At 43.8% G+C, this 72,089-nt stretch overlaps 1 protein-coding gene across 4 annotated transcripts; it reads left to right on the top strand.

Annotated features, from left to right (window-relative positions):
- The first annotated feature begins 7,249 nt into the window (after positions 1-7,249).
- BCL7A (BAF chromatin remodeling complex subunit BCL7A) lies at positions 7,250-35,763 on the top strand. Of its 4 annotated transcripts, none has more exons than XM_040416139.1 (7): positions 7,257-7,779; positions 16,005-16,086; positions 20,249-20,311; positions 24,996-25,089; positions 26,881-27,045; positions 28,800-28,918; positions 33,376-35,763. In XM_040416139.1, exons 1-7 carry the CDS (start codon positions 7,688-7,690, stop codon positions 33,448-33,450), a joined length of 690 nt encoding a protein of 229 aa, XP_040272073.1. In that variant the 5' UTR covers positions 7,257-7,687; the 3' UTR covers positions 33,451-35,763. The 4 variants fall into 4 exon arrangements, with proteins under 4 accessions (XP_040272076.1, XP_040272074.1, XP_040272073.1 ...); XM_040416138.1 differs by having other exon boundaries at positions 7,258-7,779; positions 24,993-25,089; XM_040416142.1 differs by lacking the exon at positions 20,249-20,311 and having other exon boundaries at positions 7,250-7,779.
- The last annotated feature ends 36,326 nt before the right edge of the window (positions 35,764-72,089 follow it).

Genomic DNA, 72,089 nt, shown 5'->3' on the forward strand with positions numbered 1-72,089 from the left:
CTAAGTGGACAGTTTGATTTCACAGAAGTGTGATTGACTTGGAGTTACATTGTGTTGTTTAAGTGTTCCCTTTTTTTAAGCAGTGTATATTGTCATATGCTGTAATCTCATGCCCAAGTTAAGTTTTTGTTTCTGAATTGTACGCTGCTTTCTGTGTACAGTACCACAAATATGTATATTGCTGTTATTTAGTTCTTTTATCCTCGGTAATAGCTGGGCTTATGTTTTGTACCTCTTTAAAAAAAAAAATTCAATAAAATACTATTGAACAATAAAACAATGGTGAAATTATTTTTGTTTTCCCAATTCCACCCCATTTACCAGTAGAATGTTTTTTTCCCAACTTTCCAATACATTGTATACAATATAAAAATAATACCATTAGAAAGTACAATTTGTCCCTAAAAAAAAAAACTCCCCGATACAGCTATGTGAATGGAAAAATAAAAAAGTAATAACTGCTGGAAGGCAGAAAGAGAAAAAAAAAAAAGTTACATCAGAAGGGGGTTAAGGGAACGCAGCACTCCATCCCCATCACTGTTTCTCCCTGCACAGTCTGATAACACAATTTGTTGCTCTTTAGTGTCATTTTTGACTGTTTTTAGGCTCCAGAAAAACTGTGGGATGTATGAAATGCAGGGCGGACAAGTGTTTTTTGTTGCTCTGCTGTTTTTCTAAATTATGCAGCATGGTTCTTTACTCACTTCTAGCAGACATATTCCGCAGCGCTTTACAGACATCATCATTGCTTACTGTCTCCAGTGGAGATCACAATCTCACAGTACGTCTCCTGAGTTCCCTCTCAGTATGTCTTTGAAGTGGGGGAGGAAACCCCCACAAACACAGGGAGAACATACAAACTCCATTCAGATGTTGCACTTGGTCGGATTCGAACCCAGGACCCCAGCGCTAACCACTGAGCCATCATGCTGAAGCTCATGTGTGTACAGCCCCTTAAACCCGTTTCATACATCCCAGTAAACATCTGTAATACAGATCTGCAATATAGATGGCATCAGTATTACTCATTTATCATAGTAACAGGCCATCTTCCAGGCAGGAAAAACTGACAGCCTCTAGAAAACGGATGAAACACTGATGCAATAAGAAACACATACTCCTGCAGCTGTAGTTTAATCCCTCCCCATAGAATCCATAGGCTGGAATCACACATGCAGTTTTTTGATCCAAAGACAGGAGCGGATCCAGAAGGAAGGAGGATTAAAAGTCCTGCTTTTTTTTTATTTCCCATTCCTTTTGAATCCAAACCGGTCTTTGGTTAAATAAACTGCATCAAGAACTACTACAAAGCCCATATCTCCCAATCGTCTTGGATCCGGAAAGTCAGTCCTGTGGTCATGGTTGGGCTGTGACATGTCCTGACCAACTGTTTCTGTATCCTGAGGACAAAGACACAGTTAAATGCAATGGTGAAGGAGGGAGCCATCAACTCCCTGCTCCACCATTCCCCAGAGGGTGCTCTACCCAGCGGTGACATCACTGCAGCTAAACCCAGCAGGAAAGTGCACAGGCTGGAGGTCATCCCGCTGCGTCTGCGCTGTCCTAGTCAACTCCATCACCGAGAGCATGATGTGCGCCCTTCATCGCAGGAAATGGCACTAGATTTTATTTTCTTAACACTACAGGGCAGCACTACTGTAAAGGGGGGGGGGGGCAACATTATTGTAAGGGACAGAACTACCATGTGGAGGTACGAAGAGGACTGGGTGGGATTGGACATTTATATAATAACAGTGTAACAGAAAATTTCCGCGTGTGATCCACCAGCAAAAAAGCAGATCAGATGCGGACCGAAAATACAGTCGTGTGAATGTAGTTTTAGGCCTCTTGCAGACGAGCATGTGTCACGCTGCGAGTCAGCAGCGCAGCTCCCCCGGCCTGACCTTCCAGCACTGCCAGGGTCACATAGCGTTATATTGATTTATGATGCTGTGTAACCCTTACAGTTCTGGAATGTATTGGATAACACTGGCAGCATTATGTCAGTGTCATCTAATACATTCCAGAACTCTAAGGGTTACAATAGCATCATAAATCAATATAATGCTATGTGACCCGAGCAATGCCAGGAGGTCAGGCCGGGAACTGCGATGAGGACTCGCAGCGTGACACACGCTCGTCTGCAAGGGGCTTTATGGCGCCATTAGGTCAGCCAACGGTGTGCAGGAAGAGTCCCATGTATCCATGATATGCACACATATACAAGGAAGGCTGTCACTAACAATAGAACAGTTTTTGTTTTTCGGTATTGAGTTCCGTCACAGGAGCTCAATACTGAAAAAAACAAAAAACTGATCAGTTTTATCCTAAGGCCGCTTTCACATGGGCGAGATTTCCGCGCGGGTGCAATGCGTGAGGTGAACGCATTGCACCCGCACTGAATGCGGACCCATTCATTTCTATGGGGCTGTGCACATGAGCGGTGATTTTCACGCATCACTCGTGCGTTGCGTGAAAATCGCAGCATGCTCCTCTTTGTGCGTTTTTCACGTAACGCAGGCCCCATAGAAATGAATGGGGTTGCGTGAAAATCGCAAGCAAGTGCGGATCCAGTGCGATTTTCACGCACGGTTGCTAGGTGACGATCGGAATGGGGACGCGATTATTATTATTTCCCCTTATAACATGGTTATAAGGGAAAATAATAGCATTCTAAATACAGAATGCATAGTACAATAGGGCTGGAGGGGTTAAAAAAATATATAATAATTTAACTCACCTTAATCCACTTGATCGCACAGCCGGCATCTCTTCTGTGAGGAATAGGACCTTTGATGACGTCACTACGTTCATCACATGGTCCGTGACATGATCCATCGCCATAGTGATGGATCATGTGATGAGCGTAGTGACGTCAAAAGGTCCTATTCCTCACAGAAGAGATGCCGGCTGTGCGATCAAGTGGATTAAGGTGAGTTAAATTATTATATATTTTTTTTAACCCCTCCAGCCCTATAGTACTATGCATTCTGTATTCAGAATGCTATTATTTTCTTCTGTGAAGAAGTTCGGGTCTGGGTACCACAGTCAGTTTTTTATCACGCGCGTGCAAAACGCATTGCACCCACGCGATAAAAACTGAACATTGGAACGCAATCGCAGTCAAAACCGACTGCAATTGCGTTCCTACTCGCGCGGGTTTGCCGCAATGCACCGGGACGCATCCGGACACGCTCGTCTGAAAGGGGCCTAATGCATTCTTAATGGAGAGCATTCCGTTCAGGATGCATCAGTTCAGTCCCTCTTATGTTGTTTTTCGGACGAAGAAAATACCGCAGCATGCTGCAGTTTTTTCTCCGCCCAAAAATACTGAACAGGTGCCGGATCAATTTACATTGAAGTGTATTAGTGCCAGATCGGGCATTAAGTGTTCCGGCAAAACGGATCCGGCTTTCGGGGCTGTGCATGCGCAGACCTTTAAAAATGCAAAAAAATAAATACCGGATCCGTTTTTACAGATGACACCGGAGAGACGGATCCGGTATTTCAATGCATTTGTCAGACGGATCCGCCTGACAAATGCATCAGTTTGCGTCCGGATTGCTGGATCCGGCAGGCAGAATCCTCTGCTGAAAGTGTAAAAGTACCCTCAGAGTGAGCAGGGTTTAAATGAATCATACTACATGTTCAATGTGCCAGTCACTGCCAGCGCTTTACACAATTTATTTCATGGCCTCCTATGCGCCATTCTTGGATTGGTGGGGTTCCAGTTACTGGATCTGGCAATCCCTGTTTTAGGACATTTCCTCTTTACAATTATCATAGAATACATTGTTAGGAAAAATCATGTAGATCTAAGCCGTTTGTACCGGGGTGGGCTCCCGGGGATACAGTGAAGTCACGAACGAGGAAAGCAACCCCCCAACACCAGCTTTTGCCAAAACAGTTTTACTTAAACGTGGTAATGAACACAACCACAAATGCTGGGAACATACAAAAAATGTACATACACCCAGCCCGAACGCTGAGACCTTGTGCTGCACAGCGCGGCGCCCTCCGATTGATGCAGGAGGAAAGTGCGGTAATTTACCTACTGGCACGGACAACTAAACTGCCACACCTTACCTGTTACCCTAAAAAACAAAACAGAACAATTGTTTGGGAGCGTGGTGCGGGATAGCAGCACGACAGCTTACAATCTTAGTGCTCTACAGTATTCCCCCTCCTATAACTGCTCCTGTAGCACGTGCCTGAGTATTCCTTTGGAGCAAAACGCCAGCCTGGCTTAAGTTTGTGGGAAGGTTATCAGCTCTCCAATGTGAAATGTCACTTTAAAGGGAACCTGTCACCAGGATTTAGGGTATAGAGCTGAGGACATGGGTTGCTAGATGGCCGCTAGCATGTCCGCAATACCCAGTCCCCATAGCTCTGTGTGCTTTTATTGTGTGAAAAAAAAAAAAGATTTGATACATATGCAAATTAACCTGAGATAAGTCCTGTCCCCGAGATGAGTCCAGCGTTCTTTGAATCTGAGCCCAGCACCGCATCCTCCGAATCTCCTCCTTGCTTCCCAACGTCACAAAGCTAGAGTGCTGTAAACTCATGATGCGCGAGCTAGCGCATGCGCAGTTCATTCCCTGAGGCAGATGCCAGCACAGGGAAGGAACACTATGCCGACACTGCGCATGCGCTAGCTCACACATCGCGAGATTACAGCGCTCTAGCTCTGATGTCTGGGAGCAAGGAGGAGATTCGGAGGATGCGGGGCGGTGCTAGGCTCCCGAAACGTTAGTAACAGCTCCTTACTTGGACACAATAAAAGCACACAGAGCTATGGGGACTGGATATTGCGGATGTGCTAGTGGCAATCTAGCAACCCATGTCCTCAGCTCTATACCCAAAATCCAGGTGACAGGTTCCCTTTAAGTTATGGAGTCCTTGCAATGAATAGCAACTAGGGATGAGCGAATCGACTTCGGATGAAACATCCGAAGTCGATTTGCATAAAACTTTGTTTCAATACTGTACGGAGCGAGTGCTCCTTACAGTATTAGAATGTATTGGCTCCTATGAGCTGAAGTTATTGCTTCGCTAAGTCTCGCGAGACTTTGCATAATAACTTCAGAAATTGATTTATACTGTAAAAAAAACATTTCCCAAACTCAGGTTCGGTTCCAAGGTACCACTTGAAACAGAACCAGAGTTCGGGAAATGTTTTTTTTACAGTATAAATCAATTTCTGAAATTATGCGAAGTCTCGTGAGACTTCACGAAGCAATAACTTCAGCTTATCAGAGCCAATACATTATAATACTGTAAGGAGCGCTCGCTCCGTACAGTATTGAAACAAAGTTTTATGCTAATCGTTTCATCCGAAGTCAATTCGCTCAGCCCTAATAGCAACACTTGTGGCCTGACAGAGACCCTAACTGACTAACTACAGACCTGGTCTCAGTCTCTAGGCACCAACACTGTAATGAGGTGCGTGCACGATCTTACCAACCAGGGTCTGCTCTGCATCCGCTGGTGACTGAACAGAACAAATGTCTCTCCAACAAGCATGCGGTACTGCAGTGTATGTTACTTCGCTCCTCGGCTCTCAGAGTTCCTGGAAGCAATCCTCATTCCTCTGGTCAGGATCAGGGTCTTGGACACAATCAGCTTCACTTAGCAGCAGCTCTGGTCACTGAGGTATGCTCCCACACCTGGATGTCGTTGGATCCTCTACTCAGTCTCAGCTTCCTCTAAGATGGCTGCTCCCTTTTCTTCTCCAGGCTCTGAAAAACTTCACCTCTCATGTATATAGAAATATATGCAGCCTGTTAGCTGTGTTTAGGAAACAGCAGCATCTTGTGGTCAAACAGCAGAATGTCAGTTCAGATCATTTCATCTATACAGTGCTCAAACAATGAGAGCCGTTTCTCAATCTCATATTATAGCGGGTTTACGCCGCACAGTTTCAATCGAAGATGGCCACAGCACTCGTATATAAGGCTTTTGTAGGTGCACGCCCCCAGTCGGTTCCTTCCACCCAAGGAGTCTTGTCCGCCATAATCCGGGCCCGAAACGTTGCATTAGCCATAAATGTAATCGTGTGTACTACTGTACAAATATAGCCTTGAATAGCAACTTCACCTGGTGTGCTGTCTCCGCCATCTTTTGTGGAAAATTTTACACCGCACAGTGTTACAGCCGATTGTCAGGAAAGAAGCGTTCCTTCCCGACAGTCGGCTGCTCGCTCAATGAAGGAGACCGCTGCATAGTATAAGGACGAGGGATGGCTATAGCTATCGCTCGTCTCCATACAGAATCAATATTTCTGGGCAGCAGATCGCACAATCTGCTGCCCAAGAATGATGATTGATGTGCCTGCACGAACGACAGGATCATCCGATAAACTTTCCCTCGCTTATTGGCAGCACATTTAGATGGGAAGATTGTTGGGAACAAGCGTTCACAGGAACATTCGTTCCCCATAATCTGCTCGGAAATCAGGCAGTCTAAATCCACCTTTAGGGCTCATGCACACTTTACATCAGGACATGTTCTACATTTTTGCGGATGCCAGAGAACAAACGTACGGATGCGGGCAGCACACGGTGTGTTATTTCTCACGTAGGTGCAATACGTTTTGATGCGTTTTTCACGCGCATGGAAAAAAAAAAGCTGAAGAATTACAGACAAGATCTCCTAGCAGCCATTAGTAAAAACACATTGAATGCAGACTACATCCGGATGCAATGCGTTTTTTCACTGAAGCCCTATTCACATCTATGGGGGGAAAAAAAAAAACAACTGAACATGCTGTGTTTACGCAACGCAGAACAGATGCGTGGAAAAAACCGCTCATGTGCACAGACCCATTGAAATGAATGGGTCAGGATTTAGTGCGGGTGAAATGGGTTCACGACACGTCGCACCCACAAGGAAAACTCGCTCGTGTGAAAGGGGTTTTATGCTGCGTTTTTTTTTTTTTGCACAAAAATCTGTGCGGACAAAATGCACATAATCCGCATAGTGTTTGGACAGTGTCAGTCATGTGTGTGAGGATACTGAGTGATAGTCTGAGATTAGAGAATACCCCCCAGAACAGCGCCACACTTGTCTACTGGCTTTGTCTGGTATTGCAGCGCTTTAGATAACAATAGGAAAATGCCCACACCATATAGAAAAGGGCATGCTGCTTAGACCCGTCTTTATTCCAGTCACAGCACAACCCATCTGTATATGGTGCGGTAAGAAAAACGCTACTACTGTGTGAATGCAGCCCTAGCTCAGTGCTTACACTCTCTAGGCCCCTGATGCACATAAAGATACACAAGACAGCGATCACACGGATCCGGTAAAACTTTCCTCGATTATCGTCCGACACCTTCCGATCCTCATCTGTCATCACCTTACACCACATTATACAGCTGCCCTATAAAGACGTCAGGCAAGATGCCCCTTTTTCTAAACGCTCAGGACCAGCATTGCGCCCCAGCGGGCACCCAGCAGGAAGATGAAAAAGCAGGGTGCCGGAGTGTTGCATTGTAATTGTGGGTGTGCGGCGCTTCCCTTTCCCATCCCCCCGCTGCGAGTCCCGGCAGGCAGGACAGTGCGCATGCGCGTGGTGCCTGTGCTCGGCCGTATGTGTGTATGTGAGTGTGCGAGAGAGCAAAGAAAGCTACAAGTAACCGGCGGCGACTCTCCCTCCTCTCCCCCTCCCTGCTAACCCGCTGCAGCCATGTCGGGACGTTCGGTCAGAGCCGAGACACGGAGCCGAGCTAAAGATGACATCAAACGGGTTATGGCCGCCATCGAAAAAGTACGGAAATGGTAAGAAAAAGGACAACAAAGGAGAGAAATGGAGGGAGGCGGCGGCAGCGCGGCGTGCCCGGGAGGAGGCACTGCGGGGCCCCCGAGCCTACCGGATCCCCCTCGGCCGCCCAGTGTCTACGAGTGCTCCGAGCTCCCGCCAAAGCCGGCAGCCATGTCAGCTCAGTGCTCGCCGGCGAGGGGGGCAGAGCCAGCCCATTGTGGCCGCTCCTGGCCGCAGCCTCCTCCCCGCCGACTGCGGAGCGCCGCTCTTATTTATAGCCCTCATCAGGGGCGCAGAAATGGCTTTTAAATTTAGCGCTTTGGCCCCGAGGCTCGCGCTCCCTCCTCCTCCGAAGATGGGGGAAGTGCGGCTGCATGGCGGAGCCGGCTGTGGCCCCCACTTCTCCGGTCCGTGTTTACACTCGGACACCACACGTGCTCCGTGCTGGCAGATTGTCGCACCGGATGAGCGCCGATCGCACTGATCTCATTACACAAGCCTCCTTTGTCTTCCCGTCACTCGGCGATCTCCGGCTGACCTGGGCTCCGGGCAGCGCCGCTTCTCCAGCCTCCCCCAAAGTTTTATCAATGGTGTTTTCATCTGCTATTTATTGGGATAGGGACACCTCGGTGAGCCGTGCGGGAGCCAATGGGAAGCGGCCGTCTTATTGTGGGATGACCTTCCGGCTGCTTATTGGACAGTCGTTTAAATGGCCGTGAAGTTTCTATATGATGAGATCAGTGCGGTGCAGCTGGGTAGTCATCCAGAGGGGTCTGTCCTGAAATAATCCCCTCTATGTATCACACTTCCTGAGGGGTTCTCCGAGTGTTACCTCTGATCAATATTTAATAGGTGGGGGTCCGACTCCTGGCACCCCTTTCTATCAGCTCTTTCTACGCCAATGATGTCACGTTCATCGGTCACATGATCTAGGCGAAGCTCAGTCCCATTCAAGTGAATAGGGCTGAGCTGCAGTACAAAGCACAGCTGTCATCCAATGGTAAGCTGCAAGGAGACCATGGCACTGATAAGTGGTGTCGCCCCTCTCCACCATTACTTCAGTATTAGGCGACATGCACACGACCGTATTTCTGGTCCGCATCCGATCCACGTTTTTTTTTTTTATCCGTTGCATTCATATGTTCGTTCTGCAGTCCCACAAAAAAGCTAGAACACGTCCTATTCTTGTCCATTTTGTAGATAATAATAGGCGTTGTTCCAATGGGTCAGCAAAAAAAAAAAAACAGATGCAACATGGACGTCATCTGTATTTTTTTTTGCAGACTGCAAAATACATACAATCACGTGAATGCACCCTAAAAGGGATTCTCCGGGATTTTCATATTGATGACCTGTCCTCAGCTTACCAAACACCGTGTTCATTTAAGGGTGCTTTCACACTTGCGTTGTTGGATTCCGGCATACAGTTTTGTCGCCGGAACTGCCCGCCGGATTCGGCAATCTGTATACAAACGGATACCATTTGTAGATGGATCCGGATGCGGATCCGTCTCACAAATGCATTGCAATACCGGATCCATCTCTCCAGTTGTTGTCCGGAAAAACGGATCCGGTATTTATCTTTTTCACATTTTTAAAGGTCTGCGCAGACCGCAAAACCAGATCTGTTTTTCCGGAACACTTGGGGCCGGATCCGGCATTAAGGCATTTCAATGGCATTCTGGCAGGTGTTCCGGAATTTTGGACGGAGAAAACACTGCAGCATGCTGCGGTATATTCTTCGGCCAAAAACCGTACAGTGACTGAACTGAAGACATCCTGATGCTTACTGAACGGATTGCTCTCCATTCAGAATGCATGGGGATAAAACTGATCAGTTCTTTTCCGGTATTGAGCCCCTAGGACGGAACTCAGTGCCGGAAAAGAATAACGCTAGTGTGAAAGTACCCTAATAGTGGCCGTGCTTGGTATTGCAGCTCAGGCCATGTGACAGATTAACGTGCCTGGAGTCAGACCGCTGCAGATCTGATATTGATGAATTAGGGTACATGCACACGAACGATAATTGTTTCCGTGTCCGTTCCGGTTTTTTGTTTTTTTTTTGCGGATAGGATGCGGACCTATTCATTTCAATTGGTCCGCAAATAATGCGGACAGCACACCGTGTGCTGTCCCCATCAGTATGTCCGTTCAGTAGCCCCGCAAAAAAAAATAGAACATGTCCTATTCTTGTCCGTTTTAGAAATTGTTACAATGGATCCGCAAAAAAAAACTGATGGCTTACGGATGTCATCCGTTTTTGTTTTAGTTTTTTTTGCGGACTGCAAAAGACATATGGTTAAAAGCATCTAGCCTTAAGCATTGTTACAATGGATCCGCAAAAAAAAAACGGATGGCATACGGATGTCATCCTTTTTTTTTTTTTTTTTTGCAGACCGCAAAACGCATATGGTCGTGTGCATGTAGCCTTATCCTGAGCATAGGCAATATGAAAATCCCGGAAAACACCTTTAAAAACCGACAACCTTTTTTAAAAATTCAGATGGACTGTACAAGGTGGCCAAAATGCAGACTTTTTTGCAGTCACAGGCTACAAAGTGGCACTGGTAAAACTTCACACGTTTTTAGTGCATTTTTGTTCAAGGGGATTTCTACTCAGTAGATATCGGTGACTTATTCTCCAGATAGGTCATTAGTATCAGATCGGAGGGGGTCTAATGCCCAGCCACCCGCATTGGAAATAAAATGGTGGGCCGCGCCGGATGCAGAAAGCTGTCTGCTGTACAGTGGCCGTGCACGAGTACTGCAGCTCTGCTCCCATCCAAGTGAAACAGTTACTACACAATGGACCGCTATCTACTTCCGGCACCATCCGGTTTTCTTTATACTGCAGCTGAGGGGGTGCCTAACCTCCATCATTCTGATATTAATGACCTATCTGGAAGATAGGTCATCAATATCTAAAAAGTGGAAGACCCCTTTAAGCAGTAATTGTAAATGTAAAGTTAATGGCCAGTGTAAAAGCTTTTCAAGACGAGACAAATGATAATCTATAGCGGTGACAAATTCTGCAGCATTTTGCAATTGGGGACAAAATAAGTAAGGCTGAGTTTTTAGCGTGAATTTTAGTTCTAGTTTTCTGTTCTGAAAAGGACGTAGTTCCAGATCCATCTTATGACTGACACAAAAGATGTTCGCTGGACCCTACTGACCTATCACGGAGACCATCATTTTATCGGAAGTCGCAGATGCTCAGAGGCAGGTGTGAAGTCAGCCTAAAAAGGAGAAGTATTCCAAACAATAAACACCTAATGAGACAAAAGTAGTAAGATGCCCGTCTGTACGAGCTTACAGTCCGAATGAACGAACCTCTAAGGCGCTGTTCACATCTACATTGTAAATTCTGTTTATAATGGGAGCCGTGATGCAGTGCTAGATCTGCTTGATGACTGACACCGTTGACTTCTAGTGGGATCCATCACAGTGTCCTTCGGCCTTGACTGGCAGAAGCCATCTAATCTAATGGAATTTGCGAAGAAGGCTCCAACATTGTGATCTTGGCCGCGGCACCCGATTGTGCAGCCATTGGACTGAATTGGGTAGCAGAACGTCTTGCAAGTTGCTGTGACCCCAGAATTGCAAAAAAATAAATAATCTAAGATTGCTGGATTTTTTAATTCTGAGCTTTCGGAGGTGGCGACTTGCTATCCGCACTGCAACCCTGTTTAGTTCCCGCTCCGTTCAGTATTGCAACAAAGTCTTATGCGAATCAACTTCGGATGAAGCATCCAAAGTCGATTCGCTCATCCCTAGTAGCCATGTTTGCTACCACTTGCTTCCCATTGTTTTCAAATCCGCATCATAGGCCACTAAACAAAGTGGTGTCACTTGATGTGGAAACTGCGAAAGATAACCATATGTGGATTAGCCCCATGGGTGTAAATGGCTCTAATTTTTATACATATCTATGACCAATTGTTTGCTATGTAAACACTGAGTGTGTAGTTTCTTTCTTTTTTTTAACTCCTTGGAAACCCATCATTGTGTTTGTTAGCAGGATGATGACCTGCATGGTAGACTGGCCCTGGCTGCAGTGGTGATGTGTGCTACATACTGTTGTCGCCACTGCAGCCAGGAGTTGTGGTGGGGGACAGGTCAAGTACTATGTTTTGTTGTTTTTAGCCCTTTTAATAGCTGTCAGAAAACCCCTTTAAATCTGTTTTTATAGTTTCTGGTGTTGGTTGCTAGGAGACGATCGGGATGGGGACCCGATCTTTATTATTTTCCCTTATAACATGGTTATAAGGGAAAATAATAGCATTCTTAATACAGAATGCTTAGTAAAATATCCATTGAGGGGTTAAAAATAATAAACAAATTTAACTCACCCCACCGACTTGGTCGCGTAGCGGATCTCCTCTTTTTACTTTCTTCAGGACCTGGCTAAAGGACCTGTGATGACGTCACTGCGCTCATCACATGGTCCATCACATGAACCATCACCATGGTGATGGACCATGTGATGAGCGCAGTGACTTAATCAAAGGTCCTTTAGCCAGGTCCTGAAGAAAGTAAAAAGAGGAGATCCACTACGCGACCAAGTCGGTGGGGTGAGTTAAATTTGTTTATTATTTTTAACCCCTCAATGGGCATTTTACTAAGCATTCTGTCTTCAGAATGCCATTATTTTCCCTTATAACCATGTTATAAGGGAAAATAATAAAATCTACAGAACACCTAACCCAAACCTGAACTTCTGTGAAGAAGTCCAGGTCTGGGTACCAAACATGCTGATTTTTCTCATGCGCGTGCAAAACGCATTAAAACTCTTTGCAAAATCGTGCATTTTCCCGCAACGCACCCGCAAGGCCTGAGGGTTCAGCTTCTGAAATTCATAATGATCCACTGTCTTTGCCGGACAATTCTGCAGTTAGCCACACATTTCCCTTGCTGTAGCTGTAGTATTATGTGGTACTCAGAATAGTACCTCAGGCCTGGTGTCCCAAACAGTCAACCTTTTGGGAGAATTCTAGCCAAAACCAGGTGTAAATCGTAAACTGAACAGAATTATAATAAAAAGCTTTATACTACATTTTTTGGACCCACTTATGGTGGTTGTCACATTTAATGGAACACTGGCGTGGAGCTCTCCATTCTAATGATTGGAATTTTTAAAGTTTTGTAGTTACAAAATATAAAAAGTACTATTACCCCTTAGACAGGTGTACAAGTATAACTGCACAACCTCGGAGCTGGTATACGGTATTCTTACTGTCTCCACAGGTAATTGCTCCATACATAAGGCTGCTGTACAGCTTCTGTGCTACACGCATGAGGATGTTCAATTGATAGACTACCCGACCTTCAGAACACCCACCATCAGCAGAGTGAAGGGGCCAGCCCAAGGTTGTGGGACAGTCACGCCCATATATACTGGACTGTGTCTGAATAAATAAATGGCATTTGGGTTACCAGTGGATTCATGGTACATTCAATATGCCATCATATTCATGAGTGTAAATGTGTGCTATACACAATGGAGAACTTATCTATTATTTTTTTTTAATTAAAAACAGAAATATGCAATGAAAGGTGAAGGCTATCCATCACCTCAGTGGTGGCAGCGGTCAAGGGCCGTGCCTGCATACGTTACCACGGAGGCCATTGATTGGCCAGCAGTGATGTGTGTAGATGTCACTCCTCTGGCATTTCCAGTCTGGCGGAAGCGTAGAAGGGAGCTCTACACTGGAGCTGTAGTGTTGCTGACAGGTGATCTACAGGAATGAAATTACCGGTAAAATGGCTGCCAGTAACCTGTCCTAGAATGTGAGCAGGACTGGTGGCCTTTACTTGCAGAGCTGCCTAAGGGGGTGAAGCCACACTACACTGCTCTACAATAGATGGTAATGATGTGATCCTGCCTATGATAGGTCATCATGGCTGGGCAGCCTGACAGGAAAACTTACCAATGTGTAGTATACACAAGTGCCAGGGTGTTGTGAATAGTGAAACAGCGCCCCCTCACCCTCCTAAGGCAGCTCTGCAAGTGGAGGCAACCAATCCTCCTCACATACTAAGGGCTCATGCACACGAACAGTTTTTTGCGTTCCGTATACGGGCCGTATTTTGATTCCATATATGGTCCGTATACGGAACCATTCATTTCAATGGGTCCGCAAAAGATGCGGACAGCATTTCTATAATGGGCCTACTGTTCCATTCCGCAAATTGCGGAAGGCACACGGGCAGCATCCGTTTTTTTGCAGACCACAAAAAACGGCACTGTCGTGTGCATGAGCCCTAAGACAGGTTGTTGGCGGCCATTTTAAATAATTTCCAGAGAACGCCTTTAATTTCCTAACTAGAGCAGCTTCCTTTTCAATTAAAGGGGTTGTCTCACCTCAGACATTGGGGGCATATCGCTAAGATATTTTTGGCAGTCCCACTGAAATGAATGGGAAATGCACCGCTCCATTCATTTCTGTGGGGACGATGGAAATAGCCGAGCCATTGCTCGACAATTTTTAGCTCTTCCATAGGAATGAATGGAGTGGGCTGCGCATGCTCGGTGTGCCCCCTTCATGTAGTGGGCTCCGTTCTAAAGATAGGTGTGGGACCCGCACCTATCAGACATTTGGGGAATTTCCTAATGATAAGGCCCCAATGTCTGAGGTGAGACAACCCCTTTAATAAATCAGTGAGGGTGCCTAACCACACTGCAGATTTTTTTTTTTTGTAGAAATTTCTGTTTGAAAATCAGTTCCAGTCATCTGAATGGGGTTGCTGTGGCAGCAAGCGCGTGGATTTCTGCTAGATCCATTCAAATGAGGGAACCAATTTGCAGTCGCAGTCATTTTCTGCAATAAAGTCTGCTGCATGTGAACACCCCCAATAAGCACCTTTGAAGCATCCATTTCCAATAATGAAGTAGATTAGTTGTGAAGCATAGAAATATTTGGGTTATCCAAGACCTATAATGCCCCCCCCCCCCTCCACATTCCCCCATATGCCCAGGCCCCTCACACAGATCGCTGCTGTATCTCTCCGTTGCACGGATGAAAACATCCGGGGGTGGGGCAGCCAATAGCAGGTGACACTAGGGAGGCTCATTCCCATTGCAGCCTGCTATTGACTGAGGGGTTAACTGCCACGGATCACAGCACCCTGTCATAGAGGTCGGGTGCCAGCTATGTGATTCTGCCGCCGGCACCCTCCTCCTGTATTTGTATTAAAAGGTTAGTCATCTACATTGGTGGCGCCCCCCCCCCCCCCCCCCAACAGTATTAAAGTCATTGGTGTCGCAGTCCGCCCCCCCCCCCCCCCCCCCCCCCGGTGTTATAATCACTGGTGGCAGTGGCCACAGGGTTCCCTCCCCTCCTCCTCATTAGTGGCAGTTGTGATCAGAGCCCCAGCAGTGTAATCCAGGGACTCCGATCGGTTACCATGGCAACCTGGCTGCCATGTTAATCTTCCTGTTGCTGTGTGTACTATTAGGGTGAATAGTACAAGGGATCAAAAGATCCAAGGTTGTAGCCCCTAAGGGGGCTAATAGTTATTAAATAAAATAAATAAATATTAAGTTTAACTCGCCCCCTTTCCCAATTTTACATATAAAATATATAAACTATAAATAAATAAACATATTACGTATCGCCACGCCCAAAAAAGTGCGAACTGTTAAAATATAAAAAATATCTACTATGCTAACGCCGTAGCAGAAACAAATTAATAAATAAAAACCGCGCGATTCGCCATTTTTTAGTCACCTTGTCTCCCCCCCCCCCCCCCCAAAAAAAATAGGATCGGACTGTTCGATTATGGGCCGGACGTTCCATAAAATGCGGAAAGCATGCAGCTTTTTTGGTGGTTTATTTTTTTCGCGTGGTATCGAAATCGAATCAAAATTTTGGTATCGTGACAACCCTACTCCACACTCAGACAGGACCGTTTTCCCCACCTTATCAAAGAATCTAAGGATCCAAATATTTTCTCAGGGATCCATGCTTATTTTTAAGGGTCAGTGGCTTTTCATTTTTGGACAGCTTTATGGGAATACATGCAGTTCATATGTGCTGATTAGCTTGAGTCTTTGATAATCTGCTTGTGCTGGACAATTGTATGTGTAAATGAGTCATACAATCATCATGATGACGAATCCAGGCGATGGGCCTGATTGGAGTCAATGACAGCAGTGTAACAGATTATGAAATGAGCCCAGTCTGCAACTAAACCATATATGAGAGAAGCCACACGTTGTGTTGTTTTCTATTTTGTTTTCCAGGGAAAAGAAATGGGTAACTGTTGGAGATACGTCCCTTAGGATTTACAAGTGGGTGCCGGTTGCCGAACCGAAAGGGGATGATGTAAGTATTTATTCGTTTTTATTAGTTTTTTCACATGTCCAAATTCTTCATCAAGAACTTAAGGTCCTTTTGCACAGACCGAATATCAATCAATTATCAGGAACAAACTAAGCGCTCCTGATTGATTGCCAGCAGGCACTCAATCACCTCCACTGTATGGGGACAAGTGATCGATACAGCATTCACTTCTACCCATAATTCACTGGTGGAGTTTTATCAAACTGTTGTAAAGGAAAACTGGCTTAGTTGCCCATAACAACAAACCAGTTTTGAAAATCTCTCCTATTGTTCCTGGGCAGTAGCTCATCACTTGATGAACTAATCATCGGGTGATATCCAGCAACTTTTACACAGGGCAATTATCGGGAACGAGCATGCATACAAATGCTCATCCCTAATAATCGGCCTCATTTTCGGTTTGTGTAAAAGGACCTTTAGGCACGACAAGTGATAGAAGGTTCTCTTCTTTACTTTAACATGCCCTCTGCAGTACGCAGTTCAAATTGACACATTTGTAGGACAAATTGTGTCAAGAGGGTAAAGCATTACTGATTGTGTGCTTCTGGGAATGGGTTACGCACAGACTTCACACATGTAATGAGCATTTAAGTAGGTTATCTGAATTCTAAAAGATCCTCTCCAATGCCCGGGCCCCTAGTATACATTATACTTTCTGGCTCCCCGGCAACCGCGTTGCTGTGGATCCCTGCACGGCCGCCGTTGCATCTCCACGTTGCGCGGATCAAAATATCTGGCGATTGGGGGGGGGGGGGGCAGCAGATAGCATGCTGCGGCGGTGAGCAGCCCCCTTGAGGCTGGCACTAGGTCTAGTTGTTACTGCTCACTGTTCTTGGCGTCTGAATATTGCGACGAGTATTTTTAAGTCTATTACTCTGACATACACAATGTCAGAGTTATTGACTTAAAATGGAAATACCCACAATAGATAATCTAAATCCGACACATGGCCTATCTGCAGCTCAGTCCCATTCAAGTGAATAGGCCTGTGCTGCTATATTAAGCACAGCCGATATACAGTGTGTGATGCTGTACTTATTAGGTTGTATGGAGGATGGAGTGCCGCGGCCTCTTCAAACAGGCGGTGCCTGGTCATCAATATAACTCCCGGAAAACCTTTTTTAAAAGAGTTTTCCCATCAGAAATTTATGGCATGATAGATGTGAGTCCCACATCTGAGACACTCATCCATCTCCAGATGGCTTCCTTGGTGGTCCTACTACTTGGACCTTTACTAATCACAAGACATTTGCGTTGCTTTAAAGAGGACCTTTCACTAGTTTAAAAATTAAAAACGAACTATATCAGTGGGCAGAGAGGCGCCCAGGGGCCCCCCTGCACTTACTAGTATGTCTGGGCGCCGCTCTGTTCGCCCGGTGTCTGCAGCTCCCTCTGTTGTACTGGGCAGAGTTTTTGTATTAGGGTTGTCCCTTGCTGCAGCGCTGGCCAATCGTAGAGCACAGCTCATAGCCTGGGAGTCCAGGGCGAACGGAGCGGCGCCCAGACATACTAGTAAGTGCAGGGGGACCCCTGGGCGCCGCTCTGCCCACTGATATAGTTAGTTTTTAGTTTTTAAACTAGTGAAAGGTCCTCTTTAAAATACACTGCTCAAAAAAATAAAGGGAACACAAAAATAACACATCCTAGATCTGAATTAATTAAATTTTCTTCTGAAATACTTTGTTCTTTACATAGTTGAATATGCTGACAACAAAATCACACAAAAATTAAAAATGGAAATCAAATTTTTCAACCCATGGAGGTCTGGATTTGGAGTCACACTCAAAATGAAAGTGGAAAAACACACTACAGGCTGTAATGTCCTTAAAACAAGTCAAAATGAGGCTCGGTAGTGTGTGTGTGGCCTCCACGTGCCTGTATGACCTCCCTACAACGCCTGTGCATGCTCCTGATGAGGTGGCGGAAGGTCTCCTGAGGGATCTCCTCCCAGACCTGGACTAAAGCATCTGCCAACTCCTGGACAGTCTGTGGTGCAACGTGACGTTGGTCGATAGAGCGAGACATGATGTCCCAGATGTGCTCAATTGGATTCAGGTCTGGGGAACCGGCGGGCCAGTCCATAGCATCAATGCCTTCGTCTTGCAGGAACTGCTGACACACTCCAGCCACATGAGGTCTAGCATTGTCTTGCATTAGGAGGAACCCAGGGCCAACCGCACCAGCATATGGTCTCACAAGGGGTCTGAGGATCTCATCTCAGTACCTAATGGCAGTCAGGCTACCTTTGGCGAGCACATGGAGGGCTGTGCGGCCCTCCAAAGAAATGCCACCCCACACCATTACTGACCCAATGCCAAATCGGTCATGCTGGAGGATGTTGCAGGCAGCAGAACGGTCTCCGCGGCGTCTCAAGACTCTGTCACGTCTGTCACATGTGCTCAGTCTGAACCTGCTTTCATCTGTGAAGAGCACAGGGCGCCAGTGGCGAATTTGCCAATCTTGGTGTTCCCTGGCAAATGCCAAACATCCTGCACGGTGTTGGGCTGTAAGCACAACCCCCACCTGTGGACGTCGGGCCCTCATATCACCCTCATGGAGTCTGTTTCTCACCGTTTGAGCAGACACATGAACATTTGTGGCCTGCTGGAGGTCATTTTGCAGGGTTCTGGCAGTGCTCCTCCTGTTCCTCCTTGCACAAAGGCGGAGGTAGTGGTCCTGCTACTGGGTTGTTGCCCTCCAAAGCTCGCATTGATGTGCCATCCTGGATAAGCTGCACTACCTGAGCCACTTGTGTGGGTTGTAGACTCTGTCTCATGCTACCACTAGAGTGAAAGCACCGCCAGCATTCAAAAGTGACCAAAACATCAGCCAGGAAGCATAGGAACTGAGAAGTGGTCTGAGGTCACCACCTGCAGAACCACTCCTTTATTGGGGGTGTCTTGCTAATTGCCTATAATTTCCACCTGTTGTCTATTCCATTTGCACAACAGCATGTGAAATTGATTGTCACTCAGTGTTGCTTCCTAAGTGGACAGTTTGATTTCACAGAAGTGTGATTGACTTGGAGTTACATTGTGTTGTTTAAGTGTTCCCTTTATTTTTTTGAGCAGTGTATATCTGCATCTAAGCGGTGAGACCCTGCCACTGATCATGAGAGCGGGTACCCCTTAGAGCCTCCTCAAATGAACGGCGTGGCCGGTTGGGCATGCACTCTGCCACTCCTTTCACTTTTGTGGGAGTTCTGGCGATAACGGAGTATAGCGCCCTACTATCTCTGGAAATGCATGACTGGCCTCTCAGTTTATTTCAGGGGCGCTCCACAGTGTATGGGGTCCCAGTTCTCCTGATTGATGAACCACCACAGATCTAATAATTGGCCCACCTCCTGTGGATGGGGATAACCTCACACAACCAAATACCTCTTTAAATGGGGTTTCTGGGTATAGTGACAGGCAATCCTTAGTATAGGCCATTAGTATTAGATCAGTGGGACAATGTTGCAATAACATGCACAGCAGTAACTGAGTAGACGGTATGCGCGAAGCCCATAAAAGGGATGACTATGGGGGCGCATAGTTGGGCCCTCACAGTCTTGCCCTAGCAATAGGCTGTCAGTATTTTGAACCCAGAGAATCCCCTTTAAAAGGGGCTGCATGGTTTACAGAATGATTTATATTTAGCCTAGTAGGGGATTTGGAGAGGAAGAATTAGCCAGAGGGTAGAACGACTTCAGAGGACCTCTCATTTCAGTGCGTACTTTGTGTTGCTTTATTCTCCGTCTGGCGGCATTGCAGGAAAATGGAACACTTGCTGCTGGGTTCCTCTGTAGATTAGATGTTTGCTGGGGTCACAGCAGTGATCTGCCAGTCATCATCTTTTCGTCAGGGGACTCTTTCACCAAGAAGGAATTGCCAAAAGCGGGCAACCCTTGTTAACAATACAAACACTCGGGGGCATACACAAAACAAATGCCTATTGCCATGCTTGTCTTGGATGCACTATGAAGAAATGAAAGGGGTTCGTATGCAGTGACCCAAAAGCCTTTTACTGGAAGAGTGAATTGCATAATATGTGAAGATTATTTTGCAGGATGTGTATTAGTCTCTATAGGGTGCATTATATGTAAGTCAGTTGCACTGGAAATCGCCAGTCCTTTTATTTCTGTACATTTCTTTCCCTTCAGATTGATTTGAAAGTGACAGATGAGAATTCGGGACTTCTGAGGCGACCAAAACCTTGTGGAAAAGTCAGATACTGTCTTTTCTACTATTGTTTGATTTGAATGTCACAGGGAGTGGGTTCATCACTAACAAGCGAGCATGATGTTCTGTACTCTACTCTAACACTAACTCTGTCTAATTTGCTGCTTCTTAATGATGAAAGCTCAAGTGCTAGTGAATAGAAGAAACCAACAAGGGTTATACAACCAACAGTGGCCACGGTCTTTAGCGGACCTAGAAATGAAAGGGGGTGGTCTACCTCTGGATAGGTCATCATTATCTAATCGTCAGAGGTCTGACACCCCTCATCCCCGCCGATCAGCAGTTCTGCATTCGCTCCCAGTGCTGGAACCACACAGCTCCATCCACTGTGTAGTGGACAGATCTGGTTACTGCAGCACTGGTCCCATTCATTTCAGCAAGAAACTGTTGTGCCGGAGCTACTGCAGAATAGCAGATCGGCATGGGTGCAGGGTGTCAAACTCCCACTGTTCAGATTGTGGTGGCTTGTCCTGAGAATAGGTCATCATTTCTAAAGGGTTGGATAAGCACTATAAAGAGAAATATATAGGCTGCCAAATTGTATCTTTTTAATTTTCGGTGAGACATATACCGTAAATGGGTCATGTAGTGCCAAGTCAGTTGTGGTCCCATAGCGTCTGCTTTGTCACTAAGGCAGCTTTCACACCACGTTTTTTTAATTTTCTGTTAAACATATCAGTTTTTACGCAGAAACATTACAAAAAAAACGGATGGCAGAAGTGCATAGGTTTTGTATAGCCTGTGTTCCTGACCATGGATGAGACGGCGCTTCGTGGAAATAAATACGTGGTGGGAATGCACCTGAAGTGCAGATATATTTAAAAGCAATGTAAATATCTGGATAATGGACTTGGTGTGTTCAAATTACATGATTCATTTGTAATCACTGGTATTTCAGCTTTCATCACTAATCTACCTGGATTATTTCCTTACAGGGGTCTAGCTCTTGCAGAAAGTTGCCCCATATGCGTCAGTCAGGAAAGGTGCCACTTTCTAATTTGGTTAGCCCTGTTGCCTTTCAGCATAGGGTGCTGGGTTTGATTGCAACGAAGGGCAATACCGCCATGCGTGTTTTCCCCGCATTTCTTTCAGGTCTTCCTATTTCGCCCACATGCTGATTGCTTCCTATAAAATTTCCCGTGTGTGTCTGAGATCATGGACATTAGACGGTAGACCCATCGGGGAACAAGAACTTATGGGAATAAACCATCACTGAAAGGCTCTGCGCCCTCTCCTAGTTCCTCCTTTTTGGGGATTGTCTGTTGGGGCTGCAGTGCTGAGGTATCTGTTCTTTGCTTGCACTACAGTCGCCTACCCCTGGAAGTCCTGCAAAAGGTCCTGGGAGGCTGAATCTGACTGATTGCACATTGGGAGGTGGCTACTATTTGACTGACTGTGCTCATGGGGCATCTTTTTTATTAAAACTCTTGTTTTACATATTGTATTTCTTTATAAAACCACATTTCAGGGAACCTTTTACATTGTTGATTGCTTATTTTGCAATCTACAATCTAGTCTATAGCTTTTTTTTTTTCTTTTTTTTTTATATGTGCACTGGTTAGGCTACCTTCACACTCGCGTTGTTAATTCCGGAATTAAACTGATCTGTTCTGATTTTGCATATCAGGATGCATCCGTTCCGTTAGGATGTAGTTGTGTGAAATCAAAACGGGAAAAAAACGGATCTGTCACTAAATACATTGAAAGATCAGTCTTCTTTCAAGTGAATGGGGCTGAATTACGGTAACCAGCATTGCTGCTGTCCAGTGTTTGGTAAACTACAAGGAGGCTGCAGCTTCCTCAACAGCTGATCAGCATCGGCCCAAGGTGTCAGACCCCTACTAATCAGATATTGATGGCCTATCGAAAGGATAGGTCATCAATATCAGAATCTTGGCAAACCCTTAATTATCATATCTATAGGCCGTTGGGCTTCATGCATAAAACTGTCCCTTCAAAAGGTGTCTAATGGCAAACCATTACATCCCTGCAAATGAAACCTGGAAGCTGTTTGACTCTGTGAACATCACTGACATGTTTTCTTTGAAAAGCATTTATGCACAGTAATAGCCAGTTCGCCGTGTTCGCCCGCGAACACATGCGGGCTGCCATCTTAAATCACAAGTCCGGCGATGCATAGGTAAGTCCTTACCTGGGCCTGTGCCGCGAGCCGGTCTGAAACAAATGTGGTCACCGGGAGCAGGCAGTTCCAAGAACAGCCCGATGAAGGCCCCTGGCGACTGTTCTCGGAACTGCCTTCTCCCGGTGACCGCATTTGTTTCAGACCGGCTCGCGGCGCAGGCACAGATAAGGACTTACCTATGCATCGCCGGACTTGTGATTTAAGATGGCAGCCCGCATGTGTTCGCGGGCGAACTGGCCATCACTGTTTATGCATACCTATGAGGTCAAATTCACTGGTCCTATTTCGGGGACATGCTTCCACCCATGATAGTTGAATCCATTGTAGCAATGGACTACATGCCAGTTTATCAGTCTGCAGAGGGGAATTGAGTACCAGTAAGATCATCTGTTGTCAGCACTTGCTTTCTTTCCATGTAGAAATAAGCAGCATGCCCATCTTGGGGCAGAATCCACCCTAAATCTCCCATTGAAATGAACGAGAAGCTTTTTTTAAAAAAGACCGTGAGCTGAAAATTCAGTTTTGTATTGAAGTAAACACCCATTTGTTAAAAAAAAGTGTCAAACACGCTAATACAGTGCTGAGAAAAACATGTGTGGATTCCACGCTTATTTAAAAAAAAAAAAATTTTCAGCGCTTTTTTAGAATTAATTGTGTGAATGGGCCTTTAGGGCTCAAGCACACGACTGTACTTTTGGGTCACATCCTATCCACATTTATTGCAGATCCATTCATCCCAATGGGGCCGCAAAACATTCTGACAGGCTCATGCACATGACCGTATGTATTTTGCGGTCCGAAAAAAACATCCTCAAAAAATACGGATGACATCCGCGTGCATTCCGTATTTTGCGGAATGGAACAGCTGGCCCTTAATAGAACAGCGCTATCCTTGTCCGTAATGTGGACAATAATAGGACATGTTCTATTTTTTCGCGGAACGGACATATGGACACAGAGTAACTTCCGTTTTTTTTTTTTGGCGGACCTATTGAAGTGAACGCTTCCGCATATGGTCCGCAAAAATAAAAGGGAACAGCCACGGAAAGAAAATACGTTTGTGTGCATGAGCCCTAAGTCTGCTTCGTGGCCCAGCAAAAAACTAAATAGAACATTTTGCGGACAAGGATTGGACAGTTGTGCAAGGGGAAAATAAACATGGCGGCATGCACTCGGCCGGGATCCTTGTTTTTTGGATTGTGGACCGCAAAACACTTATGGCCGTGTGCATGAACCCTTAGGCCCCTTTCACACGGGCGAGTATTCCGCGCGGATGCGATGCGGGAGGTGAATGCATTGCACCCGCACTGAATACCGACCCATTCATTTCTATGGGGCTGTTCACATGAGCGGTGATTTTCACGCATCATTTGTGCGTTGCGTGAAAATCGCAGCATGCTCTATATTCTGCGTTTTTCACGCAACGCAGGCCCCATAGAAGTGAATGGGGTTGCGTGAAAATCGCAAGCATCCGCAAGCAAGTGCGGATGCGGTGCGATTTTCTTGCATGGTTGCTAGGTGACAGTCTATTCACTGTATTATTTTCCCTTATAACATGGTTATAAGGGAAAATAATAGCATTCTGAATACAGAATGCTTAGTAGGTGATCAATTGAGGGTTAAAAAAAAATAAAAAAATTAACTCTCATTCTCCTCTTGTTCGCGTAGTTCCCGGTCTCTTCTTTACTTCTTAAAAGATGAACTATCGGCTAGGACCTGTGGTGACGTCAGATCACATGTGATTGGAGCATGTGATCTGACGTCACCAAAGGTCCTTTAGCCCACAGCTCATCATTAAAGAAGTAAAGAAGAGACCGGGAACTACGCGAACAAGAGGAGAAGGTGAGTTAATTTTTTTATTTTTTTTTAACCCTCAATTGATCACCTACTAAGCATTCTGTATTCAGAATGCTATTATTTTCCCTTATAACCATGTTATAAGGGAAAATAAAAACATCTACACAACACCTAACCCAAGCCCGAACTTCTGTGAAGAAGTTCGGGTTTGGGTACCAAACATGTGCGATTTTTCTCACGCGAGTGCAAAACGCATTACAATGCTTTGCACTCGCGCGGAAAAATCGCGGGTGTTCCCGCAACGCACCTGCACATTTTCCCGCAACGCCCGTGTGAAAGGGGCCTTAGAGTAATTCAGTTGTTCAATGCTAGAGAATTGCAGAGAATTACAGAAACTTGAATGTCACGACAAATCCTGTATGAATGCTTTATTTAGTAGATTCTAGGTTATATGTATTAATCTATTTGTTGTCCACTCACAATTTATTTCTATTGTCCAAAGAAGGGCTGACTGTCTACTAATATCCACTTGTATGTGATTGTGCACAGGGTGATCTGTCTCCAGATAGTTTCTATTAATTTCCATCTTTCTTTCCTCTTAACATTCTTTTGAATTTTCGTGGTCTGCCCTTTGAGACAGCATTGATGATTGCCATAGCTGTTTTTCATTATGTTAACTATTGTGGTGTTTTTTTTTTCCTTTTGTTTTTGCCCTTACCATTCAGAAGACTAAGAATAAAAAGAAAACTAAAGATGAGAAATGTGGTTCAGAACTGACCACCCCAGAAAACAGCTCTTCCCCAGGGATGATGGACATGCATGGTAGGTATAAATGAATGTGAATTAAACTCGTTCATGTGGGCATTCTGGCTTCTACTCTTAGGCTAAGTTTTGCGGGCCGCAATACACGACCACAGTTCCGTGTGCATTCCGCATCACGGATGCGGACCCATTCACTTCAATGGGTCCGCAAATCCGGAGTGCTTCCGTGGGGTTATGTCCCGTACTTCCTTTCCGCAAAAAGATAGAACATGTCCTATCTTTTTGCGGAACGGGCGGATCGCGGACCCATTAAAGTGAATGGGTCCGCGATCCGATGCGGCTGACCTACGGCCAGCGATCGTGCATTGCGGGCCGCAGCACGGGTCACACACGTTCGTGTGAACTCGGCCTTAAGAGCCATGCTGGATCTGTTTTTTAGTGGATCCTTTTTTAGTGGATCCTAATAGATGGCTGCACACTGTGCTCTTCTTTGTTTAAAGGGAACCTGTCATGTTAGACATGGTTTCTGAGCTGCAGGCAGCATGTTCTAGAGCAGGAGGAGCTGAGCAGATTGATATGTAGTTTGATGGGAAGAGATTTAGTAAAACTTGTATTTTATACATTTAAATACCTGCATGTTCTGGGCTTTGAAGTCAAGGAGGCGTCCTATCAGTGATTGACAGCTGTATACACAGTAGAGGGAAGGCTGTCAGTCACTGATAGGACCGACTCCTGGACTTCAAAGCCCAGGATGAGCAGGAACTTAAATGAATAATGCATCTTTTCCCAAAAAACGATATATCAATCTGCTCTGTATCTTCTGCTCTATAACATGCTGACTTCAGATTACTTTGACTGACAGGTTCCCTTTAAAAAGCAGTCCGAAAACTCCATTGTTATCAGAGACTTCATTATCCATTAGTGTACTTATCATGTATTAAAAAGAAAGCATAGCGGTTAGTCAGGCGAGGGCAGATGTTTCACTGGCACCTAATGATAGTGATGAGGCGGCACAGGAATCATGCGCATTTGTCATGTCATGGGTACCTACGGATCATAATGTAACCACGTTGCCTATCATTAGGTGTTGCGTAGTAGCACGGCATTGAGATTTTGTGTTTCACGAATACAAGTCGCCGTGTAACCCCAGCCTAACTTGCAGCAATCCGTTCATGTCCTTCTCCATCTTAGGCTACTTTCACACTTGCGTTCGGGGCTCCGCTTGTGAGCTCCGTTTGAAGGCTCTCACAAGCGGCCCCGAACGGATCCGTCCAGCCCTAATGCATTCTGAGTGGATGCGGATCCGCTCAGAATGCATCAGTCTGGCACCGTTTGTCCTCCGCTCCGCTCAGCAGGCGGACACCTGAACGCAGCTTGCAGCGTTCGGGTGTCCGCCTGGCCGTGCGGAGGCAAACGGATCCGTCCAGACTTACAATGTAAGTCAATGGGGACGGATCCGTTTGAAGTTGACACAATATGGCTCAATTTTCAAACGGATCCATCCCCCATTGACTTTCAATGTAAAGTCAAAACGGATCCGTTTGCATTATCATGAACCAAAAAAAAATAATAATAATTTTTTTTTTTTCTGTTCATGGTAATGCAAACGGATCCGTTCTGAACGGATCTAAGCGTTTGCGTTATAGGTGCGGATCCGTCTGTGCAGATACCAGACAAATCCGCACCTAACGCAGGTGTGAAAGTAGCCTTAGCATGTGTTAATAATACTGGAGATACTCTTCATCCTGAGTAAAAGCTATGTAGCCTACTGACTGGCTTTATTTCCATTCGTTAGTCTGTGTATTTGTGCTATCTAAATTGCATTTTAAGTTTACTTTTCCGACCTTTCAGATGATAATAGCAACCAGAGTTCAATAGCTGATGCCTCCCCAGTAAAACAGGAGAATAGCAGCAACTGTAGCCCTGCCCCTGACAACCTGAATACACAGGCGGACAGTACTGAGATTAAGTCTGAGGAAGCCCACTCCAATAACAGTGAACACCAGGACTCTGAAGGTACTGCTCTACACCATATACACGTTATATCTACACTCCAGAAAAACCTTCATGTATCACGCCTATTACTTGAAAGAATTTTTTGTAATCCTTTAAGTAATCCCCAGTTTTAGTTCCCAGTGGCAGATTTGTTACAGAAACTTCTCCGCCTGTGCTAGTCACACTTAAGGCCCCTTTACGTGGCCAGTGACTGGGGCAATAATCAGGATGGAGCAATCCTAGGAACACCCCTTCCTGATAATTGCCCTAGTTCTGCGGATCACCAGATGAACGAGCAAACAAACACTCATTCATCGGGTGAAAGCATAGCTGATAATGTTTTCCTAAATCATTATTTCTGGGCAGTAGATGGTGCTGTCTAGACAACAAACTGCTGCTCAGAAACAATGTGAATGGGAGGTGATCAAACTAGCAGGGGGTGATTGCTGCATGTAATCCTCCTGTAACGAGCAGGCAATTATCAGGGGGGAAAAACAGTTCGCTCCCGGTAATTGTCTGTTTTTGTGGCCCCTGTAAAAGGCGTCTGAATGCTACCGATCACTGTTAATAGCTGAATGCCTTCTTTAGCTCAAACAGCAGAGATTTAAATTCAGTGGTCCCTCAAGTTACAATATTTATTGGTTCCGGTACAGGCATTGTAAGTTGAAACCATTGTAACTTGAGTCCATAACTCTATGGAAACCAGTAATTGGTTCCAAAGCCCAAAATGTCACCCCAAAATAAGAAAAAGTGATAGCCAGATAGCCAAGACATATAAAGCAAGTCCTTCAGCAAAACAGACAGGAATCGATGCTGGAGGCTGTAAATGACTTTCTATGGTGAGTGCGGGAGCTGCTTTTTCAGGGTCATGCATAGTACATACATGTACCCGAAAAATAAAATGAAGCCACTACTCGCCTGGTGTCCAAAGGAGCATGTCATCCTGGCACAGACAGGAGGCAGTACAGAACATGTAGTACTAGACAACCACTACAGGTGTTTTACCAGAGAAATGGCCATGTTGAGTGGTTGGATCTGAGTCTGAGACATTGTATGTTGAGACTATTTTCAACTTACGATGGCTGAGAAAAAAACATTGTATGTTGAAAATATTGTATCCTGAGGCCATTGTATCTTGAGGGAACACTGTATATAAAATTACAAGTATTTTGAAGGAAATACTTCCAATTATTGCATATTAGCTCATAACACCCAAACCAGAAATGTCTCCAAAAGGAATGAGTGACCTGTAGACGGCTGTTTTGGGGTGCTTGACCAGCATCGGTACAGAGCAGGGTGCTGGATGAGATGCCTTAGATGCAACTCAGAAAGTGTACTGGTTCTCATTGAAGAGACACAGCAGGTGGATAGAGACTTATTTTCAGGCAATGCTCCATGATTAAAATAAAGTGTCTGCTGCGTGTCTTCAATAAGAGCCACTTCCCCCTTTCTTGAGCAGCATCTAAGGTACCTCAACAGCCAAGCAATACATAGCTGTGTACTGCTGAGGGACTAGAGCCCTGAAACAGCTGTCTACAGATGGACCATTCACCATTCTTCCTTTCGGAGAAGTCTCTGGTTTACTAATTTGCAAATTTGCATTTCTATTTATTTACCCATGGAGCATTGCCTGAAGAGAAGTGTCTATACACCTGCTGTTTTCCCTTCGACAAGAACCCCAACACCTGCCCAACACACAAGTTCTACTTGCCTAATACATTTTAGATTAGGAGTAATCATTTTTCATTAACTTGTTGTCTTTTCCACTGATTTAGTTACTTCAGGGCAAAATTCTCAGTCATCAGTTGAAAGTTCACTAAATAATTCAGAGAAAACAGAAACACAAAGCTCTGCTGATAAAGAGATCGCTACAGAGACCTCCAAAAATTCTCAGGTAATCACTGTTGATGAGCAAATGTGATGAATGTAGAGGCACTGCTCAAAACGTGTGCGTGCGAGAACAGAGGATTTTTTTCATGGCTGCAAGAAATGTTGGCATTGAAGAAACAAATAATGAAAGTTAAAAGGGTTTTCCAGAAATTTATAACTGACCTATCCTCTGTATAGGTCATCAGTATCTGATCGGTGGGGGGTCCTACACCTGGGACCCCCGCCGATCAGCTGTTTGAGAAGGCACCAGCTCTCCTGTGAGCGCCGCGGCCTTCTCTGTACAAAGGCTACTTTCAAACTGGCGTTTTGCTTTCCGTTTGAGATCCATTCAGGGCTCTCACAAGAGGTCCAAAACGGATCAGTTTTGCCCTAATGCATTCTGAATGGAAAAGGATCCGCTCAGAATGCATCAGTTTGCCGCTGCTCCATCTCCATTCCGCTTTGGAGGCGGACACCAAAACGCTGCTTGCAGTGGTGTTCAAGACGGATCCGTCTTGGCTATGTTAAAGATAATACAAACGGATCCGTTCTGAACGGATGCAGACTGTTGTATTATCTGAACGGATCCGTCTGTGCAGATCCATGACTGATCCGCACCAAACGCGAATGTGAAAGTAGCCTTACCAATCATTATAGTGGCTGTGCTTGGTTTTGCAGCTCAGCCCCACCAATGAACGTGTCGTCACAGGCCTTGGAAATGCTGTGAGAAGGCTGCAGCGCTCAGTGCTAGTGCCTTCTCAAACAGCTGATTGGACCCCCCTTGATCAGTGCTAGTGCCTTCTCAAACAGCTAATCGGACCCCCATTGATCAGATATAGACGATCCTGAGGATAGATCATCAGTTATAAACTCTTGGAAAGCCCCCTTTTAAGGAGCTTGATTCTCCAGTCATTGTACAAAGTTCAATGTTAAGAGCTCTTTACTTCTTGTAATGCTCTAATGCATGCTTGGGTACTATTGTTGCTGTTGTCACACCTTCCCAACTTGTGGGTGTCTGCTCCTGCCGTGACTGTCCATGAGAAACAGGGGTCTCCTTTCGGTAACTGAAGGCCGCCCTTTCCCTTTTTTTTTATTTTTTATTTAATTTTTTAAGCAATTTCAATAAAGACAAGAACAAGAGTCTCTTCATTACAATAAAACATATCAGACCTATATCTGTAAGGCAAGTCGTCAGCAACTCAATATGTTCATTATCATTGAAATAAAACATGTCAAATATAGACCTGTGTGAAGAGTCCTCTGTGACAAATCAGTTTCAGCGCTATTGTCCATTGTCTATATGATATAGTCTAACAGTGCTTCAAACTATCAATCTTATCTTAAATACCGTATAATCAGACAGACGGTAGGAGGGAGACAAACAGCAATATAAGGGGAGGGTTGAGGAGAGGAAGGAAAAAAAAAAGGGGAGGGGAGCGGAAGAGGGGTGAGTAAAGTAAGAAAGGAAGTCTCCATTATGTTAACAGAGCATGGTATTCTGGTGTGTCCTGGAAGGTGAACCACAGAGTCCATGCTGAGACAAATGCCTCATGAGAGTTTTTCAAGGTGGCTGTTAGTTTCTCCATTCTCCGAATGTCCTCTATCGGAGAATTCGGAATGGGAAAGGAGAAGATCTGTGTCATGGTTTTAGGTACCGACTCCCAAAATTGTCTGATTCTACTACAGTGCCAAAAGATATGAATCAGTGTGCCTGGTTCCGACTCACATCTCTAGCATAGTGAAGATACTGAAGGGAATATTTTCTGTAGGTGGGTCGTGACATAGTACCATCTAGAGAGTATCTTGAAACCTGCTTCTTGAAATTCACAGGCGATTGATGATTTATGCGTTATGTGGAATAGCTTTGGCCATTGGTCGGGGGGAATGTCCGTCTCAAGATCAGAGCTCCATTTATCAATATATGTAGGGCAGAAGTCTGGATCCAGAGCCACCAGCGCTCTATAAAACTCTGAAAGAGAGTGTCGGTAGACTCCTGAGCCAATACAGACCTTTTCGAATAAAGTCAAAGATCTGTCGAAGCCCGGAGACGAGGGGATCGAGGAGAGGAAGTGAGATATTTGCCTAGCCCTCCAATGCCCCAGGGCACACGGGTCCGATAGGTTTTGTAATTCAGAATGTGTGAGCCATCTCCCTGCTCTGTTCTGAAGAAAGGGGCCCTGCACTTACCACTCAGACGCCATTGTAGGTATGGCCCTGAGGAACAGCTGACTAGGAAGTCCGGGTGACCCAGGATTGGGAACAATGGGGAGGGTGAAGGGGATAGTGTGTTCACGGCAGCATACTGGTAGAATTGGAATAGTGTGGAGCCCATGGCCCCCTTTACCTTGTGAGTATTAAAATACGAACTATATACTTTTATTATTACTGTAATCATACTGGCCTAACGAATAAAAGAAGCCTGTTATTTACTACCACATAGTGGACACCATAAACGCCCTATTCAAAAAATATAATTTCCAGCTTCCCACTACATCATATGGAATATTACATTGTGCCATTAGAAAGAACAACTTGTCCCACATTAAAAAAAAAAAAAATAAATACAGCTATCTGAACAGAAAAATTAAAAAGTTGTGTTTTGCAAGGCAGGGGTAAAAAATGAAAATTAGTTGGGAATGTATTAAAGTGTAACTGACCTTTTTGTACAGGTTTATGTAAAACTATTCTAAATGCTCTAATTTTTTTTTCTAATATACTTTATTTTACAGTTTTACTGACAAAATAGGCACCCAAAGTTCAGGGTGTCTAAAGCGCTTTGGATTCCGTACACTTGTACGTCGTGTATATATTCCATTGTACTGCAGGCATAGGGGCCGCAGTGAGTGCTGTACTGGCAGGAGCACCCATTGTTGACCCTGCCTGTGCCCGCCATACTCTGCTATAACCTGGCATGCCACATTGGAACATGGTCTCCTGTACTGATGTGCTGTGCGGAGCTTTTAGTGGAGCAGGCACAGGCAGGAGCAACTATTTGCTATGCAGACCTCCTGCCTGTGCCTGAACTTCTGGTGCCTGTTTTGTCAAATGTAAAAAAAAAAAAAGTATACTACAAAAACTAACTACAGGGAGTTTGAATTGACTTAAATAAACTTGTACAAAAGATTTGTTAAATTTTTAAGAGGACCTGTCAAATCTCCATAGTAAATATTACACATGACCTAACAATCCTAGGCCACCTTTTCTTTAAAATTCTGCTTTATGCCATTCCTTTATTATTCCTCCTATAAATGTACAAGAAGGTTGACAACTGGGTATTACCAGTCACCTTGTCAGTAGTGTGTCTTACACATTCTGATGCTGGCAGCAATGATCAGACAATGTAGTTACTGTGTAGTGACGTGCATAAACTCATGGTCACGTGATATTTAAAACTGTGTTGGTTCCCTATCCCGATGACATCACATCTACATCTGAGGCGTGGAAAGTCTTGTAAGGTTCTGCCCTGTAGACATAATCAGTGACCTTGCCTCTAAAGGTGGTGCTCTGCTCATTATCCTGGACTCCGGATAGTAAAAGGTATGGCAGAAAAATAGAATTTTTACTTTTCAGCTTTTTTCATTTATGGTAAAAGTTCAGGTTTTTGCAATATTGTATGACATAGCATAAAATAGTATTTGGTTTCCCTGTAATCATAATAAGCTCTACAGTATAGTGAACATATTATTTATGGTGATTGGTAGATTTTTTCATTTCAGTAATATACTATTTAGGCCTCATGCACACGACCATATGTGTCTTACTGTCCGCAAAAAAAAAAAAAACGGATGCAGTCCGTATGGCATCTGTTTTTTTTTTTTTTTTTGCGGATCCATTATTTTTGCGGATCCATTGTAATAATGCCTATCCTTGTCCGCAATCTAGAAAAAAAAAATAGGACATGCACTATTTTTTTTTTGCGGGGCTACGGAACGGACATACTGATGCATTTTTTGCGGACCCATTGAAATGAATGGTTCCGCACCCTATCAGCAAAAAAACGGAACGGACAAGGAAACAAAATAAGGTCGTGTGCATGAGGCCTTATTTAGTGGTATGCCTGTGAAGAGAATCGCTTTTTAAGCAGAGAAAATTCATCCTTCCAACAGAACAGGTCTGTAGTGTAATGGTAACTCTTCTGCCTGATGTACAGAAGGTCTGGGGTTCAAATCCTGATAAACAATTTCTTTAAGAAAAGTCTGGAAGACACAGCTTCAATTGCATTCACTGAACTGAAGTGAAGACTAATGAGGCTGCTGACCCTGCTTGGATCTGTGATGCTGCAGACACTCCCCATGAGTATTGAGATAGCATTTACACTGACACATAATGCAGTATGGTTAACCGCTGGTGCTATTATATATTTTTTTCCCGTGTGTAACTAGAAAACTGGTAAGCTATTTGTGTAGCCAGAGGGAGCCTGTGAATTCCTATAGCCTGCTGTATTTACTGCAACTCTTGTCTCCTCTTTTTGCTCCCCAACAGGATTCTGATGACGGTGCCCCTCCTTGCAAAAAGGCAAAAGGCGACAGTTCGCAACAGAACACTGAAGCTATGTAGACTATCCGACTCTGTTTCTCTTTATTTTATTTGGGGTCTGTTTGCTGTAAGGTACATTGGTTATTGCAACAATAGGACAGCCTTACTTAAAACCATCTTTTTCTCCTTGACGAGAATAGGACTTTACAATTTCAACCTACAAAGCAAAAATCTGACAATGCCTGGATAAGAGGCCAGGACTCAAGAAAGTGTGAAATATTTCTGTGAGGAATCCGAATACCAATGACAGTCTGTTGAAGTGGTTGATGTGAACACTCAGGAGGGTCTACGCACTGTTTTCTGTAGTCATTTTTACATTTGTGTTTGCTGCTGTATATATATATTTTTTTTTCCATTTTGCTATTTAACATGTAAAATATTTAAAGATGGTACCTTTTCAGTTTGAAGCCACCATGTAAATTTACTTTTTGTAATTTGTGCCTTTTCTGATTTTATTTTATTTTTTTAACTGAGCTCTGTGTAAGTGGATGAATCTCTAATACACTAGAAGCCATTTTCACATGTGGCGTGATCTGTTCCCAGAGTCTTCTGACGGTTAGACTGCCTTCACCATTTTCAGACCATTCATTCCAGTGTCTTCATCTTTGGACTGTGTTCTTTTATCTTGTAGCACGCACAGGATTGTCATCATCTTTTTTAACTCCAGTATCTGCTTTCTGTGTTTTCAGGCAGCTAAATTATCATTTTGCTTTAGACTAGAGTACAATGAATTTTTCTTATTTACTGTAATTTTATTTGTTGTGTTTTTAAGGTTTTTAATTAATATTCTTCCAAGATCAAGTGATTAGTCAAAGCAGTATTGGTATTTTATGTAATGAGCTACATTTATTCTTCAAAAATAAGTCATTTGAATATGGCATTTCTTCGCGTTCGGTAAATGCTATAGAAAAAAAGTAGATGCTAGGTACTAGAGGAGAGCTAGTTTGGGTGAATAATGTAGTATTTCTACAGCTACTATACAACGCAGTGCGTGTCCTGATGCCATTCCATGAACAGTAGCACTACTCTACATTTATTTTAATGGATAAAAGCGCCTCTTTCTTAGCACAGATACTACATTGGTAGCTTTCTGGTTAGGACTGTGCAAGGAGAATGTTCTTGTCCTTATGTTAAAGGACATCTGCAGATTTGTACCTATGAAGCTGGCTGACCTGTTGCATGTGCCTTGGCAGCTGAAGACATCTGTGTTGGTCCCATGTCCATATGTGCCCGCATTTATGAGAAAAATAAAAGTTGAATATATGCAAATGAGTCTCTAGGAGCAACGGGGGCGTTGCTGTTACACCTAGAGGCTCTGCTCTCTCTGCAGCTGCCACAGTGTGATCATGTTTTTACTGCCTGGCCATGTCCGAGTGCAGAGGGCACGGCAGTCGCAGAGAGAGCAGAGCCTCTAGATGTAATGGCAATGCCCCAGTTGCACTTAGAGGCTAATTTGCATATATTAAAACCAAATTTTTCTCAGCAATGTGGGCACATATGAACATGGGACCAACACAGATGCCTTCAGCTGCCAAGCGCACATGTAACAGGTTAGCCAGTTTCATAGGTACAAATCTGCTGACAGATGCCCTTTAAATCCCACTTTGGACAAAGTGCAAATCAAGAGCTCTCATGTATAAATCGTGTGTGATGTATAAATATACTGACAGACAGTGAAAGGTTAATTTATTGTGTGTGAATTGACTTTTTAGCCAGTAAACCATTTAAAGAAGAAAAAGTCTTGATCTTAACCATTTGGTTTCTGTTTTTGGTTGCATTTTGTTACGAGAGCGTCTGTGAGAGGTTTGCCGTGTTCATTTCTTCTTGTTTTATGTTCCATAAGTGAAAATGGCTTCAAATAAAAATTCTAAAAGCAGACACTTCCCATCAACACAGCAAAGGCTTTGATATCTACCGATTCTGTTACACCTGGACTTTTCTCATGGGGATAACATTATATGTTCATGGTTGTAAGTTTCATTGATTAACTCCTACCACATTCCCTATATAAAGAGTCCTGTATATGTTCGTACTCATTCGTTGACCATTGAATGCTATCTGACACTGTATTATCTTCCAAGAAATGTAACTGTTGGATGCTGGAAATGAGACTGCCTGACTTCTGGTAGTCCCAAGATAGTTTTTTCCATTCGGGATACCCTTTGTCTTGTGTGAAGAGTGGATAACACTGTCCATCCTAGTTTATTATGTAACTTTGCTTCTTTTCTCATTCATTGACAAGAATTTGCTGCGGAAACCTGTGGCGCTGTTGAGTTATGGTTATCATTGGTAATATACCTCAATACTTTACAATAAAATCTACATTTTCTAATTCCTTTGAGTTGATTCGCATCACGAGTGCTAAGTTGTTAGTGACAAGTGTACACATTAATTTCCAAAAGTACATTATTCACTATGCATGCCTGCAGTCAGTACGTTTTACACGTCAGCCATCACAAAGATGAACTGGCTTTTAGTGCTTCTCTTTTACATGGCTGTAACAGGACCTATAGCATTGGTATTTTTTGGATATTTTTTATGTACTTTAACGCATATCATTTTGGAAGGAGCACTGTCATGTATTCAAAATTGTTAATTATCTCTGCATGCAGTCTTAAATGGGGTATTAACTAAGTGAAGAAATTTAAAATGCCATTCAAGCTCTGTGTTAAAACCACTCTGTGAAATAACTGTTCCAGAGTGGTTTTAACCCTTAAACGACCACTCTCTTCTGTCGGCAGACGGCACACAATCTGTCGGCAGCATCTTCTGCTATTGTTGCTTTAAAGCCCCTAGATTTGAGCACGTCCTGAGGAGAAGATACAGGTCATTTATAATAGCTTCTGTCTTCTCTCTTCCAGTCTGCATAGTGCTCAGTGAATGCTGTGTAGTGAAGAGAGGCAATGGCAGGGCCACTATTGGACCTGGTGAACATGTGATCACTGGGTGTTCCCTGTCATGGCTGCGGGGTCTTGGCATACCCAGATCAACTATGGCAATGACTAATGTCACGATGGGGCTGTTTTTCCCCGGTAACTGGGGCCCCTATAGATGCATGTGAATGTCCTAAGAGGTCTTTTACAAGACATAATGCATAACAAAAATATATATGTAGTTTAAAAAAGTTTTAACTTAAAATATAAATAAGTTAAAAGCTGCGTTGTTTACCAGAGATTATAAAATGAGCATATCTTTATCGAATCTAAATCCAGCCATACACATTAGATAATTATATGTCTCCCAATCCTCCGAAGCATAGTGAATTGCTAGAGGGCAGAAAGACGCTGCCAGTCATGTCTGGCAGCAGCATGTTTGCCTGAGTAGAAAAGGATCAGCTGTGCCCCTTTCCTTATCTTCCCTGACATCAGCTGCTGGTGGAGAGTCAGGAGGCATCATACACAAAATACTGTTGCCTGATCCAGCTGAAAGGGGCTTTTAGACAGTTTATAACTGATGATATATCCTGAGAATAGGTCATCTGATCGGTGAGGGTCAATCACCTGGGACCCCCTCCAATCAGCTGGTTGAGAAGGCAGCGGCGTTCCTACGAGCACCACGGCCTTCTCTCTGCTTTTTCTAGGTCAGTGACGACATGTTCATTGGTCACGTGGCCTAGGAGCAGCACAGCTGACAGGCTTGCAGCTGCCTTCTCAAACACCTGATCGGCCGTGGGTCTCAGGTGTTGGACCCCCACCGATCAGATACTGATGACCTTCCTGAGGATAGGTCATCAGTATAGAAAATCTCAGAAAACCCTTTTAAGTAAAGAAGATGGTTTGAGTATTTAAATGTTATGCATTTGGGACTGCTTAAGGCCCCTTTCACACGGGTGAGTATTCCGCGCGGATGCGATGCGTGAGTTGAACGCATTGCACCCGCACTGAATCCGGACCCATTCATTTCTATGGGGCTGTGCACACGAGCGGTGATTTTCACGCATCACTTGTGCGTTGCGTGAAAATCGCAGCATGCTCCTCTTTGTGCATTTTTTTTCACGTAACGCAGGCCCCATAGAAATGAATGGGGTTGCGTGAAAATCGCAAGCAAGTGCGGATGCGGTGTGATTTTCACGCATGGTTGCTAGGTGACAATCGGGATGGAGACCCGATCATTATTATTTCCCCTTATAACATGGTTATAAGGGAAAATAATAGCATTCTGAATACAGAATGCATAGTACAATAGCACTGGAGGGGTTAAAAAAAATATTTAACTCACCTTAATCCACTTGTTCGCGCAGCTGGCATCTCTTCTGTCTTCTTTTTTGCTGTGTGCAGGAAAAGGACCTGTGGTGACGTCACTCCGGTCATCACATGGTCCGTCACATGGTCATGGATCATGTGATGACCGGAGTGACGTCACCACAGGTCCTTTTCCTGCACACAGCAAAAAAGAAGACAGAAGAGAAGCTGGGCTGCGCGAGCAAGTGGATTAAGGTGAGTTACATTTTTATTTTTTTAACCCCTCCAGCGCTATTGTACTATGCATTCTGTATTAAGAATGCTATTATTTTCCCTTTATAACCATGTTATAAGGGAAAATAATACAATCTACCCAGCACCTAACCCAAACCCGAACTTCTGTGAAGAAGTTTGGGTACCAAACTTGCCGATTTTTCTCACGCGAGTGCAAAACGCATTACAATGTTTTGCACTCGCGTGGAAAAATCGCGCATTTTCCCGCAATGCCCGTGTGAAAGAGGCCTAACGGCTCATACACACAAACATATTTTTTTTCCGTATCCGATCCATTTTTTTTTGTGGACCATATGCGGAACCATTCATTTCAATGGGTCAGTGAAAAAAAAAGAAGTTACTCAGTGTGCATTCTGTTTCTGTATCACACCTGCTATGAGCAAAAGTGTAGTCCTTACTTAATCGACAAAAAATGGAACATGCAGGACCAGAACAATTTAAAAAAATTAAGCACACACATAGAAGAAAAGGAAGTGATGGGAAACCTGGTAATAGTATCACATCCAAATAAATGCAAACAAAGCATAATACTACATTAAATGCACAAAAGTCCCAGAAGTATGTCAGAAAACAGCCAGTGCAGGAGAGAAATAATACAAAAGGATAAATGAACGAAGCCTGAATGAAAAGTTTGGAGACCAACCTCATACATTTGGGAGTGACCTTGTTACATATGGAACTCTAAGGCCCCTTTAACACAAGCGTGTTTTCTGCGCGGGTGCGATGCGTGACATGGACGCATAGCACCCACACTGAATCCGGACCCATTAATTTTAATGGGTCTGTATACATCAGCGTTTTTCCACGCATTAGTTCTGCGTTACGGGAAAAACGCAGCATGTTCTTATTTTTTTTCTGCGTTTTTCACGCAGCTCTGACCCCATAGTAGTAAATGGGGCTTCAGTGAAAAACGCATTGCATCTGCAAGCAAGTGCAGGGGCGATGCGTTTTGCACCCTTCCGGAAAAAACTGAACGCAATCGCAGACAAAACCGACTGAACTTGCTTGCAAAATGGTGCGAGATTCACTGAACGCATCCGGACCTAATCCCTCACGTTCATGTGAAAGAGGCCTAAGGCTTTGTTCACATCTGTTATTTCCTGTCTGCTCAATTATAGGAGTAGAACAACAAAAACTAAGGGAGCACTGGGTCAGAAGCATTGCAGCGGCAAATGACCCCATTGACTATAATGAGGTCTGTAGGATTTTTTGGGGATAACTGAGCCAGCATGCTGTGCTATTTTGTCTGGCATTTTTAATGAAATCTGCAACGGAGCTTCTAACAAAGATGTGAACAAAGCCTACTTGGTGTTGTCTCTTCTTATTCACAATTTTTTTTGTGTGTGTAGTTTATGCCACGAGTTGGTTTAAACTTTGTCCTTAAAGGCTATGTACACCTTTGGAGGAAATTTTTGTTTATAATTGCATTTTACTCATTTCTTGACTAAAATAATATTTTCCATTGTGCTTTGTTAAAAATACTGAGCTGTTTTTCCAACTGTGTGACTGGTACTTTCACTTTATGCCTGTCATCTAAGGATACTTTCACACTAGTGGTAAAGTTTTCCGGTATTGATTTCCGTCATAGGGGCTCAATACGGAAAAAAAAACGCATCCGTTTTGTCCTAATGCATTCTAAATGGAAAGCAATCCATTCAGTATGCATCAGGATGTCTTCCGTTCTGTCTCTTTTACGGTATTTGGCCGGAGAAAATACTACAGCATGTTTTTCCAGATGACACCAGAGAGACGGATTCGGTATTTCAATGCATTTGTCAGACGGATCCGGATCCAGAAACAAATTATATCCGTTTGCATACGGATTTCCGGATCCGACAGACAGTTCCGGCAACGGAACTGCCTGCTGGATTCTTCTAACGCTAGTGTGAAAGTACCCTTATAAGGATTGAGCTTTGATGAGTGTTTTATAATGTCAGAGATAAGGAGTCCATCTGCTGCCCAGATGACTGAAAATACAAAAAGTCCACTGCCTGCTACTACAGCATCTGAGCTATGTACACAAAAAGGATTCCATATTTTTAATAAAGAACAAATTGAAAAAATGATTTTTAGCTCAAAATAAGTACAATGCAATAATTAAAAAAAAGGTCACCAAAGGTATACATAGTCTTTAAGTATCAAAACCTCTGTAACAAAATAGGGAACACATGAATATTTTAGTGTTGAATTCCAAATTTAAATTATAAAGAATAAATTATATATTGTACACCTTACCCCTAATAAACGGTAAGTAAAATAAATTCCAAAAGTATTAAAACAGCCCGCTGTGTCCCAAAAGAAAGACAAAAAGGAGCAAAAAATTAATTTCATAGCCCATTAAATAAAGTTAGGGCTGTTAAGCTACCACGTGTCTTTTCATTTAGGTCTAAAACATGCTGGTTGATAGAGGGCTAAGAATTGTTAGATGCATTCTGTACAAATGAATTCAGTAATGTGTATAGATCTTACATACTGTACAGTGTATCCTAAGAAGGCGAGCTGTTGCTTGTGACCTGTACACAGCTAATTGGAGTCATATAGAGTGTAACTGTGAAGCTCCATGAAAACAGTTAACCCCCCCCCCGTACATGAGTGTTTTGTTGGCCCAGATTTACTAATATGTCTGTGTCAAAAATCTGTCTTAGGGCTCATGCACACGACCGTATACTGTCCGTGAGCGGGCCATATGTCCCGGAGCAGCATACATCGCGCGCACGGGAGCGCACAGCATCATAGGTTACTATGATGCTGTGCGCATCGGGCCTCCGCGGGACTATTGTCCTGCACTCAAATGATCTTATTAGTGCAGGACAATATGCGCACAGCATCATAGTAACCTATGATTCTGTGTGCACGATGTATGCCGTTCCGGGACATATGGCCCGCTCATGGACCGTATGTCTCGGAGGGCATATGGTCTTGTGCATGAGCCCTTAAAGTGGTGCAATTTGATGCATCTAGGATTTCTCAATTTTTTTTCCCAACATGCTTAAAAATGGGGATCAGGGCATCACGGGAAAAGCGTAGGTCCTAAGATGTGCCATTTTTACGCCAAAATTGCTCAACAATTTGGGTGTAAAAATCTGTCTCAAAATAAGTCAAGCAATTGTTGGTGTAGAGTTCAGAGTAAAGTGTCTATACCTTCACCAGATTTCTCATCCAGCCTGAGCCACTGTTAAAAATCTGGTGCAGGTCTCGACAACCGGTCTAAGCTTACACTATCTATAGGGATAGTAAATCAGGGTCACTGTTTTCCGCAGGACCAGCAAACAGTCTAATGTGTATGGGCGAGCTCCTGACACATTCTGTAAGCCTGTATGCACACAACAGTGAAAAAGGGACTTGTGATGGATTTGGTTTTTAACTGCTATCACACGTTCGTTATTTACACAGCCGTTAATTTGACGCCTAGCGAATAACGAACATCAAAGAATAGAACATGTTCTAACTTGTCTGTATTTCACTGACCGACTGCCCCCATACAATTGAATGGGTCAGTTTTTAACATCCGTTTCTTAGAAAGGCATCATTGGATAAAACGTCTGTTATAAATGGACAGTCCCGTCCCCCTTCCCCCCCCCCCCCCCCCCTCACTGTCCTGTGCATGTAGGCTTAGGGGAGAGAAGGATCCTTCTGTTCACTAGGGAAATAAGCCGCCACCCAAGGTATCTGGCAGTGGCTTTCTCCTCTTCCCCACTGAAAACAAACATATGTGTTTAGTTTAGGCCCCTTTCACACGAGCGAGTTTTCCGCGTGGGTGCAATGCGTGATGTGAATGCATAGCACCCGCACTAAATCCTGACCCATTCATTTGAATGGGTCTGTGTACATGAGCGTTTTTTTTTCACGCATAAGTTCTGCGTTGCGTGAAAAACGCAGCATGTTCTATATTCTGCATTTTTCACTCAGCCCTGACCTTATAGAAGTGAATGGGGCTTCAGTGAAAAACGCATTGCATCCGGAAGCAAGTGCGGATGCAATGCATTTTTCACTGATGATTGCAAGGAGATGTTGTTTGATGAAAAACGCATCAAAACACATTGAACTTGCGCGGAAAAAACTGAACGCAATTACAGACAAAACTGACTGAACTTGCTTGCGAAATGGTGCGAGTTTCACTGAACGCATCCGGACCTAATCCGTCACGCTCGTGCGAAAGGGGCTTTAGTTACTTGTTGGCTTGTTAGGAAAATAAACTTAGGGTGGATTGACGCATTGGTTTTTAGTGGTGCTTTTCAGAACTTTAGAATTTTTTTGTAACAATTTTTCAACTGGTGTTTTTTTTATTTATTTTTTATTTTTTTTCTAAATAGCAGCTCCAGATGTTAGCCGAAAGTCTATGGGAAATATGAAATGCAGGACACACAAGTGTTTTTTTTGTTAGTAGCATATTTTTCAATTTAGCAGTGTAGTGTCTCTAGCGATTTTTAAGAAACTGAGCATGTTGAAGCAATGGGGTTTTTTAAATAGTTTTTCCATTCCTTTCTCTATAGGGAAAAATGCAATTCACACATTTGTTTTGAAGATAACAAAACTCCACTACAAAGGTCATAAAAATGTGATATGGAAAAAAAGGCCAGTGGTTTCTAAGGTGGTTTTAGTTGTTCTAAATAAACACCAGAGCAAATGTATTTGTGGAGGAGCCCTTAACCTGGACAAAAAAATTGATGAAAAAAGTTGTTATATGGTGTTACTATATTTAGTACTGTGAAAGCCATAACCAAGACAATGCGAGACTGTGTATAATATGTAAGCAGGCAGGCCTGCAGAAAACACAGATAATTATTTTTTTTCCCGTTTGAATGCCTGGATAGTTCTTCTGTAATGGTATGTGTGTAGGGTATGATACATGCATTTGACTCTTAAAGCCATCAACTTCACAAATCAGGAGCAAACCTCATGCTGTGAAAACAGTTGATCTTTCGATATTTTTAATAACCTCGTGCATCATTCCAATGATCTCTATACAGGAAGGACAACATCAATGTCTGTGACTAGAGATGAGCGAATTTCATATTTTGAAATTTGTGCTTCGTTTGGTGGTAAAAGCAGAATTGCGTTATGGATTCCGTTACCGCGGATCATAACGCAATTCTATGACGGAATGCATAACGGAAAGCTTTTAGAGACATTCCGTTATTTATTCCGTCATAATAGAAGTCTATGGCCTGCATAACGGATCTGTCCCGTTTCCATTATGCAGGGAAGTCCTGCAGAATTGGTAACTGAATCCATAACGCAATTCTGCTTTTAACACCAAATGAAGCGCAAACGAATTTCATAACATGAAATTCGCTCATCCCTATCTGTGACAACTGACATCTGTAGATTTCTCATAATGCCTCATGTTCTAGACATTAACTGGTTAACATTCTGCTAATTGTAACACTGTCTTTTCCCCACTATATTTATTTTATTGGTAGTTATGAGTTTGTACAATGTTCAATGATTTCTTTTCAAATAAATTGATTACAGAAAACTTTTGTGTCTTTTTTCTTTTGAGACGAGGAGTCAACAATTTTAAACGCTCATTGTACTAGAGAACCGAGAACCAACCACAACTAGGTGTATTCCCAGAAATGAGGATGTCCGATATTTAATTCCCCACAATGGCCCTGCAAATCCACTGTTAATTGTGGGATTGGTCTCTTCTCAAGCAATGACAAATCACATCAAACAAGAGTTGCTTTACTATCTTTGCGTCTTGGTTGTCTTTAATTTATTTGTTGCATGTCCTGATATTTTTGCGTGTGGCTGGGCTGTGTGTTTGTAGGGTTTAAAGGGGTTATCCAATAAAAAAAAAAAAATTATGCAATTTTGTGGTTATCTATCCTTTTTTAATGTCTGTTTGCCAGATGTGCATATGTTTCAATACGGATGTGTCTGTTTAAAAAAAAAAAAAAAAAACATTTTAGTGAACGCTTTATTTTTAAAAATAAAGATCTGAAGGCATTATCAGAAAAAACGGATACATTTAACGGCTGGAAACGGATTGTCTTTCCATGCGTCAGCCATTCACTGCAATGTAAAAAAAAAGTATATGTTTTTCTGCAGAACACAAAGCATGGTATGCTGCGTTATTCTGGCCTGCAAAAAAAAAACGTACAGAAACATAAACAATTACAAAGTCAAAAGTATGCAGTTTTAAACTATGGTTTCCAAATTAAAGTCTATGAGTATCTATACGTGTCTATGAGTTTCTATACATTTTTTTCTGTTTATCCATAATTTCTGTTTATCCATATCCAAACGAGAAGTGAAAAGCCACTTATATCAATCTGGTAACTCAAGGGGAGTGTCTTTTGTGCTGCAGCTAAGGAGGCGTGTCTCAGCTCTACCTATCACAGCTCAGGAGGCAGTTGAAGGATGAAACTGAGCATGTGCGGCCTTCTCAGTGAGCAGGACAAAGAAATAAGAAAAAAAGCAAACAGCAGGTGGGGCTATACAGATACACCTTATTGAATAACTCCGTGACTATGCTAAATTTTTAATTACTGTATGTGCAATTACAAAAGTATTCACATCCAGGTGCTGGTTTGAAAACTAGAATATTTTTCCTGGGACAACCCCTTTAAGGGTCCATTCACACGTCCGCAGCGTGTTTTGCGGATCCGCAAAACATCGACAGCGGCAATATGCGTTCTGCATTTTGCGGACCGCACATTGCCAGCACTAATAGAATATGCCTATTCTTGTCCGCAATTGCGGACAAGAATAGGACATGTTCTATATTTTTCGGGAACGGAATTGCGGACCCGGAAGTGCGGGTCCGCAATTCCGTGTCCGGGCAGCACATCGCGGAACGAAAATTGCAGACATGTTAATGGGCCCTAAAGGTTAATCAAGTGCTAGTCATAGAAAGTATTTCTCTGTGGATAGAGTAACAAACTGCAAGCCCAGCTCATGCAGACCAAGGCTATTCTCTTTTTTTTTCTAATAGCAGGTATAAAGGTCCATACACATTATTGTCAGCTGGAGTGGTCATTAATCTAAAGTCTATGAGGACCTCCTGATGAGAGAAAAACATTGGGTTGAATTTCAGTGCCAAACCTTTAGCTCTCTGTCACCAGCTTTCTCATCTCTCCCCATTGAGATTACATACAGTACAGACCAAAAGTTTGGACACACCTTCTCATTCAAAGAGTTTTCTTTATTTTCATGACTATGAAGGCATCAAAACTATGAATTAACACATGTGGAATTATATACATAACAAACAAGTGTGAAACAACTGAAAATATGTCATATTCTAGGTTCTTCAAAGTAGCCACCTTTTGCTTTGATTACTGCTTTGCACACTCTTGGCATTCTCTTGATGAGCTTTAAGAGGTAGTCCCCTGAAATGGTCTTTCCACAGTCTTGAAGGAGTTCCCAGAGATGCTTAGCACTTGTTGGCCCTTTTGCCTTCACTCTGCGGTCCAGCTCACCCCAAACCATCTCGATTGGGTTCAGGTCCGGTGACTGTGGAGGCCAGGTCATCTGGCGCAGCACCCCATCACTCTCCTTCATGGTCAAATAGCCCTTACTTTCAAAGTTTTCCCAATTTTTCAGCTGACTGACTGACCTTCATTTCTTAAAGTAATGATGGCCACTCGTTTTTCTTTACTTAGCTGCTTTTTTCTTGCCATAATACAAATTCTAACAGTCTATTCAGTAGGACTATCAGCTGTGTATCCACCTGACTTCTCCTCAACGCAACTGATGGTCCCAACCCCATTTATAAGGCAAGAAATCCCACTTATTAAACCTGCCAGGGCACACCTGTGAAGTGAAAACCATTTCAGGGGACTACCTCTTGAAGCTCATCAAGAGAATGCCAAGAGTGTGCAAAGCAGTAATCAAAGCAAAAGGTGGCTACTTTGAAGAACCTAGAATATGACATATTTTCAGTTGTTTCACACTTGTTTGTTATGTATATAATTCCATATGTGTTAATTCATAGTTTTGATGCCTTCAGTGTGAATCTACAATTTTCATAGTCATGAAAATAAAGAAAACTCTTTGAATGAGAAGGTGTGTCCAAACTTTTGGTCTGTACTGTACATACTTTGTATGGCGTAGTCGGGAGAGATGGTTGTCAGTGGAAGAAGCCAACAGCTATTGAAGGTTTACAATATGTATGCAATTGTCCTTCATTCTTATTATGTCTTGTCCTGTGTAAGATAAACCGTAAGGTGTAGACATTTTTGCTGCATTCACTAATGGATTGGTCAAGGAAATTCCCTGCACTCAGTATTCAGAAGTGTTCTATATCTGTACTGCAATGTATCTGTATAATGACCAAAATAGCTAAAAAAAAAAAAAAAGTATGAAAAAGCCCTGTTTGTGACCTTATTAAAACATAACCTTTAGGCTCCATTCACATGTCCGTAGAATGGGTCCGCATCTGTTCCGCAATTCTGCAGAACGGTTGGGGACCCATTCATTCTCAATGGGGACGGAAAGGATGCGGACAGCACACATTGTGCTTTTCGCATCCGCATTTCCGGTCCGCGGCTCCCGAAAAAAATAGAACATGTCCTATTCTTGTCCGCAATAGTGGACAAGAATAGGCATTTCTATAGGGGTGCCGGCCCAGTGTATTGCGGGTCCGCAATACACTACGGACGTGTGAATGGACCAAAAAGGTTAAAATTGACAGACACTCTCGCTCTGTGTCTCCTTATTTGTAGTAGTATTAATTGAGTGTATTAACTGTTGGGATCACTAAATAATCATAGGTGAGGGTGTATTAACCCATACCGTGCCTCCTGGGTAGATTTACCCTTGCCCTCTCCTTAGGCCTCATGCACACGACCGTTGTGTGTTTTGCGGTCCGCAAAACACGGATGGCGTCCGTGTGCGTTCCACAATTTGCGGAACGGCACGGACAGCCTTTAATATAACTGCCTATTCTTGTCCGCAAAGCGCGGACAAGAATAGGACAAGTTATATTTTTTTTTGCAGGGCCACGGAATGGAGCAACGGATGCGGACAGCACACGGAGTGCTGTCGGCATCTTTTGCGGCCCCATTGAAGTGAATGAGTCCGCACCCGAGTCGGAAAAACTGCGGCTCGGATAGTCATATGATGACTTATTATTTGCGGGACAAGTTGTACTTTTTTTTTTAATGGCACCATTTCATTTACCATAGCTTGTATTAGATAATGGGCAAAAATCTTTGTGGGGTCAAATTGAAAAACATGCAACTATGCCTTTTTGTAAGGTGGGTTTATTTTTACAATGTGCACTAAAAATGACATGACGACTTTCTGCGGGTCAGTACAATTACAGTGATACCAAATGTAAATAGTCCTGATTATGTTATAGCTTTTATTAGTACTATTTTGGCGTTATGTACAACTGTTAGATCTCTTTAGATTTAGTTTATTTTGGGGCTGAAGTTACAAAAAAAAAAAATTAACCATTTATTTTTTAATAGTTGGGACAATTTTGGATGCAGTGATACTTAGACTGGGTTCACATCAAGTGTTTGCCCTATGTTTAACATAGTGGATTTGGTGATCTCTGTAATGGGGACACCCCTTTGCTCGGTTTTCCTTCCTTTGAGGGATATCTGGCTTTCACTGTGTTGAAGACCCATAACTGGGTCTCCACGGTTATTTTGCATATCACTGTTTCCCAGGGAGCTTTGCACTTTGGATTGCTGTGTCGAGACACTTAAATGAGGCTCCACAGTGTTTTCTGTAGCTGGTCTCCCTAAGATCAGCTATTGTTTTGTTTGACTATGTTTAACATATACAGTTGGATAAAAAAAAGGATACAAAAGCATAGCACACTACTCATTTCCAGCCTGCAGAGTCCAGTAAAAAAAAAAATACATTAATGTATATATATATATTTTTCTTTTTAGAATGGAACTCTATGATGTATAGTTTTTTGTATATGTTAAACATAAGACAACGTAAAAATTTAAATCCAGCCTAATTATCTTTATTTTAAATTTTTATATGTAACGTTGGGAAATGAGGTTTTGAACTTTTAATATTTTCATGTATTTTGTTTTCTATTTTTAAAATACTGAATATAAGTGATCAAATTTATTAAATATTAAAACGTAACTTTTAATTATTATTTTTTAGAAAATAGCCCCTTAGATGAGTACATATATAAATAGAACCAAAATTTATGTATAGCTACAATGGTATCACATTTGAAATAATAATAAGTGACTCCAAGCGGAGTTGCAGTATACATATCAAGAAATAGGTAGAAGCAAAAAGGTGGTGCACAGCGGCACTCGTTAAATGGTAACCCGTTTGTCCTACCGCTTAGTTGAGTGACTCCAGTTGTGCCGCAGTTACATCACGGATCAATGATGAGTTGAATCCTTGGTACTGATCGTGCTGCACACGGGTAGGGGTCCGACCTACGGTTCCCTATACTTACCCTAGTGGGGTCCTACACTAGCCCTAAAGCTTAACCACGGTACACCCACTAAGACAAGGGTGTCCCGTCCGGAACCTAACCCTGGAATTGGAGACCCTAATTAGCCCTCTCCTAGAACATCCCTACATGCATGTTTCACTTACAGATGAGAGTAAGACTCATCAGGGGAAACAGCGGGGAGCTGGGCAATTAAATATAGCAGGATACACACCAATGATGTGCCATGTGCATCCTGCAAAAAACAGGTTACAAGCTCAGAGGCATGATACTGCTCAAATGAGCCTGATAACAGGGGGAAATAGATAGTATTCACCCCTGGATTTCCTGATATAACTTCAGTGGTCTCACTGGGCCCGATATAGCCAGCATTTTTTTAAATAATTTTTATATTATTTTTTACTTTCATTTTTAGTCACCTTAGCGGACTTGAGCATGCAATCCTTTGATGCAATCTATGGGAGTTTTACAGGCTTCCTATTAAGCCCTGCTGCAGTTTGTTTCCTATGGCAGGCCTTGGAATGTTCACAAGGCCCCAAATTGCCATAGTAACTGATCAGTACCCTGTAATTTCACCACATGGGTTCCTCTGTATAACCTCACAGATACTGTGGTCACAATTGACCGCAGCATCTGAGGGGTTAGAGCAACAGTACATCACTAGTACTACATCCTTCAGTTCCCATCATGCATTGCTGACATCTATTTAGTTCTTCTCCCCATACATACCCCTAGCTGCTGAAGAGCAAGCCTCCCTCCTCTTGTGCACTTTATATTGTGCTCCCCCCGCAGCTTAGCCTCTCACATTGAGGCCTCTTTCACACGACCGTTTTTTTTTTTCCGTTTTGCGGGCCATTTTTTGCGTTCCGTATACGGAACCATTCATTTCAATGGTTCCGCAAAAAAAACGGAATGTACTCCGTATGCATTCCGTTTCCGTTTTTCCGTTCCGTTGAAAGATAGAACATGTCCTATATTTGGCCGCAAATCACGTTCCGTGGCTCCATTAAAGTCTATGGGTCCGCAAAAAAACGGAATGCATACGGAAATGCATCCGTATGTCTTCCGTATCCGTTCCGTTTTTTGCGGAACCATCTATTGAAAATGTTATGCCCAGCCCAATTTTTTCTATGAAATTACTGTATACTGTATATGCCATACGGAAAAACGGAACGGAAAAACGGAACGGAAACGGAAACACAACGGAAGCAAAAAACGGAACAATGGATCCGTTTAAAACGGACCGCAAAACACTGAAAAAGCCATACTGTCGTGTGAAAGAGGCCTGATTCCAAGTTAAACCCTTGCATAACTCCTAATGCCGGAATTGAGCCTGCTCAACCAGAAAGTTGAAGCTAAACTACAGGTCTTAGGGTACTTTCACACTAGCGTTTTTCTTTTCCGGCACTGAGTTCCGTCACATCCGAAGTTGATTCGCATGAAACTTTGTTTCAATACTGTACGGAGCGAGCGCTCCATACAGCATTAGAATGTATTGGCTCCGATGAGCCCAGGTTATTTATACAGTAAAAAACCATTTCCCGAACTCGGGTTCGATTTCAAGGTACCACTTGGAACTGAACCCGAGTTTTGGAAATGTTTTTTTTTACGGTATAAATCAATTTCTGAAGTTATTATGCGTAGTCTCGCGACACTTCGCAAAGTAATAACTTCGTCTTATCGGAGCCAATACATTCTAATACTGCAAGGAGCGCTCGCTCCGTACAGTATTGAAGCAAAGTTTTTAGCGAATCGACTTCGGATTTTTCATCCAAAGTCGATTCGCTCATCCCTAGTGAAGACCATATCAACAGAAGCTAATTCATCTTCAAAGAAAAACGAACATCGGGTGATTCCTATCAATAAGCGTGAAAGGCTAAGTTATTATTTAGAATGTCAATGATAAAGTCCAGTAAAATTGGATTTTTTGTACTCACCGTAAAATCCTTTTCTCGTAGTAGGCATTGGGGGACACAGCACCATGGGTATATGTCCAACTACCACTAGGAGGCGACACTAGACATAAAAAAGTGTTGTCTCCTCCCCGTTGGGCTATACCCTCTCCACAGACACTAGGCAGATCAGTTTGTACTAAAAGCAGTAGGAGAGAGAAGAAAGGCAAGGAACCAACAACTCCCGTACCGGGAAAGATCAAGAGACCAGCCCGGAGAAGCGGAAGTAAAAAAAAAACATAGGGTGGGATCTGTGTCCCCCAATGCCTACTACGAGAAAAGGATTTTACGGTGAGTACAAAAAATCAAATTTTCTCGTGCATGGCATTGGGGGACACAGCACCATGGGACGTCCCAAAGCAGTCCCCGAGGGTGGGAAAAGAACAGCCATGCCACCTGTTGGGCATACAGTTGCGGAAGAACCATGTGACCCAACAGGAGAAAAGCATAGAATAGGCAGGAAGCCACATAACCAGGGAGAAACCCCAAGGAAGCCACAGTGACGACTGCCAGCACCCCAGGACAAATGCCTGGGAGAACAACCCAAATGCAAGAAGAAGGCAAAGGGGATCACCGAGCTCAGCCGAAGGCTGGAGAGAAAGTAGGACAGCACCACGTATCGGAGCTACCTAACATTCTAATAGTTTCAGGTGAAAGCACAAACACCCTGAGGCCAACCCCTGACGGGCCAGGGGATCAAGGGAACATGGAATCACTGAAGGCCAAACGAGTGAGGGAAGCCATAGCAAGGCTCACATGTGAAGGGAGCAGGTCTCCCCTCACCGCAAAGCAGGTGAAGAAGTTAAGCGCCGTATTAAAAGGAAAAAATCCCAAAGGCGCTAAGGGAAACCGCCAACCCTTGGAAGGGGAGGGGGTTGTAAGTAAAAAACAGAAAAAGATAAGACCTGCATCCCCAAACTAGGAGAAGAGGAACGAGCCTCTGAAAACAAAATACCGCTGAGAAGCGCAAGACCAGAGAAACTCCGGCCAAATTAAGTATCGGGGAAAAAGGGGACCAGATGCAGGCCCAGGAAATCTCAGCAGGGGCACACTGGAGTGAGGGAAGCCATAGCAAAGCTCACATATGAAGGGAGCAGGACTTCCCCCACCGCAAAGCAGGTAATGAAGTGAAGCGTCCTATTGAAAGGTGAAAACCCCAAAGGCGTTTAGGGAAACCGCCAACCCTTGGAAAGGGAGGGGGTTGTAAGTAAAGGCCAGAAAAAAGAAAGGATAAGATAAGCCTTGCATCCCAAAACCAGAAGACGAGGAACGAGCCTCTGAAAACAAAATATCGCTGAGAAGCGCAAGGCCGGAGAAACTACCAAGACATAGCTGTCCATGTAAACTGACAGCGCAGGCAAGGAAAGCACTAATTAGAGAAGCAGCCACCAGGCCCATGGTCACTCTGGAGGAGCAGCAGAGATACATAGCTCAGGTGGAAGAATCTGTTTACAGGACAACTATTAGGGTCCATTCACACGTCCGCAAAATGGGTCCACATCCGTTCCGCAATTTTGCGGAATGGGTGCAGACCTATTCATTTTCAATGGGGCCGGATTGTGCTATCCGCATTTGCAGATCCGCAGTTCCGCATCTGTTTCCGCAAAGAAATAGAACATGTCCTATTCTTGTCCGCAATTTGCGGACAAGATTAGGCATTTTCTATTATAGTGCTGGCGATGTGCGGTCCACAAATTGCGGAATGCACATTGCCAGTGTCCGTGTTTTGCGGATCCGCATAACACTTACGGACGTGTGAATCGACCCTTAGTCGTGTGCGCCACAAATCTGGCATTTATGGAAGAAGTCACATTTGCAGTTTGCCAAAAGCCATATAGGGGAAACTGCAAACACATGGAAGAAGTTGTTCTAGTCAGATGAGACCAAAGTTTAACTTTTTGGTCAAAATGCTAAATTTCATGTGTGGTGGAAAAACTAACACTGCACATTATCCTGAACACACCACTGGGAAACAGTGGTGGCAGCATCATGTTGTGGGGATGCTTTCCTTCAGCAGGGACAGGGAAGCTGGTCAGAGTTGATGGAAAAATGGATGGAGCTTTATACAGGGCAATCCTGGAGGAAAACCTGGTAGAGGCTGCAAAAGACTTAAGACTGGGGCTAAGGTTTACCTTCCAGCAGGACAGTGACCCTAAACATGCAGATAAAGTTACAATGGAATGGTTTAGATCAAAGCATATGCATGTCCAGTCAAAGTCCAGACCTAAATCCCATTGAGAATCAGTGGACAGACTTGAAAATTGCTGTTCACGCTCTCCATCCAATCTGGATAAGCTTGAGCTATTTTGCAAAGAATGGGCAAAAATTTCAGTCTCTAGTTGTGTAAAGCCAGGGCCGATCCTAGGGTCACAGGCGCCTGGGTGCAGAAATATTTCTGGCGCCCCCACATGGGCGTGGTTATCTTACTAACTCCTCCCCTTTACAATGTTTCTATGGCAACAACTTCAGCCCCACGAATCGGCGGCTCGGCTGCTCGGCTTAAAAAAAAAAAAAAGTCAAAAAAAAAAAAGTCCCGGCGGCTCGCTCGGCCAGGGCCGGACTGGGGATAAAAACCAGCCCTGGAAAAAGTTGCACACCAGCAGCCCCACAGCATTGCGTCATTATTTACTTGTTTATAATAGGAGAAAGCATTCATTTTAAAACACGTGTGTAAACACTAATATGAACTTTGCTCCACGATAGCTCTTTTGTAGAACCCCCATAAAAACTTACAGTTACTTGACTTGGCCCATGGGGATCTCGGACGCCACTTCAACACTTTGGCCGGGGGCTCGGCGGAGCTGATGTTGTGCTTTAACCTAATGAGAAAGATTTCATAATAAGGATTTGGAGAAAGGGCAGAGGGATAGCAGAGCAGGGAGAGGCTGGTGCTGCTACTAGGGGGTCATACCATGGGGGAGTAATAAAGCCCACCATAATGCCCCCCCAGTAGTAATAATTCTCCTTATAATATGCAAAACATTTGTAATGCCCCCAGTTGAGCTAATGTTCCCATAATGTGCCAATATAAAATACCCCTTCTCAGTGCCCCCGTAGATGACCCCCATAGTGCCCCCCCCTTCCCCATAGTACCCACCATAATGTGTCCCAGTATAAAATGCCCCTATACAGAGCCCCCATATAAAATATCTTCTTTTTTAGCCTCAGTAGATGCCCCTATAGTGCCCCCCAATAATCTGCAGTAAGATGTGCCCCCATAGATGCCCCCAATCATGTGCCAGTAATAAGAGCCCCCCCACCATCATGTGCCAGTAGCCAGAGCCCCCCCATATCATGTCAGTAGCCAGAGCCCCCCCATATCATGTGTCAGTAGCCAGAGCCCCCCATATCATGTGCCAGTAGCCAGAGTGCCCCCAATCATGTGCCAGAAATAAGAGCCCCCCCACCATCATGTGCCAGTAGCCAGAGCCCCCCATATCATATGCCAGTAGCCAGAGCCCCCCCATATCATGTGCCAGTAGCCCCCCTATGTGCCAGTAGCCCTCCTTATCATGTGCCAGTAGCCCCCCTTATCATGTGCCAGTAGCCCCCTTATCATGTGCCAGTAGCCCCCCATATCATGTGCCAGTAGCCAGAGCCCCCCCCCTTATCATGTGCCAGTAGCCAGAGCCCCCCCCCCATATCATGTGCCAGTAGCCAGATCCCCCCCATTATCATGTGCCAGTAGCCAGAGTGCCCCCATATCATGTGCCAGTAGCCAGAGTGCCCCCATATCATGTGCCAGTAGCCCCCCATATCATGTGCCAGTAGCCCCCCTTATCATGTGCCAGCCCAGTAGTCCCCCCTTATCATGTGCCAGCCCAGTAGTCCCCCCTTATCATGTGCCAGCCCAGTAGTCCCCCCTTATCATGTGCCAGCCCAGTAGCCCCCCTTATCATGTGCCAGCCCAGCCCAGTAGTCCCCCCTTATGTGCCAGCCCAGTAGCCCCCCTTATCATGTGCCAGCCCAGCCCAGTAGTCCCCCCTTATGTGCCAGCCCAGTAGCCCCCCTTATGTGCCAGCCCAGTATTGTACCTATATAAAAAAAATAAAAAAAAAATAATACACTTATACTTACCTCCAGCAATGCGATGCGATGCAGGCCACCTCTTCCGTCTGTGTCCCTCGCCTCGCTATACCGCTCAGGCGACGCGACGCGATGACGTCATCGCGCCATCACCGGCCTCTGATAGGCTGCCAGCACTAAGCCGGCAGCCTATCAGAGGAACAGGAGGGGACACACCTCTCCCTCCTCTGCCGCAGCACAGACAGGCATCTGTATTGCCGTCCTGAGGACGGCAATACAGATGACTATGGAGATGAGCGCTTCCGCAATGGAGGCGCTCATCTCCTGCTCTGCCCTGCCGCCGGCCGCGGCCGCCCCCACTTGTCACCAGGGCCGCAGCGCTGGGGTGCGGGGCACCCACTGCACCCCGTGTAGGATCGGCCCTGTGTAAAGCTAGTAGAGACATACCCCCCAAAATACTTGCAGCTGTAATTGCAGCGGAAGGTGGTCCTACAAAAGTATTGACTCAGGGGGGCTGAATACAAATGCACGCCACACTTTCCAGATTTTTCTTTATGAAAAATTTTGAAAAACATTCCAGTATATAATTTTCTTTTTACTTTACTCATACTTGTTACTTTGTGTTTGGTCTATCACATAAATGTATTTTATTGGGATTTTAAATTTGTGAGTGTAACGTGAAAATATGTAGAAAAGGTCAAGGGGTATAAATACCTTTTCAAGACACTGTACTGTATCTCTTCCTTCCACAGGTTAGATTACATTTGCATTTTTATGCTTAGAGCCAGAGAACCCCTTTGACAGTACAGCTACAATGTAATAGATACAATAGATATTGTAATAGTTCTTTTTACTTTCTCTATTTTTATGATTCATTCCTAATTTGGCTTCCAAGACTGCATAAGGAAACTTGATTCTGTGGCCGTACCCTTAAAGTCACCCGGGAGTTCCACAAACATTAACAAGCTCACTATTTTAGTTTCAGAACATTTCTATTATTCTCAATATTTTACAGTAAGGGATACATTATTAGCACAAATACATATTTCAGCTGCTGAAAAACTTCTTTATGAAGAAATAGGTAAAATTCCTGCAGAATTTTGTTTATTATGGTATGATATGAGGTTCTGTAGCTGAAGTTGGTACATGATATTCTGCAACTTTTGTATATGTAATGATGTTCTTCAGCAAGTGTGGACTGTATGATGATGTTTTGCAACATCTGATGAGTGTAGTATGAGGTCCTGAAGCAGCTGAAGCTGTGGCTCTACAGTGACTGAGTTGTGTATTATGAGATCGTAAAGCCATTTTCACAGAGTCAGTGTTTGAAGGTTCCACTTCTGGTTTTGGCTTACAATCACTAAGGCCCCTTTGACACGGGCGAGTATTCCACGCGGGCGCAATGCGTGAGTTGAACACATTGCACCCGCACTGAATCCTGACCCATTCATTTCTATGGGGCTGTGCGCACGATATGTGATTTTCACGCATCACTTGTGCGTTGCGTGAAAATCACAGCATGCTCTATATTGTGCGTTTTTCACGCAACGAGGCCCTATAGAAGTGAATGGGGCCGCGTGAAAAGCAAGCAAGTGCAGATGCGGTGTGATTTTCAGGCATGGTTGCTAGGTGACGATCGGCCTGGGGACCCGATCTGTATTATTTTCCCTTATAACATGGTTATAAGGGAAAATAATAGCATTCTGAATACAGAATGCAAAGTAAAATAGTGATGGAGAGGTTAAAAATAAAAAAATAATTAACTCACCGAGTCCACTTGATCGCGTAGTTGCGGATCTCTGTCTTCATCTGTAATGTTGAGCTGCTGGCTAAGGACCTGTGGTGACGTCACATCACATGATCCAATCACATGGTCCCTCACCATGGTGATGAACCATGTGATTGGACCATGTGATGAGCACAGTGACGTCATCAAAGGTCCTATTCCTGTGCACAGCAAAGAAGAAGACAGAAGAGATGCCGGCTGCGCGATCAAGTGGATTAAGGTGAGTTAAATAATTTTTTATTTTTTTTTAACCCCTCCAGCCTTATTGTACTATGCATTCTGTATTAAGAATGCTATTATTTTCCCTTATAACCATGTTATAAGGGAAAATAATACAATCTACAGAACACCTTTGGGTACCAAACATGCAGATTTTTCTCACGCGCGTGCAAAACGCATTACAATGTTTTGCACTCGCGCGGAAAAATTGTGCATTTTCCCGCAACGCACCCGCATCTTATCCGGGCACAAAACATGATGCCCGTGTGAAAGAGGCCTAATGGAAATCACTGACCAAACACTGACTGTATGAAAGCGGCCTAAAGCAAATGAGATATGTATTCTGGAGCAGCAGCTGTGTTTTATCCTATGATGTTCTTCAGCATGTGTGGTCTGTATAAGCAGCTGAAGTATGTATTACAAGCTTTTGCAGCAGTTTAGATGTGTGTTATGATATTCGGCAGAAAGTGAGGTATGCATTATGGTGTTCTGCAGCAGCTAAAATATATTTTATGATTTTCTGCAGTAGTCAAGGCACAGTATGGTCAGGGGCGTAGCTAAAGGTTCATGGGCCCTGGTGCAAGAGTTCAGCTTGGGCACCCCTCCCCTTCAGTGCTTTGTGGCAAGGGGCAGGGGAGCACCTAGCCTTTCTAGTGCCCTCCCTCCCATGCTAAATTCTCAACCTAACCACATCCCTCCAGCACTATATTAAAGGAGTTGTCCTCTTTTTACTATTGATGACCTATCCTCCAGCACCCCTGCCAATCAGCTGTTAGAAGATAAGGCAGCATTCACATGAACGCTGCCTTCTCTGCTCAGTTTACTTGCTCGCTGCAGCAATTGCAATGGTGAGCAGTGTAATTACAAGTATGGTGTCCCCATTCACTTCTATAGGACGGCTCCGCCTGTTCAAGTGAATACTACAAAGCCGTCCCATAGAAGTGAATGGGGACGCCATACTTGTAATTACACTGCTCCCCACTGCAATTGCTGCGGTGAGCAGGAAAACTGAGCAGAGAAGTCAGCGCTCGTGTGAATGCTGCCTTCGCTTCTAACAGCTGATGGTTGGGGGTGCCGGGAGTCAGACCCCCACTGATCTGACATCGATGACCTATCCTGAGGATAGTTCATCAATCGTAAAACTCAGACAACCCCTTTAAAGACATACTTGGAAAACAGTATATACAGCTCTACAAATCCTACAGGAGAATACAGCGCCACATATGTACCTCTTACATGCAGTGACGTCTCCTCTGATGTAGATATTCTCTTTCCTCATCTTCTCCATTCCATCAGACCCCCATGATGATTTCTTTCAGCCATCTCTTCTCTCTGCAGAGTTTGACAGACAGATATCTTAGTTTCCTACTTTTCCATAATCCTCCCACCTTCTGAACACGCCTTCCTGCTACCCCGAAAACTGTTTATGCTGTGCTCTCCAATACTATACTGCAGAAATGTCATGGATGAGATTTGCAGATAGCTGGAACTTATAAATAAACGAGCGACTGGCTTGATTCCAAACTAAGGAGCTATTAGGTGAGCCCTATAAAACCCTAAGAGCTCTCCCTGACTGCTATGCACATACAAGGGTCTCGATGGTAGACGATTGCATGCCCACGTACCTAAGTCTGTGTGACACCTGAAAACCCTATAATAGTGAGGGGACACGACCACCGGCTCCCTGCACTTAATACGGAGGGAGACAGGGTCACCTAGAATCAAGCCAGCAAGCAAACACAATAAAGTAAAGGACTTATCTGAGCAAACAGCAGACGCAGCCTCCAGCAGTGAACACTTCATCCAGGAAGTAGTATAAACCGCAAAGTGAGGCAGTATGGGAGGGAATATAAAGGAAGATGATTATGTCTAAATAAGTGACACCTGGCAGAAGGAAAGGAGATGAGAAAGTGAAACCAAAACAAAGAACATCATACAAGAGGTAGAGAAGAACGTCTGCCAGACCTTCTCACAGAAGTGGCGGTGACAGTACCCCTCCCTCTACGGCTGGACTCCGGCAACTCAGAGCCCACCTTCTCAGGATGAGACCTTTGGAAAGCCCTGATGAGACGAGTGGCCTTAATGTCCGCCACTGGGACCCACATCCTCTCCTCAGGACCATTACCCTCCCAATGAACGAGGTACTGGAGAGAACCGCGGATAATGCGAGAATCCACAATCCTAGAGACCTGAAATTCAAGATTACCATCAACAATAATCGGAGGAGGAGGCAAAGAGGAGGGCACAGTGGGTTGGACATAAGGTTTTAATAGGGACTTGTGAAAAACATTATGGATCTTCCAAGTCTGAGGAAGATCAAGATGGAAGGCAACGGGATTGATGACGGACAAGATCTTGTAAGGCCCAATAAACTTAGGACCCAACTTCCAGGAGGGAACGTTCAGTTTGATATTCTTTGTGGACAACCACACCAGATCACCCACATTCAGGTCCGGACCAGGCACACGTCTCTTATCCGCCACACACTTATATCTCTCACTCATCCTCTTCAGATTACCTGAATCTTTTGCCAAATAAATGACAAAGACGAGGAAAATCTCTCCTCATCAGGTAAACCAGAAGACCAGTCTCCAGAGAATGTCCCAAACTGCGGATGAAACCCATATGCACCAAAAAATGGTGACTTATCAGAGGATTCCTGGCGACGGTTATTTAAAGCAAACTCAGCAAGGGACAAAAAAGAATACCAATCCTCCTGATTCTCCGCCACAAAACAGCGCAGATATGTCTCCAGATTCTGATTGACATGTTCGGTCTGACCATTCGACTGCGGGTGAAAAGCAGAAGAGAACGACAACCGAACCCCCAAGCTAGAACAGAAGGCCTTCCAGAATCTGGAAACAAATTGCGTGCCCCTATCAGAAACGATGTCTGAAGGGATGCCATGCAATTTAACAATATGATCAACAAACGCTTGCGCCAGCGTCTTAGCATTGGGTAACCCAGGAAAGGGAATGAAATGTGCCATTTTGCTAAAACGGTCAACTACCACCAGAATCACAGTCTTCCCCGAGGAACGAGGCAGGTAATGAAATCCATGGACAGATGCGTCCAAGGACGGGAAGGAATGGGTAACGGGAGGAGAGAACCCGATGGCCGTGAATGAGGGACCTTGGCACGAGCGCAGGTCTCGCAGGCTGCCACAAAACCCTCAACCGTCTTACGAAGAGCCGGCCACCAGAATCTCCGAGCAATGAGATCCACTGTGGCTCTACTCCCCGGGTGCCCAGCAAGGACAGTATCGTGGTGCTCCTTAAAAACCTTGTGTCGTAAAGCGAGAGGCACAAACAACCTCCCAGGAGGACAAAGATCAGAAGCCTCTGCCTGGGCTGCCTAAACCTCTGCCTCCAAATCAGGATAAATAGCAGAGACGACCACCCCTTAAGCCAAAATGGGACCCGGGTCTTCAAAGTTCCCCCCTCCCGGAAAACAACGTGACAGGGCATCCGCCTTCACATTTTTAACCCCAGGGCGGAACGTAACCACAAAATTAAACCTAGAAAAGAACAAAGACCATCTGGCGTGTCTCGGGTTCAGACTCTTGCCGATTCCAAGTAGGCCAGATTCTTATGGTCGGTAAACACAGTAATAGGGTGTCTGGCTCCCTCTAACCAATGGCGCCATTCCTCAAAAGCTAATTTGATGGCCAACAACTCCCTATCTCCCACATCGTAATTTCTCTCTGCAGATGATAGTTTCCTTGAGAAAAAGGCACACGGTCGCCATTTGGCAGGAGAGGGACCCTGAAACAAGACCGCACCCACACCCTGTTGTGCATTTTCATACGTATACAATATTATCTAATGACATTATAATCAAAATGAATGCTCATCTCATTGCCTTTAAAAATAAGACCAGCCTGAACCAAAGTTATATTATGTGGCTGAGGAAGCCAAGATGAGTTCATGGCAAGTTCAGTCTACATAAAAAAAATAATAATTGGGAACATAAATGGACATTGTATTAAAAAGTTATTACTAAAGATATGAGACCATCTGGTAAGGAGTATGCCAAATCCCTAAAACATGTCTGTCTGGAGGGAACATGGTTACTTGATAAGGACTCATGTCCTTGGAGCACACCTGGTGTATGAGGTTCAATTTATATATTCATAATTATATATATATATCTCTGCATGGTATATTTAGTTTACAACATATGTTAATCAATAATTCATATAATGTGTTATCTATGTGTAAGAATGTATCGATTTATATATATGTTATACCATGTATTTACCATTTAGAAGGTATTGTAGAAGATACAAAAACAAGTAAGTTTAAGTTAATTGGATTCCAAACAATAGTTATTCATGGATGTAGATAAATGAAATATACAAGTTCCGATGCCGAGCATCAAAGCCGCTCAACCTATATTTCAAAAAGATAGGAGAAGACAGTCAACTCCAACAAGTCCAGGATATAGGTAATTAAAAGTGTAAGGAAAAGATCTTCCTCAGTGATTTATATGGAAACGTCAAAGAGGTCCTGAGAACGTATTATTAGATATTTAATTTTAATGCTTAAAAGTTGTGATGTTCACCTACAGTACCGCAGTGCCATCTGGAGGCAGATGGGCAACATTATATTATTTCGATATTTGTCCTATACCATATTAGGAGTCGAGATAACGTAATGAGGTTATTAGCATGCGAATACACCCACCCTACCTGATTGGGAATCCATAATCTAAAGGGGATGATTCTTAGATAAGGGGGGGAATAATTACTTGTGTGCAGGGTAGCATAGGGATTAGCAAGAGAAAAAAAAAGAGCTAGAGGAAAAGATCCATATATCCATTGATCCATCCATTCATTCAATCAAAAAGAAAACTTTACCAGAAGAAACTTGGATTATTCCTTTTGGATTACTAGGAAAGTTCTTCAGAACTGGTCCCATCTGAACTCTGTCTACCTTTGACCCGGTAACGTATATTTTGTTTAATACTCGTGATATTAATAAGATATTTCTCTCGGTATATAGCCAAGAGTTCCCATACTGTGGGAATATATAGTGTTAGGTGCCTCCATAATGCTGATTATTCTCTTGGCAAAGATGCATATTGTTAATGGAAGATCTGACATTATTTGAAAAAGAGGACTAAAACCTTGGAAAGTTATTTTCCTTAGTCTGGTTGCCGAGTTGAATATTATATCATATTAATATCATATATTTTTGATTGGTCATAGGAAAACAGAGTCAAGGGATAACAGTTATTTTCCTGCAAATCCGTGTTTTATTGTTATAGCCTGTTTGATAACAGAAGATCCTAAGTTTCTCTTGGTATATGAGTCCGTTTGTAAAAAGTATGACACTGGTTATCATGAATCAATAAATCATACTGTGCTGATCAGATAGGGGTGTGTGAACACCACCGTGTGGTACATTTTGGATGTTACGTTGTAACTTCATAATTTGTTTTGCAGTTGTATTGTTTTTATATTCTTTGTTTTTATAATAAATGATTATATATTTTGCATATACAATTGTTCCTTTGTTTCACTGCTTGCACAAATCAAATTAAGATACTTGATAAAAAGAACCTCAGAGGCGTTTTTTTATGTCCGCCTGAAGGATAATATATTTAATATTTTTTTATCCTCTCTTTTATATGAAGATTCTTTTTCATATTGAAGATATATGACAACCCACCTCAGAAGCATCCACCTCAACAATAAAAGGTAGAGAGACATCAGGTTGTACCAAAATGGGAGCGGAAGCAAAACTCTCTTTAATACTAAAAAAGGCTTTAAGCGCATCTACCGACCACGAGGAAAAATCCACCCCCTATTTAGTCATATCAGTGAGTAGCTTAACAACAGAGGAATAATTCAAAATGAACTTTCTGTAATAATTGGCAAAACCCAAAAAACCGCATCAGCGCCTTCTGATTCTCAGGAAGCTCCCAATCAAGCACAGCACGGACCTTCTCAGTGTCCATCCGAAAACCAGAAGCGGAGAGAAGAAAACCAAGAAATTGAATCTCCGGAACCGCAAACACACATTTTTTCCAGTTTAGCGTACAATTTATTCTTCTGCAGAATCAGCAAGACCTGACATAGGTGGTCCCAATGAGTCTTGAAATCAGGAGAAAAAAATCAAAATGTCATCTAGATACACCAGTACAAATTTCCCCATTAAATTATAAAAAATGCTGTTCACAAAATGTTGGAAGACGGCCAAAGCATTCATCAAACCAAAGGGCATAACCAAATTTTCGAAATGACCCTCAGGGGTATTGAAGGCTGTCTTCCATTCGTCCCCTTGCCTGACCCTGACTAGGTTGTATGCCGTTCTTAAATCCAACTTAGAAAAAACTTTAGCCCCAACAATCTGGTTAAACAGGTCCGGGATCAGAGGAAGCGGATATGGGTCACGAATCGTGATACGGTTCAGCTCCCTGAAATCCAGACAAGGTCTTAAAGAAGCATCTTTTTTCTTAACAAAAAAAAACTCAACGGCAACAGGTGACTTCGAAGTTCGAATGTGTCCCTTTCTCAGGCTCTCAGAGATATAAGTACGCATAGCGACCCTTTCAGGTTGGGAGAGATTGTATAGACGTGATTTTGGCAGCTTGGCACCTGGGATGAGATTAGTAGGGCAGTCGTACTCCCGGTGAGGGGGCAACTCCTGGACGCCACTCTCGGAAAACACATCCGAAAATTCAGAGAGAAAAGATGGCACAGTCTTGGTAGAAACCTCTGAAAGAGATGCCATGAGGCAATTCTCTCTGCAAAACTTACTCCAACCATTTATTTGCCATGCTTGCCAATCAATGGTGGGATTATGTTTAGTGAGCCAGGGTAGCCCCAACACTAGAGGAGTAGGTAATCCGTTTAAGACGAAACATGACATATCCTCAACATGAGCGTCACCCACAGTCAAACGGATATTGTGAACTATGCCCTTTAACGATCTTTGGGAAAGTGGAGCGGAATCGATAGCAAAAACAGGTATATCCTTTTCCAAAGTGCATACCTGGAAACCATGCGTTGTTGCAAATTGATTATCAATGAGATTGACAGCTGCTCCACTATCTTCAAAAATCTCACAAACAATGTTCTTGCTGTCTAGCGCCACCCTGGCAGGTAGGAGAAAACGGGAACTACAAGCAAACGGCAAACCTTCAATTTCCGCATCAACCTTGCCAATAGTAGCAAATGGAAAGTTTTTAGAGGTTTTTTTTTTGTTTTGTTTTGTTTTTATTACCCTCAGAAAACTTCATGAATCTCCTAGAGGGGCAAACATTAGCTAAATGATTTATACCCCCACAGCAGAAACAAACCCTCCTCTGAGAGCTGAATCCTCTACTATCAGAGGCAAGCAAACCCAGCTGCATGGCCTCCTCCTCAGAGGGGATTGAGACAGACTAAGACCCCTGCGCACTGAATGAGACAGCCCCACTGTCCTTGGGCTGAATATGACAGGAAAGAGTAGTCTCCTCTCTCTCTCTCTCTAAGACGCCTTCCAATACGAACAGCTAGAGACATGGCTGACTCTAAGAACGCTGGTCTCTCATGAAAAGCGAATGCATCTTTCAATCTTTCCGAAAGACCAAGGCAAAATTGACTTCGGAGTGCAGCATCATTCCAACCAGTATCAGCTGCCCATCTCCGAAATTCAGAACAATATATCTCTGCGGACTGTTTACCCTGGCATAAAAAAACGCAGTTGAGATTCAGCCAGAGCAATACGATCCGGGTCATCATATATCTGCCCCAGGGCTACAAAAAATTCATCCACCGATCGGAGGGGCCATGCCCCCACCGGCAGCGAAAGGGCCCAAGACTGAGCATTATCCCTGAGCAGCGAGATGATGATCCCCACCCTCTGCTCCTCATCACCAGAGGAATGGGGAAGTAGGCGAAAATGGAGTTTGCAAGCCTCTCTAAAGCGAACAAAATTCTCACTACCCCGGAAAACGTATCCGGAAGCAAGATCTTTGGCTCGGAACAAACTCCATGAACGCCAGCAGAATCGGTCACCTGAAACTGAGACACAGTTTTACGGAGATCTGCTACCTCGAGCGAAAGACCTTGCATGCGGTCAAACAAGGCTGAAACCGGATCCATGCTTAAGACGGTTATGGCGGTTTATAATGTCATGGATGAGATTTGCAGATAGCTGGAACCTCTAAATAAACGAGCGACTGGCTTGATCCCAAACTAAGGAGCTATTAGGTGAGCCCTATAAAACCCTAAGAGCTCTCCCTGACTGCTATGCACATACAAGGGTCTCGATGGTAGACGATTGCATGCCCACGTACCTAAGCCTGTGTGACACCTGAAAACCCTATAATAGTGAGGGGACACGACCACCAGCTCCCTGCACTTAATACGGAGATAGTCAGGGTCACCTAGAATCAAGCCAGCAAGCAAACACAATAAAGTAAAGGACTTATCTGAGTAAACAGCAGACGCAGCCTCCAGCAGTGAACACTTCACCCAGGAAGTAGTATAAACCGCAAAGTGAGGCAGTATGGGAGGGAATATAAAGGAAGACGATTATGTCTAAATAAGTGACACCTGGCAGAAGGAAAGGAGATGAGAAAGTGAAACCAAAACAAAGAACATCATACAAGAGGTAGAGAAGAACGTCTGCCAGACCTTCTCACAGAAGTGGCGGTGACAAGAAACAGTTCACCTGAAAAGTCCCACCAATAAAAATAATTATCTGCCAGACTGCATAGTGTTAACAGTTCCCCCATTGTGCCGTTACTAGTAATCGTGTTCCCTATAGCCCCGCAGTAGTAATATTTTGCCATATAATGTGTGTCAATAGAAAAATACCACCTAATGTGCCCCAGTACAAAAAAATACCCCCTTATAGTGTGCGCCAGTACAAAAAATCCGTCTTACCTTTCAGATCAGACCCATATATCAGACCTCAGATCAGACCCCCATCTCAAAACTCTGATCTCAGACCTCAGGTCAGAACCCATATCAGACTCCAGTTTCAGAACTTAGATCAGTCCCCCATTAGACCTCTCAGACCCCAATTAGAACTCTCAGACCCCCATATAAGACCTCAGACCAGACCCCCATTAGACTTCTCAGACACCCCATATCAGACCTCAGACAGACCCCTAATAGACCTCCAGACCCCCATATCAGACCCCCATTAGACTTTCAGACCTCCATATCAGACCCCCATTAGACCTTCAGACCCCCATTAGACTTCCAGAACCCCATTAGACTTCCAGACCCCGATATCAGTCCACCATTAGAATTCCAGACAGGCTCGGACTGGCCCACAGGGGTACAGGGCAATCCCCCAGTGGGCCCCTGAGCAAGGTGGGCCCCTAGTCTCCCACCCCCTGCACAAGTGGCACATAACACAGTAGACTTACTGCACTACATACATACAGTTGCAAGAAAAAGTATGTGAACCCTTTGGAATTATATGGATTTCTGCACAAATTGGTCATAAAATGTGATCTGATCTTCATCTAAGTCACAACAATAGACAATCACAGTCTGCTTAAACTAATAACACACAAAGAATTAACTGTTACCATGTTTTTATTGAACACACCATGTAAACATTCAGCGTGCAGGTGGAAAAAGTATGTGAACCCTTGGATTTAATAACTGCTTGAACCTCCTTTGGCAGCAATAACTTCAACCAAACGTTTCCTGTAGTTGCAGATCAGACGTGCACAACGGTCAGGAGTAATTTTTGACCATTCCTCTTTACAGAACTGTTTCAGTTCAGCAATATTCTTGGGATGTCTGGTGTGAATCGCTTTCTTGAGGTCATGCCACAGCATCTCAATTGGGTTGAGGTCAGGACTCTGACTGGGCCACCCCAGAAGGCGCATTTTCTTCTGTTTAAGCCATACTGTTGTTGATTTACTTCTATGCTTTGGGTCGTTGTCCTGTTGCAACACCCATCTTCTGTTGAGCTTCAGCTGGTGGACAGATGGCCTTAAGTTCTCCTGCAAAATGTCTTGATAAACTTGGGAATTCCTTTTTCCTTCTATGATAGCAATCCGTCCAGGCCCTGACTCAGCAAAGCAGCCCCAAACCATGATGCCCCCACCACCATACTTCACAGTTGGGATGAGGTTTTGATGTTGGTGTGCTGTGCCTCTTTTTCTCCACACATAGTGTTGTGTGTTTCTTCCAAACAACTCAACTTTGGTTTCATCTGTCCACAGAGTATTTTGCCAGTACTGCTGTGGAACATCAAGGTTCTTTTGTGCAAAGTGTAAATATGCAGCAATGTTTTTTTGGAACAGCAGTGGCTTCCTCTGTGGTATCCTCCCATGACATCCATTCTTGTTTAGTGTTTTACGTATCGTAGATTCGCAAACAGGGATGTTAGCATATGCCAGAGACTTTTGTTAGTCTTTAGCTGACACTCTAGGATTCTTCTTCACCTCATTAAGCAGTCTGCGCTGTGCTCTTGCAGTCATCTTTACAGGATGGCCACCCCTAGGGAGAGTAGCAGAAGTGCTGAACTTTCTCCATTTATAGACAATTTGTCTTACCGTGGACTGATGAACAGCAAGGCTTTTGGAGATACTTTTATAACCCTTTCCAGCTTTATGCAAGTCAACAATTCTTAATCGTAGGTCTTCTGAGAGCTCTTTTGTGTGAGGCATCATTCACATCAGGCCATGCTTCTTGTGAAAAACAAACCCAGAACTGGTGTGTGTTTTTTATAGGGCAGGGCAGCTGTAACCAACACCTCCAATCTCATCTCATTGATTGGACTCTAGTTGGCTGACACCTCACTCCAATTAGCTCTTGGAGATGTCATTAGTCTAGGGGTTCACATACTTTTTCCACCTGCACTGTGAATGTTTACATGGTGCGTTCAATAAAAACATGGTAATATTTAATTCTTTGTGTGTTATTAGTTTAAGCAGACTGTGATTGCCTATTGTTGTGACTTAGATGAAGATCAGATCACATTTTATGACCAATTTGTGCAGAAATCCATATCATTCCAAAGGGTTCACATACTTTTTCTTGCAACTGTATATTCAATGTACAGCACCTCAACCAGCCTATGTTCATATAAAAAAAAATGGTAGATTTAAAAAAAACAACCAAGTTCATCATTATAGACACGATCAGATAGTGGAGATGACATAGCTACAGAGGTCGGGCAGCAAGTGTCCTCTTTTCCCAGGGACCGGACTTCCCAAATTCACTGCAGGGACCCCCATAATCAATCATCTTGCTGCTGTGTAAGGAGGCAATAACTGAACGTTTCCGAACGGTGGGCCCCCACAATAAATTTTACTGGAGGGCCCTAGGCGCCTCAGTCCAACTCTGATTCCAGACCCTCATATCAGAGCCCCATTAGACTTCCGGACCCCCATATCAGACCCCTTATAGAACGCCAGACCACCATCTCAGACCAGACCTCCAGACCCCCATTAGACTTCTCAGACCCCCTATAACAGACCTCACCTCTCCTGCTCCACCGCCATTCTCCCTGGCTCTCTTGTCTTCTCATGGCCTGCGCTGCACAGTCACCTGACTGCCTGCAGCATCAGATCATAGTGCGCACTGTACGTTCTGACGCTGTAGACAGCCAGAACACAGAAGTGTGGGCCCTGAAAAGAGCAAGCAGGGAGAAAGGATAAGTACAGCGCTCACAGCACTTCACTCCCCCACCTTCTGCATAATGGAAGTGCTCACTCATATTCCCTTTAAAATTACAGTACCTCTGGCAAAGGGGAGCCCTGTGGGCCCCCTGGCTTAGGGGCCCGGACACAGCTGCGACCGTTGTGACCCCTATAGCTACGCCAGTGAGTATGATGTTCTGCAACACTGGGACTGTGTATGATGATGTTCCACACTCCTGTGCACCACTGCTAGACAGCTAAATAAAGAAAATGTTTCAGCAGTGCATTATGGTTAGTACAATAACATTATTCAATTCTGCACGCCAAAAGCATCAGATAAAAAAGACAGGAACTGAAGTCAAATGACACCATTTGTAATCCAAAAAAATCTAACTATGTAAAGCTGAGGCTAATACAAATGTCCTACCCTTGTCCCCATCTTTTGCAGCCCCATTGAGATGAATGCGTGCGCATCTAATCCACAAAAAATGGGTGAGGACCAAAACTACGGCTGTGTGCAGGAGCCCTAATGAACATACCAAGAATCTGAAAATCTGCTGCATTTCCTGATTTCTGCACTGATCTTTTTTCTGCTTAAGGCCTCATGCACATGACCGTATGGCTTTTTCAGTATTTTGCGGTCCGCAAAAAATACAGATGACGTCTGTGTGCATTCCGTTTTTTGCGAACGGAACAGCTGGCCCCTGATAGAACAGTACTATCCTTGTCCGTTATGCGGACAATAATATACATAGGACATGTTCTATCTTTGAACGGAAATATGGAAATGGAAGGCATACAGAGTACCTTCCGTTTTTTTTGCGGATCCATTTAAATGAATGGTTCCGTATACGGTCTGTATACGGAAAGAAAAAAACGGAACGGAAAAAAAAAACATTTGTGTGCAAGAGGCCTAATGTGCATAGGATTTTGAACACCCCATCCACCCGTAGTGTACTATAAACTGTCAATGATATTTACTATAGACTCCACCCTGAAAATCTGCAACATATCTGACACTTTTGCATTCATCCATGTCAGAATTTATCTCACAGACCGGGGACAGCAACCTTCGGCACTCAGCTGTCGTGAAACTACAATTCCCAGCATGATCCATTTATTTCTATGAGAGTTCTGAGAAGAGCAGAGCAGATATGCATGCTGGGAGGTTGTCTACCCCTGTTATAGACAATGCAATGTGGGTGACGTGGCTGAGGGCTTATTCACATGTCAGTGAATCACGGACGTGTGCTGTCAGTGTTCTTCACAGACAGCACGTATCCATTGATTTTAAGGTTTTTGTTCACACATCCTTGTTTTTCCACTGAATGTGGGTCAGTGGAAAAACAACAGATATGGACTCATGCACACGGACGTTAGTGTTTTTGCGGTCCTCAAATTGCGGATCCGCAAAACACGGTTCCCAGCCGTGTGCATGCTGCCATTTTCTCTTTCACATCAATAGAAATGTCCTATACTTGTCCGCAAAACAGATAAGAATAGGACATGGTCCATCTTTTTTTCTGGACTGCAGAATGGACGGGCGGATGTGGACAGCATATGGTGTGCTGTTCGCATCTTTTGCAGTCCCATTGAAATGACTCTGTCCCCATTTAAATGAATCTGTCCTCATCTGATCCGCAAAAACTGTGGATTTGATATGGACCAAACATACGGTCGCGTGCATGAGCCCTAAAATTGACTACTTGGGTAAGTATTGTTGAGCAAACACTCATTGATATCTATGGGATGGGAGAACCACTGACAGAAAATGGATGGCATCCATGTTTGATCAGTGGTTTTTGGTGACCATTGCTCGGATGCGTAAATAAGGACTAAGCCCTTCAGATGTTAAGAGATTTTAATATACAATAGTAGAGCAGTGATTCTGGGGTAAATCGCTATAGTGGTATACTGTGATTTCTTCTTCTAATACAGAGTTGCATCATAATGAATATTTCAGATAATAAAACATAAGGATGTGCTTTCATCTCAATGAAAATAACAAATTTCTGTAGCATATATTACTGAGCCCCCTTTCTGGTCTTCTCTCTAGACATCATAGACTACTCCCTTCAGCTACTGACATCACAGCCGATGCAATGTTAAGGCATTGTGATGTGTCCAGCAACTGCCGCAGCAGTTTATTTGTGGCGGCCATTTTACTTGCCATCAGACATGTCATTTTAGCTCTCAGTCCACGCCAGCATCATCTCCATGTCTGTAAGATCTTCAGTTAATAATCCCAGGCGCTGCAGGAACAGTTCACCCTAAAGTAGTAGGTAAGGATCAGTTGAATTTTGTATGGTTTTCATAAGGCACAAGACATCCAGACTTTCTCCAGTTTGGATAAGTTTCTTCCTTCCACCATGCTGACATGTTCCTTATGTAAGGACATATTTATATGGGACTTATTGATTGTGTGGCAACAACCACATGAAAAACAGCAAATGTATAGTCTTACAATGTGTTCTGCACACCTTCTAAGGCCTCGTCCACATTTCCATTTTTCACCGTTGTGAATGCTGTCTGTATTTTCCACATACTGCACACGTACCCATTGATTTGAACGTGTTTGCTCACACATCAATATTTTTTTACTCACTGTGGGTCAGTAAAAAATCACGGAGACATGCACTACTTGGTGAGCATGTGGAATACGGATGACAGTTGGAAAGCTACAAACAGACACATGGACCAACATCTTCACAGTTGAAACAGTGGCTTCTTGTCACGGTCTCATCACGGACATGTGAATAAGCCCTTCAGATGTTAAAGAGATTTTAATATACAAGACTAGTGTAGTGATTAAAAGATAAATCACCATAGTGGTATACTGTGTTTTTCCCGACTAATACAGAGTTGCTTCATAATGTACATTTCATATAAAACATAAGGACATTTTTTTACTGAAAATTATGAATTCTTCTAGGATCGGGGGTGGGGGTGGGGGCAAAACCCATCTCTAAAGGGCCCCCCTAACCAGAAAGCAGCACCAGCTTGCTAGTCCTAGCCAGTCCTCAGGGCCCTGTCAGAGGAGCCAGCGGAGACCAAAGGCACAGCAGGACTTGATACCACATCGCACCACTGGCTCCACCTCTACCTCTTGTATGTTGTTGTGTTAGTACAAGAGATGGAACCAGTGATGTGATGTCAGTTCTCATAGAGGCGCCTAATTTATGATGACTGGAGTAGATTTCCGACTACATTTACACCTGGAAACAGGTGTAAATGTTAGTGAATTTGCTGGGTCCCATGGCTTGGTCCCCACCACTTCGCAATGGCGAGGATGGTATAATAAGCCCTGTGACGCACTGACGTTTAAAAAGTTGCAAAATGAGGCCTTGAAACTCTTTTCTCCAAAAACTGCCATAGAGCTGTTAGTAAATGACCCCCAATAAATGTATACACCTATCCTACCATGAGCCTCTGCCTGCCCTGAAATGGCTGATGACAGAGAGCAGTAGTCTGTTTCCTCAGTTTGGAAAGGCTGATATAACAGGGTAGCAAAGTATTGCATTCTCCAATCTAGTTAGCTTCTCCCCAGCCTGAAATGGCTGATAACAGGGTTTTCATTCTTCAGTCCTAGTCAGTCTGTCACCAGCCTCATTCCCACTACAGTAAAAAACTGTCATTTTCAGAATAAGGGACAGGCCTCGTCATAAATGTAGCATAAGGGCTGTTTCACACGAGTGACTCCATTGTGGGAATGACGCTCCGTCTGTGAGCATGATCCTCCATTCTGGACTTGCAGGAGCTGACCACATTATACTGATTTATAATGCTATGGGGGTCGTTTATCAAACTGATGTAAAGTAGCACTGGCTTAGTTGCCCATGGCAACCAATCAGATTCCTCTTTTCATTTTGGACAGCTCCTTTGGAGAATGAAAGGAGGAATCTGATTGGTTGCTATGGGCAGCTAAGCCAGTTCTACTTTACACCAGTTTGATAAATGTGCCCCTATGTGTCTCTGCTTGACCTTACTTCTACAGGATCATACTGACAGCTTTATGTCACTGTGATACTGTAGAAGTAAGCAGAGGCACATAGGGGCACGTTTATTAAGACTGTTTTAGATGCCGACGTTTTAGACACCGGTCTTAATAACCCCTATATCTTGCCGTGGATCTGCCGAAGCATGGAAAATGAAAGAAGGAATCGGATTGGTTGCTATGGGCAACTAAGCCATTTATATTTTACACCAATTTGTTA

Source organism: Bufo bufo, chromosome 2 (assembly GCF_905171765.1).
Source record: "Bufo bufo chromosome 2, aBufBuf1.1, whole genome shotgun sequence".
Taxonomy (NCBI): Eukaryota; Metazoa; Chordata; class Amphibia; order Anura; family Bufonidae; genus Bufo; species Bufo bufo.

Bases quoted from the DNA above. Each gene is read 5' to 3' on its own strand.
- BCL7A (XM_040416138.1), top strand. From the start codon at position 7,688: ATGTCGGGACGTTCGGTCAGAGCCGAGACACGGAGCCGAGCTAAAGAT. The intron at 27,046-28,799 runs GTACTGCTCTAC...CCACTGATTTAG, and splicing joins TGAACACCAGGACTCTGAAG to TTACTTCAGGGCAAAATTCT. The intron at 28,919-33,375 runs GTAATCACTGTT...GCTCCCCAACAG, and splicing joins AGACCTCCAAAAATTCTCAG to GATTCTGATGACGGTGCCCC.